The sequence below is a fragment of the Amblyomma mixtum genome, chromosome 6 (genome assembly GCF_055824585.1).
Source record: "Amblyomma mixtum isolate Tamu chromosome 6, ASM5582458v1, whole genome shotgun sequence".
Taxonomy (NCBI): domain Eukaryota; kingdom Metazoa; phylum Arthropoda; class Arachnida; order Ixodida; family Ixodidae; genus Amblyomma; species Amblyomma mixtum.
Window position 1 is genome coordinate 140,922,253 of NC_143017.1, and position 69,746 is coordinate 140,991,998.

General features: G+C 46.1%; 5 protein-coding genes and 1 non-coding gene across 9 annotated transcripts; 5 read left to right on the forward strand and 1 right to left on the reverse strand.

Moving 5' to 3' along the window:
• The first annotated feature begins 2,007 nt into the window (after nt 1-2,007).
• Nucleotides 2,008-5,746, forward strand: LOC149340609 (neprilysin-1-like). Its single transcript, XM_089551300.1, has one exon. It carries the CDS (start codon nt 2,008-2,010, stop codon nt 5,515-5,517), a length of 3,510 nt encoding a protein of 1,169 aa, XP_089407426.1. The 3' UTR covers nt 5,518-5,746.
• Nucleotides 5,747-7,304: 1,558 nt separating this feature from the next.
• Nucleotides 7,305-28,160, forward strand: LOC149340610 (sarcoplasmic calcium-binding proteins I, III, and IV-like). 4 transcript variants are annotated; one of them, XM_089549446.1, is made up of 9 exons: nt 7,305-7,471; nt 11,553-11,591; nt 12,605-12,687; nt 13,443-13,838; nt 15,936-15,988; nt 21,122-21,259; nt 24,231-24,342; nt 26,957-27,054; nt 27,783-28,160. In XM_089549446.1, the coding sequence occupies exons 4-9, from the start codon at nt 13,742-13,744 to the stop codon at nt 27,900-27,902; spliced, it is 618 nt and encodes a 205-aa protein (XP_089405572.1). In that variant the 5' UTR covers nt 7,305-7,471; nt 11,553-11,591; nt 12,605-12,687; nt 13,443-13,741; the 3' UTR covers nt 27,903-28,160. The 4 variants fall into 4 exon arrangements, with proteins under 4 accessions (XP_089405572.1, XP_089405573.1, XP_089405570.1 ...); XM_089549447.1 differs by lacking the exon at nt 12,605-12,687; XM_089549444.1 differs by lacking the exons at nt 11,553-11,591; nt 12,605-12,687.
• Nucleotides 28,161-28,515: 355 nt separating this feature from the next.
• Nucleotides 28,516-29,284, reverse strand: LOC149340611 (kunitz-type serine protease inhibitor 161-like). The gene has a single exon (XM_089551302.1). It carries the CDS (start codon nt 29,248-29,250, stop codon nt 28,867-28,869), a length of 384 nt encoding a protein of 127 aa, XP_089407428.1. The 5' UTR covers nt 29,251-29,284; the 3' UTR covers nt 28,516-28,866.
• An 11,056-nt stretch (nt 29,285-40,340) lies between these two features.
• LOC149340612 (isoinhibitor K-like) lies at nt 40,341-42,043 on the forward strand. The gene is made up of 2 exons (XM_089551303.1): nt 40,341-40,493; nt 41,711-42,043. Exons 1-2 carry the CDS (start codon nt 40,442-40,444, stop codon nt 41,896-41,898), a joined length of 240 nt encoding a protein of 79 aa, XP_089407429.1. The 5' UTR covers nt 40,341-40,441; the 3' UTR covers nt 41,899-42,043.
• Nucleotides 42,044-50,908: 8,865 nt separating this feature from the next.
• Nucleotides 50,909-64,253, forward strand: LOC149340613 (uncharacterized). Its single transcript, XM_089551304.1, has 10 exons — nt 50,909-50,998; nt 53,061-53,158; nt 53,998-54,051; nt 56,578-56,809; nt 57,659-57,818; nt 57,905-58,050; nt 58,909-59,029; nt 61,849-62,016; nt 63,328-63,456; nt 64,056-64,253. The coding sequence occupies exons 2-10, from the start codon at nt 53,089-53,091 to the stop codon at nt 64,251-64,253; spliced, it is 1,278 nt and encodes a 425-aa protein (XP_089407430.1). The 5' UTR covers nt 50,909-50,998; nt 53,061-53,088.
• TRNAT-GGU (transfer RNA threonine (anticodon GGU)) lies at nt 60,425-60,498 on the forward strand. Its single transcript has one exon. It is a non-coding gene; the product is annotated as a tRNA-Thr (tRNA).
• Nucleotides 64,254-69,746: the final 5,493 nt, after the last annotated feature.

A 69,746-nucleotide genomic window follows, 5' to 3' on the forward strand; every position in this document is an offset into this window, starting at 1 on the left:
TCTCAGAGTGCGAAGCGACCGTAAATTTTAGGTGCTGCGAGGCCTGAGCTGTGTGCGATGCGCTGAAAGTTTTTAGGTTGTTTGAGCGTTATGCTAGAAAGCGAGCTCTAAATTTTTCTCGTTTTTTGTTTTGATCCTAGGTACACTGAAACCATCTGTTTTGAGGTACACGTACTGACGTTGATGTGCTGTCAGAATGCTCTGTGAGAACTAACAATAAATGTGCCTCACGTGAACGCGAGTTTTTCTTAACACCGAATCCGCTCACCCGTGACCGCCGCGCTGAATATGACATTCATTTTCACTTTATCCCTAAAAACGCATGTGCTCGCCATGTGCTCGCCCAGACATTGCCAAAGCATTGTGCTAAGTTCCTCGGGCTGCGCACAAAACCTCATTACCAACACGTACCCATTTTCTTCGCCGCGCGTGAGGCCCTACAGAGATACCTTCTTGCATTTCATTTTAAATAAGTAATCGCTACTGGGAAATGCATTACGCTGTTGTTTTTTTCCCGCACTGTGGTGGTAATAGCGTTTTACAAGCGGGTACAGGCTTCAGAATCGGCTTGTATCGAAACCAACCCAAACATGTGGAATGAAATGGAATGGAAAAACTTTATTCATCAGCACATCCGAATCTTATTGGTTGCTTCTTAGCGCAGTGTACAGATGACGCTTCTTTTTCTGGCCACTCTTCGGAGGCCTTGAAGTTTTCGTGCCTCCTGGCGACTTCGGCTGCTTACTGGACCGCGCATAACTGGGCCTCGGGATCCGGGCTGGCTACCGCAGTCTCCCAGTGCTCTCGGGTCTTTAGCTGCCATTATAATTTTGGTTTGAGCTCAGGGAGTCAATAAAGTATGTGAGCCTGGTACACATAGGGCATGACGGCTCGTAAAGACTAGGGTACATAAGAGACATCCTATACGGATCCTATGGGATACGTCTCAAAATTGAATACCAATGATGCCAGCAATCGGATAGCAGATCGTTCTTGTAATAGTGAAAATAAGACACGGCGTACGTACGTTGCAGTCGCTGTCACATATTAAATTCTTGTTTTGACGACAAACATGAAGGAACAAAAAGAAAATAATCAGGCAAATAGTAGCGGACACATTTTCGGTAGGACGAAGAGAGAGAGAGAATGACTCGAATCCGACGTCCTAGGAAAAAGAAATTGCCATTCCACGCCCAGGACGTCGCGTAAGTGCTTTCCCAGGAGTGGCAAATATTGACTTGACAGTGGTTCACTGGAGGAATGATTCCTAAGGCTCCCTGACAGAGGATACGGTTGCCATTAGATGATGATGATGATGTCCTCGAGAAGCGCTACGATCGATTTAATATTGGATTGGCAGCGTTTTTGAACCCTTGTGAAAATTTAATGCTTCCTCTCTCCTTTATATGTTACTCTCCAGTGAGGCCGTGAGATGTATTACTGCTTTTTTATGAAATAAAAGTGCAGTACATGCCGACTCATCTCTTTACCTTCAGCGGGAATCTTGAAAGCAGATAAAAAGGACGCTGATCAGAGTTAGGAGCCAGCGCCTGCCGCCTGCAATCAGCACAGGTTACGGTGAATGCTTGTAAGTTTTATGTTTTATTTAATTCAAGAAAATCACGTTATATTATTTTATAAATTTTGGTGACTGTATCAGTAGAAACTATGTGCTTTCAGTGCTGGCCCGCGATTATTAAACGCCCCGAGTTAACATCAAAGTCGATGAAGACGAAAAGAGGTGCGCGGAACACTGCGCGCCAGCCTTTGTGTCCAGCTCGAGACCCCGCTTCAGGCAAGCCTTTTCGTCGCTTTCAAGATGGAGCCGCGCTGCAGAAAAGTAAAGCGACTCCGATTCCCCTAGACGGCGCACAGCGCCGCGCCAGGGCCGGGTCCGTGCTCGCGCGGCGACCCATGTGCTTTCCGGCGGGGCGCCCATCCCCGCGCTACTTCGACAAACGGCCCCGCTGAACGCATTGTAGCGGCAGCTCCCCTTTGCACGACACCATGAGTTCGGAGCAGCAGCAGAAGGACACGTGGAAGCAGAGGCCAACGCAGATGCTCGTGCCGGTGGACGAGAAGAGTCAGAGCGTCGAGCCGCCTCCTGTTTCGTTCGGGTCGGGCAGCGCACTGAGCAGCCAGACCGAGCAGAAAAGCCGCGAACCACCCGAACAACCGCTGGTCGAGTATGGTGACATCCGGAGACCATCCGTCAGCGTTAACGAAGGTAGCAGTCAGCCCCCGGCCAATGAACCACCACGAAAGAGTATCGGCAGTGTCGATGGCGACCCGGGACCCGAAAAGTTGGAAGACCTCTCACCGATGCCCATTGCGGGGGACAACGTGGACATGGCCAAGGAATTTCTCGAAGGCATTTGGAGCTCGGAAGAGTCGCCGAAGGCCCCGGCCAGCGCCGCGCCCATGTCCACAGCACTGGTGCCTCTGGATGAGCGAGAAGAAGAGCAGCATCGCCCGATTCAGGAATATGTGCCGCCGGAACCACTGCCACTGGTACCGGTTGAAGAGAAACCTCCTCCAGCGGAAGTCGCCAAGAGCCAGAAAGAGAGTCGCTCTGGTACTGCCTCTGGTACAGCCAGTGGTTCTTCGACGGAAGGCTCTGAAAGCGAAACGTCGACTAGTGCCACTAGCAGCACGGGCTCCGGCAGTACCTCTGGTAGCAGTAGCTCCAGCACCAGCGGCAGTAGTACTACCGGCAGCGGAAGTACGACTGGCAGCACGACGGCGTCGACAACGCGTACTCATAAGACGGGGGAGATCGACAAAGCGAAGCCCGAGGTGGGACCTGGGGTGGAGCCGAAAGCAGCGGCTCCGGCGATGCCTTCTGAAAAGCCACCAGGAGAGGCGTCAGCGTCTTCATCCTCCGAGTCCACGTCAAGTTCTAGCTCTGGCAGTGAATCTGGAAGCAGCGAGTCCGGCAGCGAGTCCGCCGAAACTGCCCCTCCCAAAGATGACGAGAAGCAACCGCTTCTGCCCAAGCCGCCCGCAGGACCGGCAGATGTGAAGGTCGACTCCATGAAGCCAGGAGGTGACATCAAGCCCAGCATTATTTCACCTAGTGGGGTTACGTCTGCGACGTCAGGACCGACTTCTGAGAGCAAGACATCACCGTTACCTCCTAGACACCCACCAGTCCCGCCAGGCGGGCTGAGGCCCAACCGGCTGCCTCCGAAGCCACCTAAGCCCAAGGAACCACCCCCACCTCCTCCATCCAAAGGCAGCGGAAAGCTCGGCAATGATCCTTCTATGTACGGCATGTTGAACAACGAAATTCATCGAGATGCCGAGTATAAAAATCGGCGAATTCCTTGCTGTCTGCTTGCTGCGAATATTGTGGCAGTGCTGATACTCGTCATCGTTTCCCACGCACTGATTGTCTACGAACTTCAATGGCAATCTGAGATGCGTCCTGCTACGTCGCCTCCTGAGGAGAGAGGGGACGATCATGTGTGTCGCGATGTGCAGTGCAGTGCGGCTGGCACGCACCTTTTCTACGTGCTCAATGCAAGCGTTCGGCCGTGCGACAGCATCTACAACTACGTATGCAAAAGCTGGATTCACGAAGGACCACAAAACTACAGAAAAATTGTGCTTGGTGCCGAGCGAATCTTTGTTGACAGCATGTACACTGAAATGAAGACTACTATGCTTGGGTATCAGGGAGAAGCAAGCGAATCGGAAGCCGTGCGGAAAGCAACAGATCTCTTCAAGCTTTGTCTCGAGGAGCCTAAAAACAATCCTGGAAACACACAGTTAATAGACCGAGTACTGAGTGAATACGGTCTTCCTTCTTGGCCTTATCCGGAAGACGCTTCTGTGAGTACTTTTACTCGTCCATATTTAAGCTTAGGGAAATTCCTTCGTGATTCTGGGATTGGTGCCATCGTAACTATCAAGATGTTGCCTGACCCTGATAGAACTGAGTCCAGAATTTTCGGCATTGACTGCTCCACCTTTGTCGTTCCGATGGGTACACTGCTGTCCTTCGCCGAACACAAAAGCGAAACTTTGCTTGGTTATAAGATGTATATTGCTGATGTCATAAAGAAGCTGCGCCCAGAAAGACAAGACTTCGAAAAGCTGGCAAACGCTATTATGGCATTTGAAGTTAACATGGCGCATCGCTGCAACGAAGCCTGTCGAAAAAAGAGGTTTAAAAGAACAACTCTGCGGGACTTAAAAGGTGAACTAAACAGTAACAGCGTGGACTGGGTTGAATTCCTAGAGACTGTCTCCCAGGACAAACAGGGTGGCATCAGTGAAAGTACGGCTGTGCTTGTACGTTCTGTGCTATACTTAAAGAACGTCGCTATGGTGTTTGAAAACCCACAGAAGTTGCGAAGGGTGATGAACTACATTGGTTGGAGGGCTGTTCATCACTTCATGCGGCACGCCGGTGTTGATTTTCGAAACCTGACAGAATCTTTCATGTCGACGAGACTCAAGGAAGAGCGATTTCCGTATGACAGAAGCTGCCTACGAGATGTCAATGAAGTGATGCCCTTTGCTGTCGGACGTATCTTCGCGGCCACCGTTCTCTCTCGAGACCATTTCGACCATGCCGTGCGGACTGTGTCTGCTCTCATTGAAGGATTTCAGGTGGTGCTCAAGGAGTTCCAGTGGGCCCCTCTGGACGTGCAGTCAAAGTTCTCGAAGATGGACTACCTTGTCAGCTATCCTACCTGGATTAAGAACTTCACCAAGCTGAACAGCTATTATGAGGGTGTGCCAAATCAGGGATCGTATTTCGACCGCTACGTGAGTGCCTCTCGAAACCGCTACCAGCGTTACCTTTCTCCTCCAGAGATGATGCCATACCAGCACCGCAGGCTAGCGGAATTCATTTTCCCGTCTCGCATCGTGGACCTGGAACGCCGTGTGGGGCCTCCACGCGAGACTTCCTTCTACGACGTCCGCGATAACACGCTTATCGTTCCAGCGGGTGCCATGCAGCCACCGTACTACGACACCCGACACCCGTGGGGCCTAACCTTTGGAGGTCTTGGAACCATGGTCGCCCGGGATTTCGTGAATGAGATGTTCCACACGCCCGAGGGAATCCTTAAGGACGACAAGCAGAAGGCCACCTTCAAGGAAAGAATGCAGTGTCTACTGGACCACCTCAAGAAGGGACTCGGCTCCAGCACGAACCCGGACTGCACAAGTGTTATCACAGACATCTTCTCTCTCCGTGTCGCCTACGAGGCGTACCAGATTTTTCTTGATGGCAGAGACGACGAAACGCTCCAGGGCGTCGCTCAGATGACCCCGGAACAGCTGTTCTTTGTTTCGGCCGTACGGACGCTCTGCACCAGCATTAGGGAGCAGCATTTCGCCCAGGTCGTGCTTCTGGGCAAGTCCGTCATGGAAATTGACCTGATCGACCCTGCTGTGATGGGCATGCGAGAGTTCGAGGACGCCTTCCACTGCAAGCGAAGCAACGTCACGGAGTCGCAGAATGTGTTCAACAAGTGCTTCTACCCTGCTCAGAGCTCGTGACTGCAGGGTCTCTAGGCAAAAAAAAAAAAAGAAAAGATAAACGTGAGGCACTGCTAAAGAAAGCTCCTGTGCCCTCAGCCGACGACCCAGAAGTTCTCTGCGTCGGTATGTCGGCTGCATAGAAAAAGCTGGTCCGAAGAAGCTCGAACAAAAAAACACCTCGCCCACTTGTTTTCTTGACTTTTCGTAAAGACGACGGGGTAAAGGTTGAGCTGTAAATATGTGAATAGAAAAGCTTGCACGAGGCCCTCATCACATGTTATTTTTTCTGATTTGCATTCTAATGGACTTGTTTGTAGGTAGCTTTCTTATTTTTTTACCTCATCCCCTTTTCGAGACTGGCTAAACATATTATGCTCATTGTTTTAGGGAAGTTCGTTTGGTGAATCATTCATACATCATTAAAGTGACTTTACTGTTTTGCTGAAGACTCAGCATTTCGTGCTACATACTGTGAACCATCACCGGATACTCCGCATCGTTTGTCTGAACGGAAGACAAGACCTAATCGGCCACGCTTTAAGCGCTGTTGTGTCTCCACAAGTGATGCAAGGTGGCGACGAGCAAGACTTCAGCTGTACAAGGGGCTCGGACAGATGTGTGCTTTGCAAGTTAGTATATTACACAGCGGCCCTCACATGTTAACGCATAGCGTGTTCGAGGCTGGAGAGCAGTGGGATGAGTACTTTTTTCGCCTTATTAAGTACACATCGGTGTACTCGTGATTTCCCTTTTTTTTTGTAGCTTCGTGAGTGGCATAGGAAGAACAGTTCTTTCTTAAACGCTAACAAGAAATTGTTCATTTTGCTGCAACAAGCTTGTGTTCTTGCGTTGTTCGCGTGGGAGTGCGTTATACCAAAATTGCCAATAAAAATGCACAATCGGCTTCCTTTAACTCACGTTCTGGGTGAATGTTTCGCAAAGACCTTCCAAAAGCTCTGTGGATCAAGCTTGCGTCCTTTACTAGGAAGCCGGGCTCCAATGAACTTCTTCGCTCCAGGAGCACCTAAATTACCAAAGTACGTTAAAATTGCCAGCATGCCCTCCACAACGGCGTCTCTGAAAGCCTGAGCTGCTTCGGGATGCTAAAAACCGTGAAACGATAGATACTTTCACTAGAAATCCGTGATCAAACGTCATGTGTGAGTGTTGAACGTCTATGCACTTACGTTTTACCGAGAGCAAGCTATTCGAGGAGCTCTAAAATATAAAAACAGGTTTATAACTGCAATCTGTAACAAATAAAAAGCACTTACCCGAGATAAAGCTTTCTGTCGACGCTTAGGGGGAACTTTTTTCAGAAATTCCGGCGCTTATAAAACCTGATCCACTTTGTCTCAGCGGTTTGTCAAATCAGGCGAAGCTCTTTGCAATGGTGCAAAATGATGTGTTAGCGGCTCCCGCTAACCACTTTCTACAAAAGCAGCCTTAGGAAACGACCGTTATTTTATTCCATGTCGTATGGACGCTGATAGGCGAAGCCGTTTATAGGTCTAAGTACAAAGAAGGCACTGTCTTGACTTTATCAAGCCGAGGTTTACGCCTCTCTTTCCACTTATCCAAACTTCCTGCATTCAGCGACGAATCAGGCTGGTCAGCAGGACCATTGGACCGCGTATTTTGCCCCGTGCACAGCGTTACGACCCGCACCGTATCCCGCAGCCGCCGACGTCGCCATCGACTCGAAGTGTCGCCGTAAGCCGCGGGTTCTCGGCGCGCGTCGTCGTGAATGCGGCCTCTTCGTAAATCAGCGGCGCGTCGGCAGCGGCGGCCAACTGGAAATAGAGACCACCTGCGCCGCACCTGGGTCTCGCGACGACCGGGCCGGCTCGGCTGCTTGCGTTCCAAGCAGCGAACGTGGCCGAGAAGGAGCCCATCGGCGAGAGGAGCCGGCATTGCCCGCCGGACGCAGGTTGTTTTTCCGTGCGCTGCCGTCCGCCGTGCGCGCAACGAGGTGAGTGTGCGTCTCTGTTTACTCGGGTACGTGCTTTACTGCGGCTGCGATCACTGAGTCGTTCGAATTTGTATACGTGGACGACGCTGTGTTAGCCGACAGACTTGGATTTGCCTTCGTCGTGAGCGAGGTTTTCCTCGTTTTCATAGTCGCACCCAATAGCAGTAAAGGGATGAGTCGCCAACCTTTTCACGAAGAAGCAGTAAAGGAAGAAATGCACATACGGTCAGGGTTTTGCGAAGTCCTGCCCGCTTCTGGCTTGTCATGAGTGGCGCTTTGAAAGTAACGAGAATGATAGGCCATCTAGCCCAACAACAAGTCCTCCGTGATGTGTTGTGTTGTAACCTTGGACCAGTCATTGAACTGTACGAGCGCTCATGCCGGGATGATTAGTATCGCATTGTGGTTGAGCGATGGGGATTTTGGACAAACCTGCTTCAGGATGCAAGCCTTGGCGAAGGAAAAAAAAAAAGGCTAGATTTGGCGTAATCCTAATTGCAGTTGTTTTGTTTATCAAATTGATTTTTTGGTAGTGTATTACCTTCCTATTGCTTTAGATAGACAGATAGACGCAGAATAATTTAGGTTTCGCTGCAACTTTAGCAGCGAGTATCATAACAGGTGGCTTGCCATGTTGCTCATGATGAGATCAACTACGAAATGAACTAAGTTGGTTAGTTTTTTTTTTCTGACGGGAGGCTTGTTGTTTCTACTGTTAGTTGATAATGTAGCTCAGCACACAGGGCGAATGTCGCAACAGAAAGGCATGAAATATTCTCTGAGTCTAGTTAGCCTGCAGCATGTCAGCTGTCTTAGAAACGGTCTCGTTTCTTGCTGTAGGCCAGTGCAGGGTTTTCGCATCGACCGCCCCGAATGGCGGCGAGCCTAACCATTAGGCCTAAACTCTTAAGTATAGACGAGCTCCTGTTGATTTAGCAGCGCTACAAATCGTACCATTTAAAGGTGTCTACAACTCAGAGGGGGTCAGCTTAGCGTTTAGTGTTCTTTAGCGTGAACTCAGCGAAAAGTTGGAAGTTGATGAAAGTTAAACCGAGCGCATACGCTCTCATGTTTGTCTTTGGTACCGTCAAGGCAAGTGTTGCCGGTTGTTGATAGTACCCAAAAAAAGTTTTAAGATTGCACTTCCTAGTTCGCGAGGTTTTGTTAGCCAAAATACACACAAAAAAATACCGCCTAACGTTTACGCACTCTCCTTTTCTTTCTTCTTTGTTTCCTTGGGGGGGGGGGGGGGGGGGGAATGTGAACCTTACTGGGGTTGCTTTTTCTGCTGCTAATCAATTACTTGGGAAAGTCTGGCGTGTAAGGTTTTACTTGGCTGCTGCCTACGAAATATTAAAGGAATGAAATAATTAATAATAATAATAATAATAATAATAATAATAATAATAATAATAATAATAATAATAATAATAATAATAATAATAATAATAATAATAATAATAATAATAATAATAATAATAATAATAAAAACAAGTTCCTAAGGTTGGCTTCGATTAATATTGACACCGCTGCAGGGCTGTGGGAGATTAGGGGGGGAGGGGGGGGGGGGAGGGCGATGCTATCATATTGTTCATCCAAGTACCGAATGCATTGTCAGACGCCTGATTAATGACGCAACAAGAATAGAGCGACAGCACCCGTGATACAATGGCCGAATCGCGAAGCTTCGCTGACTCACTGGCTAAAATATGTGACTCACGTGGCGCAATTTAAGGACCAGTTACAATACTATATGTAAATGTGACGCGCTGAAAACCAGCCAGAACTGCCGGCTGGTGTCGTCATAAGCATTTGCGCAGAGTTATTAAGCTTCGAGTCATAAATGAACACCACGGAAGGTACGATGAACCTCAATAGTAACTGTGCCTTTGAACGATGGAACAAATACGAGCATGTGTGCAAGCCGACTGCAAGCCGACTACAGCCTTGGGCAATCGTTGAAGCAATACTCGACATTTGCGAACTATTTAGATTGACTCGGAAAGAGTACAAGATGTGTCAAGTCTTGAAGAAGGGATGTGCAGGTATGGCGTTTAGTATATTTGTATATTTTTTTTTCAATAACACAAAGATTGCAGGCGATCACAGAGAGATTAGCGACAGTTTCTAAAACTTCCAGTGCTTTAGAGTTGCTATGCGGAAACTTGCAGAGTAGGAGTTTCTTCGCTTGCCTTATGTTCTATATAGGAGACAGGTACGGTGGCTTATGCCAGCTGCATTGTTAACCAGCTCCGTTTCTACGAAGGCGGTGCGTTGTGAAACTCGAGCGCCGAGATGAAATCGATGCGCACTCAAGCCGTGCCTATCGCAGCACAATGCTATGCGGACAATAGAGTCTACTGCCCTGAGACACAGAAAGTAACAATCACATCGTATCCGCAGCTAGCTGGCTTCTGTCAGCTTCGAATACGTATACTGGTTCAGTGTGATGAAGCACGTTATAGCAGCTACCTTCAAAGTAAAGGACACCATTCAACCAGACGCGTGTTGTCTCCTATCCCAGAGCACATCCAAGGGCGTTGCAGTCTGCTCATTAGTTAAAAGAATTACTAGTTAACTACCCGACTGCAGAGAATGCACGCGGTCAGCACTAGTACTAGTAGTGGTTATAAGTCTTTACTTAGAAACATATAGCTCGCAAAAGAACACCTACTCGGTTGTTTTCAAAATATTACCACGGATTGCTCAGCTTTGCTGAACTTGTTAACAAGGATCCCGTGAATGTTCAAAGGTCTAAAAAACAAGAGTGTCACAACTGGTTCGCGAACGCAAGGCCAGCGGCTCTATGTGAGGTGGGCGATAAATGGATTTCTGTGGCACTTGGATACATTGTCCTGCTATGGACGACTCGGAGAAATAGCCAAAAAAAATTAAAAAAATAAGTTACCCCAGCCCTTCTATCGCTCCGAGGACTTTAGGGCAGGAAGTGTCTATTTCTGCAGCAGTTGCATTAGAAGCCCACAAAAATAACCAACTGCGTTTACTATCGCGACGCTGAAATCAATAGCAAGAGAGCGTGATAGCGGACTGCAGGTTGGCAAGATAGAGCTGGAAGAACATTCGAAATGCACTGGACAGTGCAGTTTATTAAATAACGTCGTTGTTTTGCTGGCACGTGCTACAGGACTTGTCCATCACTCTGAGGCGCACTTGTGTGCTCTTTTACGCTTTCACGCACACAGAATCACTGATGCGGACCGCCGTGCTGTGAGTGCTGCCGTTCCACAGCTGTCCCATTGGTGAACGCGAAGCAAGCGTCGCTTTCAAGCTTGCTCTTTTTCCCCATTAAAAAGAGAATACAAAAAAGCACAAAAGCAGTGAGATATAAAAAAATTTCTTAAAGCAAAAGAAGAATGGGGTTTGAAGTCCCGAAGTGACTGAGGCTATGACGGATGCCACAGTGCGGGGCTTCGAATAATTTCTACCAACTGGGGTTCTTTAATACACGAGCCTCTAGCTCTTGGCCTCTATCTGAATGCGACGGCTGCGGCCGGGATCGAACCGGTGTTCTTCGGGCCAGCAGCCGAACACCATAACCACTAAGTCACAGGGGCGGCATAGAGTGCATTTATTAAGAGCTAATATGTGTACCGTTATATGCAGTTGTCGATCCACTGATTGTATAGCGTGTCCTCTGCATCGGATACATTTTGAACTAATTGCCGGTTTTCTACTGGGTGGATGACCACTGTTTGTGGTCTTCATATAGTGCACTGCTCTTACGACGGAACCATGGAGTAGCCAGCTCGCGACTAATGCGCGAGGAATTCGTCACAGCTACGCTTCATGCGATCTCTTGTAACGAAAACTCACTGCGTAGCCCTTCCTTCTATTGGAAATTAGGCGATGCGGTAATGCAACGTGCAGATGCCTCGTGACAATAGCGTAGACGCCACGTTTTTCACATTTTATTATAACATAGCGATTCTTAACTGTTTTCATAAAGAAGACTGATTGTGAACTGGACATTTTCTGCGTCAGTTTTTAAGTGTTTGTTTCCTTTATTTGCATTATCTTTGAATGCGAATGATAAAACAATTGTTTTCACTGCTCATTACAGACCTGAATGCGAGATAACTGCTACAGCTCCAGCCTCGACGTGAGATATGACAAACTTCTACGTCAAGAATACTTAAGTAGATTTCCAAGCACGCGGCAAACGTTGACTCTAACTCTGATCGATATAGCTGAAAGCGAAAGAAGAATGCACGTGAGAGAGGCAAGCGCTGACGCATCTTGCATGACAGTAGATGACCAATCTAACCCGAATTATATATAGAGTTTATATTATAACATCCTGAGAAGATCGGCTGTGAAATGACGGTATCATCTTCGATATAGTACCACCCGCATTACGTGGTAACTAGTTTGTAGAAAGTTTCAGACGGAAGCATTCTGCTGAACGAAGCATTGCGAGCTCCTGCTTGCGAACAATGCGAAGGTTTTTCAACTCAGAACCCACAGCTTCCGATGACAACTCACGAGAAAAGAAATCGTATTCGTGCCCCCTTTGTGAATGTCTGAAACTCTTCGCTGATGAGAGTGCGTTCGTGTACCTGCAATTCTATCTTCCCTATTCACCCCCTCCCCTCCCCCCTTCTTTCATCTTTCTCTCATGACGCGGTTCACGTCTCTACACAGGCCTCTTCAATGCTTTGCCTCTGGAGCATAAGCGTTAAACGCCAGTGTGTGTAGCTGGTATACGTGCACATAAGATGCACGTGTGAATGATCGCGACTTCGAGTCATTCAGTGTGAGGCACTTTTATGGAGACGCTTTGTAAAGACACGATAGTTTCCTTTTTGGGTTCACTCACGGCAGCCGAATGACGGTCTACATTCTCTAGCGAAAAGTCAAGTGAACGCCGCCAATGACATCTCGTCGTGTCTCGAACGACTCACAGGCCGTCTGACGCCGCAGCGAGAAAAAAAAATCAACAGGCGAATGCCAGCGGCAGCAAAATAAAGAGAAAAAAAAGAATGGCGGTTTCCGCTCACGCGTCGCGTCTGTATTCTTCCGCACGCGCATTCTGTGCCGTCTATACGTCAGCAACGCCTTGTTCGCTGAGACTGTCAAACGCGCTGGAGCCCACAGCGAGCACTGCCGCTGCAGCTGATCACCGACGGAGCGACTGTTAGCGAGTGTACTGCCTTCACTCCAAATTGGTCGTGGACCCCCTCCTGCCCTGCGGCCTTGTGAGTGGAGCTTCGTTCGTGCGTCTAGCGCTCGGAAGTGTGTGTAAAGCGTGGGGTTGTCACATTTCCTGTTGGATACTTTTGCGCCCGTACTACTTAGGGTCTCGGAAGCTACGCCCACCGGACGCCATTTCTCCGCCTTTCGGCCATCGTTGTCTGCAGATAGAAGACACGTACTTCCTAGTTTTATCTTTTCACGTTGTGACGTTGTGAATGATGTACCAGGATACATCAGCTGGGATGTATCCTTTTGTTGTGCTTTCTTCCTCAGCTTCGCATAACTTCTTCTTCTTAATCCTCTTTATAATAGCTGCTTACGCGCACTTCACTTCGATAGCTGCAACACCTATTTATTTCGCGCAGCACGCGGAATCGCTGGGAAGCGCGCGCGCTGAGTGATGATCCAGTTAGAGCTCATTAGCGACGACGGAACCGAATTTATTTATTCTGGTTTTTTGATGACTGTGGCGATAGCAAAATGTTAGCGTGCAGCTGGCGTAAATGTAAAAGCGACGCAATGCTGGAAACATCATCAAGCCCGGTTTCGTTTCTCTGAACGCAAGTGGCCCCTCGATGTCTCGGGACTTGACTTAAGCGGGTTTTTTGGCACAATCAATCAGCCATTTCTGACTCATTTCATGCTCCTTTTTTATGACGTGTGAAATGAATGGCAATAAGGGAGCCGGAACCGAATAGGATTTGTCTCCGAGGCGCGCACGTTCGCATTTTTAGCTTTGTTTTGCATTCTGTTTCAGCGCGACCGACACGTGCCACGATGACACTGGGCGCGCCGTGAGTGAAGCCTGCGTGCCTTCGGCGAAGTGCCAGCCACGTCGGCGTTATAGAGGACCCGTGCGAGCCGGGCTCTTGGCCGCCTGCCGAGCCCTCTCTCGCCCCCATCGTATTTCAGTGGCGGTCGACGCACGACACACACACACACACTGTCCACATGACGGCCGCCGGGCCTTGATTATTCCTGGTGTCTCCTTGTGCGCACCGACACGGACTGCACTGATTGCCCTGAAGCGTGATTGTGCCGCTGCTCTGTGACGTCATGGGCCAGGTGCTTGACAAGATACACGGCTGCAAGGAGCCCAAGGTGTCTCCTTTTCGGCGCAAGAAGCTCCTTTGCGAGTTCAACACTTTCTACGGTAAGAAGCGAGACCCTTTATTTCTCCTTTCCTCCTATTATCTCTTATCGTAAAGGTTTCATTCGGCATCCCCAATGACTTGTTATTCGGATTAGAGTTAACACTTCGTACCAGTGACATCAGCTGGGAAACTTACTCATAGTTTTCTTTTATTAATCCTCAGTACATTTTATGATCGCCGAGCCGGAAGTTCAATGTGACTGTACTCGAACTCTTGCGTCACAGCAAGCGCGTCAAGAATTTCCAGGGCACGATTCATGGTAGCGATCCGCCGCGGTGGCTCAGCGGTTTTGGCGTTCGGCTGCTGATCCTAAGGCCGCGGGTTCAATCCCGGCCGCGGCGGGCGTAATAAGCTCACGTTAAGGAAAACCAGGTGGTCGAAATTAATCCGGAGCCCTCCGCTCTGGCGTCACTCATAGCCTGAATCGCTTCGGGTTGTTAAAACTTCAGAGTATAGATGGTTTATTTAAATTCTCATTTGCCCTATAACGCCGCCTGTGTCACTAAACAACCGTCAGCACCAAGAAGCTGCTGATCGCCGAGTTCCCATTTGCTGCAGGGTATAATTTAGTGCGAAGTAGGACAAACCCGTATAGGTTGCACCACCGATGTCGTGGTCATCGATGCTGAGTATTTTTCACAATTTTTGGCAATTATCTCCAGCAGTAACGCCTTTATTTAGCGCCCGCTGTTCCTTTTCCGATTACTTAGTTAAACAGACTTCGAGGCCACGCCACAGCAGACATAGGCGCGTGTTGTCATCGGATTTTACGGCTGCTGTATTCTTTTTTGTCCTTTTTTTTCACACGGAACAACTAGGAACTTACGATGCATAACTCAGGGTCTTGTAGAAACCTAATGTATTAACGTGGCCATTAAAAAAAAAAAAAACGACTGCACTCTTGCAGCCAGAGACAGTATTAAAATACCCTAATAAATGAACAAAATTTTGTGACCTTTGACCTCCTAAAGAGTCTTCCGCGCTTAAATTTGCTTATTTTTCCGCACGCTGCCTTTCAGCCACTTCGTTCTAAAATATTCATAATTTGGACTCACAACCAGGAGAAATGTTTAGCATTTATTTAAATATTTTCTTGATATTTGTATCCGGCGTAATAGGGAGGAATGACTGACACGTATGCGGCGGCTCTTTTTATGTGGCTGTCTTTATTCTGTGTCGAAAGTATATACAGGGCTTGTCGTCCGACACGAAAAGACCGATTCGTAATAGGCCCTGATTGGTCTACAAAGAGACTCGCTTGGAGAGGGAGGATCGCAGGAAGGGGGGCAGCTTAAGTGACGGAGATTGTGCCTCATAGCGTAATATCTTTCTTCGACTTCCCCGAACTCAGCCCTAGAAAACTAAACTTTGCTTTCTTGGGTTACTAGCCAAATTTTTGATATATTTGACGTGCGATACGTGTTGCTCATACTTAACAAGAGCGACCTCATGTGGCATGCAATGAAATCTTCGTGATCCAGCTAGAAAATTCTTTTCCGCCCTCTAATCTTAATCGTCGTGCAGTATTAACCTGTCCTTGTTTCGTATTCATACCATTTTATTGCTCTTACTTCATATATTGTTTGTAGCTGCGTGCCGCTGAAATGTACTGAATGAAACGTGTTTGCAAAAACTGCTTTCTTTTTTAAAATAAAAACTGTGTTGTTACCGAAATTTCTTAGTACTTTTTACTCCTTGCAGTCAATACTGTTAATTCTGTTTATAGTTGCAAAGGCTGAGCTCTAATCGTTAAAGCTTTTTAATGTATTGGTTAGCGATCAATTCGTCCCGAGAGTTCCGCTAGTACCCATATTCAGCACCAACCACAAACATTTAGGGCACAATATTTTTCGATGGTACTTGTCACTGAGGACAATCAACTTTATTGTGCGAATAATGGAAGTGAGTGGCCGAGAGGCCGTCAAAAAAACAAACTTGCGCAGCTTTAACATATCGTAGCTGTTTGTAGTCTGCCGGGTCAACACAACATTTCTTGGTGAAGCCCTTCTTTCCCCTCATAGTCTAGTGCACCCCACAAGGAGCACGCCGATCTTGCTAAATTTAATCGCCTGCGCTGTCTTCTTTTTAATTTTCAGACCTTAATAAGGACGGCGTTATAACCATAGATGATTTCAACAAGGCCAGACTGGTGAGTCTTAATTTATGAATTATGTGACATTTATAAATAAGCAAAGCACTGTCATTCTTGGAGCATAATCATAACATGAGAAGCAGGTCTTGGCAATTCCAGAAAGGCCATTGGTAACTGATCGCAGCACATCTACTAAGAATGTCGAGCGGGGAAGGCACGACGACTTCCGCTTTTTTTTTTGTTTATCCTTACAGTGAGAAACATTGAAAGAGCTGTCAAAATAGGTAGCTAACATCAAACTTCCGCTACTTCATTCTACTCGTCGGAAGCCCGCGTTGATATGCTTGTCCAAGATAAGCCATAGTATCGCCTTTTATGTGAGCTTTGATGATATTGCCCATTAATTTCTCTATATCTACTAAAGAGTTGCTGTTAAACAGCGGACTTCGCTTAGGCTGCGTGGATCAGTATTTCTTGTGTAAAGCGCTTACAGAGGCTTACAGAAGCACTGAATGCTTTTCTCGGCAAATGGAACAATAATTTTTTTTTCAAGCGAACTTATATTTTTTGAAAGAAAATGAGGGCGATGATGTTTCTATTGCAATTTTCACGAAACGAGGGCCCTAAACGCCGTTTGTGTAATGCGTGATGGTTGAGGTTTTTATGGGAAGACCAACTATTGTTCTGACGAGGCAGACACGACGCTGGAAGTAGATTAGGGTCTCTGAAAAGGCAGGGTGCGCTGTGGGGAGTTTATTTTTTAACGCTAAGATATCGAGCCTGGCTTTGTTAAGAGTGCCATGCTTTCAGCGGATTCCGCGGTATTGGATACCGCATCCCGTCACTCAATGTACTATGCAGCTAGATTCAGACTACATAGTTCTTGTTTACTGCGTTGGCACCATCCCCATTATTGCCGACCTTCTACTGTCCTTTTGTTTGTTTCTTTGTTTGTTTGTTTGTTTGTTTCTTTCATATTGGCAGATCTTCACCTCTTAGCGTGCTTCGTACTGACATACAAACAAATATTTAAGCACTTCGTATCAGGAATTTCACATCTTCTCTGGCGCCACTTTGTTTTCTGACCTTAGAAAGCTTGCTCATAGCCATGAACGATAAAGACCGAGGAATAAAAAATTATGCGTACTAAACTTCACGAGCTGAGAGATGCTGAAACCATTATCACAAGGCGAGTGTTATTATATTGTCCGCTCTTGGACTGCACTGTACGTTTCATAGTTGTTTAATTATATTCATGTACATGTGTATTAACTCGTTTTCCCGCATGTTCTCATTGTACACGCTTTGCTCCGCTCCATTGTGGTTATACTTAGCTAGTCATTCTAAAAGCCGCACGGACCATGCAAGTTCGGGGTCAGCGTAAAATGGTCTCCGAAGGCGGTCGGTCAGCAGCGCCGATGAAGAAACTGATTTTACTGAATGAGTGGTTTGCAGCGCCATCTCTTGGCAGCGGATGGAAAAATAAATTTGCGCGCGAAAATGAAAACAGAAGTTCCGCGTGGAGCACGGATGTAGCGGTACCAACGGTATGGCGCCACGAATTGGCTGAGCGACAAAGAGTTGGTTTTCCGAGAGAGATCTACCCTGCTTGGCGCACATGTTGCCGCTTTATTTTATGCAGAATTGCAAAGAGAGACTTTCACATAATAGCCGTCTTCCAGATTCGAATTTTAGGCGCTAACGGGAGACGGTGACGTAATGAGCTATACCTTCCGCTACGTCAGCAGCGCCGTGTAACCTAGAAACAGGCCTACAGCTACAACGGCTCAGGCAGCTCGCCAGCTTCGAAATTTTGTGCCAATCATTGTGCGGATTCTAAAACTTGGAAGCCATGGGGAGTTCCGCTGTTCGCTCTGGTGTTTGTTAACCCACTGGCCTGTGACGCACGGAGAACGCGCGCTTCGAACAATGCTTGGCCGACCTCGCTGTGTACGAAGGTTCTGAAAACTGCTACTACCTGAGCACGTGTCCTCTAAGCCTCTAAGCAGGAGACGGCACATTGCGCTAAGACTTGCGATGTCTAGAGTGCTGACATTGTGCAGAGAATGAGGTATATTGCAGGTATGTTTATAACAAATCATCATAAAGGTAACCCTGGAAATTAAAGTGTTGTTAGGAAAATTGGTTCTTAGAGAGGTTTAATTGAGTACTCACCAGTCTAAAGTATCTATTGCATCTGGGCGCCTAGCTTCTCGCTTTGGATCTCTTGAGGGTGTCAAAACCGCTGATGGCGATGGCCGCCTTGTTTTCTTGCTATATTTGTTTTTTTTTTCTATTCATTCCTTGCTTCTTTTCTTCCATCATTCTTTATTCATTCGCCCCGAGTGACATAGGAATAAACTACTTTGAGCACTCTTTCCTTAATTGAAACATTGCCCCAAATTCTGTGTTTCTGACGGGATCAAGTCAGGATCGTGGCTTATCGTTTATGTTCCAGTAACACGCTAGATGGCAGGACGCTCCGGCTCGCGTAGCAAGCCGGATATTGCTTACTGTTTCCAGAACTCACGCACTGGAAAGACTACAAAAAAAAAATGTGATTGTTAGCAGTACGCCACCTTTTATCATTGGGGATGTGCGCACAGGTCTTCTTATTTAGCACTCTACCAAGAGTGCGAGCAGATGAAATGAGTACCCGAAGATTAATGACTTAAAATTTAATTTCAGTATGCAGCGTGTCGTTACGCAGATAAATTTACCATTTCATTCGCTCTACGGGGCAGTTTGGCCCAGCGACCATTAGCTTGAATTCAGTTTTGTTGATCGTAACCTACAGAGGAGTTCTTCGAACTCAGATTCTCCCCTGAAATTTTTAGACGATAAGAATAAAAAGCAAATTTAGAATGAGGAAACAATTTCCCAGCGCTCACCCTGCTCAGAAAAACAACAAACCATAATAAAAAAAACACGCGCACTGCTTTCGTGACTGGCAGCCACAGCTGCTGCGACGAAGTGCCGCGACGTGATAATACAGCTGCTCTCTTCATTGCAGAAAAAGAGGCTTGGCTCGAAGTAGGTTGACAAGTAATACGATTTTTCTGCAGCTTCAGAATGCGACGGAGTTCCGCTCATCCTTCATATGTCACTTATATCTACCACACATTGAAAGTAACAAAGGCTTTCATCTCTGTACGTCTGTACTGTCAGTTCTTTTAATTAAATAATGTTATGGACTATGACATTTTTGGGGCGGTCTTATTTTTCTCCGAACGTATATCTCCGAGGTAATCGAGGGTGCTTCCGCCTTTGTTATTCATTACTTTACCATTTCCTTGTTAATCTAGTTTGCATAAGCTTCGTGGTGTCATGCTTGTTTTTTACGGGTGTAATTATGCACTCCCAACTTGAAGCTGTCTGAAACAACCGCCAATGTAAATATTTGAAAGTTTTCCTTAATGTCATTAACGTTTTGTTTCTTACGTCGCTAGAACGATGTCTCACAACTGGCTGGCTTCCGTGAACATCATGCAAAGCGAAAACATTCATAAGAGCATCGTGTCAAAAGGAGACGATGGAGCAGCGTTGTGTCCTATTATTGATAGAGCGTCGTCAGTATTTGGAAGCGTCTCATCGATGTCGTTGCATTTCCAGCACCGAACGCTGCTCGCTCGCAGCTACAGAACGGAGATAAAGCATAAAAATAAATAATAAACGTCTTTTCGAGAAGCCTTCAAAAGCCATTTAATAGCTGCTTCACTGCCTAACGAATAAGTTAATACGGAGGATTTCAAAAAGATCTGCCCTATGAAAACGAAATGCAAAGTCTACAGCTGTATGTCTTTTGCTGGTTTACAGTGGCGATGAGAATTAAAATGTTGGCGCAGTAACTTTTAATGGGCACTAAGCCAAGCTATGGTTAGCGCCACGTAATAGCAAATATCTCATTTTTACCAAAAAGCAAAGCTTCGATGATCCAGAATTTGCGTAAAGGCGACATATACGTGGCCACGACCCCCCCCCCCCCCCCCCCCCCTTCCCGCAACCGATTTCTACAGTTGCACCTGGTGACGTTAACTCTTCACCGGCAGCGATTGATTGGTCACTTTCTCGTGCACCGCTATTTCGCCGCCAATAGGCAAGCACCGTCGAAAAACGAGAAAAGCAGCGCGGCGAACGTAGCCATGAATACGAAGAATTTCGTAACGAAAACAACGCAAACCAGGCGACGGACAGAAAGCCGAGGTACAAGCAGGAGTTTTGAGTCATTTCCCTCGCATTATGTGCACTCAACGTGCGTGTAGCTGTTGTACGCAACAATTTCAGAACTGCATACTCTCAACGATGGTGGTGATGAGGAGCTTTTTATATTTAGAAGTGGAGAATGGGAGACGGGTCGTCGTAGCCGGGGTCCTGAGTCCAGGACTTCGATAGCTTCTGATATACAGGGAGCCCGCCAGATCAGCCGTTGCTGACCGCATAGGCTAGAGGTGGACAGAGCAGCTTCCCATGAGGAGGCAGTGGGCTGGAGAATAGGCGGTTGCCGGAAAGGGGAGAGGGGGTTGGGGGGTGGGGGGAACTCGCATGCAGAATGGGCAGTGTGTGTTGATCACGACGGCGTTCACGATTGGAAGTGGCACCTTTTATTGCCCGGAGAGCTCCGGCGAACACATTTCATTAAAATGACGCATCCTTCCCCGGTTTCGGGAGCCTATGAGTGTGTGAGGATATAAGGAATTCCTTTTGTGTGATTTTTAGGAATGCAGTGACTTTTCCTAGCGGAAAAAAAATTACGCGGCTCGGAGGCGTACTCTATCCATCTAGCATGGGGTCTTGTTTAGTTTGTTATTTCCTTTTAGTGTCCTTTCAAGTTTTAACCTGATATGTATCGCGTAATTTAGACTGGCCTAGGCACATACATCACAAGCTGAGTAATCAATAGTTCAGAAGTGCATCACTGCCCACAAACAATTAAGATAGCATTAAAGGTACCGTCCTTATTCCAGTACAGCACGTAGCGGCGCCCATACGTTATGCACAAAAATAATTATTTAACCCCTCGTGAAGCTTCGGTAACTCTTTGGTGAAGTTGTGTGTGCAAAACATTTGATCTTATTTGTAAGGCATGTGGCTTACCGCCTTTATCACGCCAGATGTTCGAAAACATTTTGAGCAGTTAACAAAAACAAGAAAGCTGACAAACTGCTTGCAACACCCGTATTTTCTTTCAAGCACATCTGTAAGCTGAATGGATGGAAAGAGGGGACCTGTAAATTTGACAAGACTAAGGAGCTCTTCGACGAAATATGGACGCTGCTGAGAGCTGACGCTGACAGCGACTCCGACGAGAAGATCACCGCCGAGGAGTGGGTAAGTGGGCTAAGATGGAAAGTTTGGCTGTAACGCTAGGGGTGCTTGGCTGTAACCGCACGGTGCTTGCTTTAATGACTCGATCGACGCTGCTCTGTGATATGTCCTGCCATTCTAATGTGTGGTTAAAGCTAACAGTGGTTGCGGTAATGGAGGTGTGAGGTAGGGTGTATCAGTGCTCTGGGGGAATAAAATATTACAGGGGTCATTGATAACAACAGAATGATTCTGCCAGTACAAACAGAAGTAAGGGCCCAGGATGAATTGCTTTTCAACTATACAAGTCTGAAAACTGTGTACAGATTTCCCATGACCAGTACAGCTAAACGTACGCAGACAGGGCACTCCCAGTATCCTGCGGGCTGTACTGTGCTAGAGTTTTTACTCACGCTGGCTCAAGTAGCTGTACTTTTGTTTCATAATTTGTTGTTACTGAATTTGAAACTTCAGTGAGGGAAAAGTGATGTAAGTGGAAGCGCCATGCAGTCAGAAGCCGAATTCTAAATGCTGTTTCCGTGTTACAACAGCCCATAGTGTGCAGCAAGTGTCGCTATCGTGCGTCGAAATGATACTATTATGATAGGCATAGTGGCCGGTGCGAGCCACTTACGAGCCGCTCACGGGGTCAAAGAGCTTTTACAGGCCGTCCCCTGAACTGCTGGTGCGGGCTACTATTTAGGTGCCAACAGATTTGCAACGCAGCCTGCGCATCGGTAATACTGAAGGCGAAATAAAAAGCATTGAAGAGAACAGAGGCGTGTTTTCGTTGAGCCTGCACTCACAGTGCGCTCGCCCGGTCACCGAAAAACAGTGCGTAAGATTCTTCAGATGCGCTAACTCCACGAGAGCCATATAGGTTTACGAATGGATCTCTGGAGAGGCCCGTGTGCTGTGCGATGTCAGTGCACTTTAAAGAGCCCCAGGGTGTCGAAATTTCCGGAGCCCTTCACTACGGCGTCTCTCATAGCCTCAGTCGCTTTGGGACGTTAAACCCCAATAAACCAAACTAAACCAAACCAAAGTTTCATCTGCTCTGAATGAGTGTTTTTTTTTTCCGAGCAAATCATTTTTTGGCTCCAGGTACACTATCCAGCAGCTAAGAATGCAGTAAATAAGAAACTGCTGCTGAGAAGAAGGTGTTAGGCGTTTTAAGACATGCAGGGAATATGTGAGGCCTAGTGGAACTTCATTGTGCGGTTGTCAAACGCGCCACAGAGTTTAATCACAGGAAAGTCGTCCGAACGGGAATGTTAGCTGCTGAAGTATTAAAATTATTGAGCACTTCGAAGACAAATGTAGCTTCGTGCAGGCTTTGTTGCATATACAATAAACTTTTTATCACCAAGATGGAGCAGCCAACATTCTTTGCCTTTTCATCGCCGAGAAAAAGTTCAGGTTCTCGCTGGGGTAAAGTACTCGTTTCTTAAGTTCTCTTTGCAGACTGTTTCCTCGCTTCACTAAACGAATAATTTCAGGAGAAGGATTTTTCGGATTTCGCAAAAAATTGAAAAAAAAAATGTTGGGATAGGAAGGATAATCTGTGAGGAGCTAACTACACCAAGCCTTCAGTATTAGACTAGTTCTGCAGTTTCAGCTCTTGTTGTATTAGAAGAAACGTTTCATGACTTTTCTGTGTTGGAAAAAAAAATTACGTTGCCTGGGTACACTTTTACATAAGTTATCAAAATTGTTTCGTCTTAACCAAGCGTCTTCAGAATTTCGCATCATTTTTATTCTGTTGAGGATGTGCCGCCCTATACAGCACTCTTCAAAACCACGGATAGGTTTCGGTGAGAGAGCACGGGATATACGGAAAAGGCAAGAGTAAGAAATTACTCTACTGCGGCAGCCACACTGCAGAAAAGGACGAAGCAATGACGTTGCGATCTTTTGTTAACGACGCACGCTGGATGAAAAACGTTGAAGTGTGCCGCGAATAGCGACGTTTTATGACATAATAATTCTCACAATGGCGTAGCAAATGCCAGCAGTAATCCCATGGCTAGTCCGGCCAGCAGCCAGCTACTATATTAAACAACTACGAGCTCAGAGCTCTCCACCTTACTCCTGTGATGCTGATAGCTGAGGTTACGAATCCAGTGTCAATTAAGTCACCTTGAAATCTGCTTATGCACTAGTGGCCTCGGAGTGACTTTTTATTGTAATTAAAAAAAATGTTTTTGAGGTATCGGAATCTAAAAACAGTGAAATTGTGCACTTGTGGTACTCATCTGCATTTGAACTCTTACATTTTTCATGGAACGAAATTAGTGCATCTGATATCTTCGTGAGCACTGTCGTATTCCTAGATGACAATCAGTAGTGTCTCGCAGTGTCTCCAACATGAAGGACCCCGTCAAGTGCCCGTCTAGCGAAAGTAAGGGCATTGCAATTAGGGTGTACGCCAAACAAATTCGTCATTCCAGCTTTAGCTTTTACAGTTTACCCTTTGATTGTTGTGTGATTTCGGGCTCACATCAGTCCTTGTAAAAGGCGCTTTCATAAGCGTCACTTTCATGTCATAGCTTGCGCAGACTAACCGCATTACCCAAGCTAACCTTTGACCAAGTTGCTTGTGCACCTCTGAAATAAAATAAAATTGTATTTCATCATCATTAAGCTTAACCTTCCAAACTTATTTGCGCGCCAAAAGTTCAACTCGAAGGATCAATTTGCCGCAGATTGTTCTTTGTAATGCATGTCATATTGAGGCTATACGTTCTTGAGAGAACAGTGAAAGCTAGGTCCTTAAGATGCTTCGTGCAGTAACTCTCTGAGTGCCTGCAAATTACCATCAATCAATCATTAAATATGCTCTAAAGCTGCGATGGATTAGCTATGTAACACCAAAGTAGAAAAATGTGCCCAAGTCAAGAAAGAGTCTACTCTTGTCCATGGGTTCCGGAAACACCAGCGCCTCATTCATTTGGCGAACGGTATTGCTTGTAACCACTTTTTATTTTGCCTCCAGCTGAAACTTTGGGAGCGACGCTCTGACTTGGAGAGCCAGGATCAGGAGGAGGGCGCGCCGAAGTGGCTGGTCACTTACCTCTGGTTCCGCTTCAACATGTACGACCGGACAGGTGAGGTAGACTTTGATCATGATAGATGCCCCTCATTTACAATGTTTATATGCTTCCCCATGTTTCAAACCCAGGTAATATGGACACGTGCTTTTAGTTTGTGTAACTGCTTCATGCCGTATCGCACTGAGCATCAAATATTATCTCAGGAGCATGGAAAGTTTAGTATACCCCGCTGTTATGCTATGGCCGTCATAACCCTTCAGTACGAGCGCAGGAACATTTTATAAGACAGATTTTGCATAGCATAGGAAGAGTAAGCCATCAGTACCAACACCTTCGTGCGCCACTACATGGGAGGCCTTCGTTTTTTTCTTAAGTACAAATTTTAAAAATTTCTGTTCAGTTACGTGGTATACACCATTGGCAGCCGGAAGATGATGCTAGTAGTTGATGTCCAGGAAAGCTGGGCGTGTGGTTCCTTTAAAATGTAAGCAGGATGAACTCAGTGACCGTATTTCCACTCAGGATGTTTTGGCGTACTTTGGAAGTAGTTTTTGCACGTTTTTGGCCCTTACGACTGACTAAATGACTGTAGTGCTAGCCTCGGAGCGTACCACATGAGTCACCCCACTTTCTATTTTCTCATTTTTTTTTATTCCGTCAGTTCGAACCGGAAGTGGAACCTCAGCTTATCGCTTCTCTACTTCTGTAATTAAAATTTTCCAGTGCAGATCATCGTGTCTTTTGTACGCTGCACATTTTTTCCTTGCGACATGTTCGCGGCAGTGACACCTTGTACAAACGGCTTCTTGTTCTTCGGAAATGATTTGTACCATCAGTCGGTATTTATAAATCGCATGACATGGTTTGGCTTTTCTCCTTTGATATTCCGAAGCTGCGCGTGAGCTATGATGTACGCCATAGTGGAGGACCCTGGATTAATTTCGAGCGCCTGGGGTTCTTTACACGCATTGACATCGCATATAATCGAAGTGCTTTTTTTTTTAAATTTCATCCTGTTCGAAATACGGTCGTTGCGGCCAGTATTCGACACGGTGACCTTTGGTTCAGAAGCTTAGTCCCATAACGACTGTAGCCATCACGGCAGGTGGCAAGTGGGGATCCATAACTCCGGTTCTAGTTGCCCTCTCTTCGTACCAATTACCTTTGCGGCACTAAAACATGGAAGACGTTGACATTCCTTGGAGTGCACTAGAATATTTAAAGGTATCTTGCAAAGTAAGGGGGGAGGTGGCGATCCAGAACTAGAGAACAGATGCGCGGTTCGAACAAAGATACAGAAGGAGCCAAATGATAAAGCGAACGCAATCCTTCAAAAAAAAAAATGTGAGACAATTACTGCGCCATTTCCGTTCCTCAAAAACTAATTTTCTAATTTTCATTTTATTAGAACTCTTGCGTCATAAGTACATGTCGATTGTACTAAAAGCAAACGCTAATAATTTTTCACACGTGGAACAAAGCACTCAAAGAAAAAATTCAAGGGGGCACTTTGTTGACCTAAAGTGCGGTGCGCCAAAAGCCTTTAGCGCGGTGTTGCTGCTTGTGTCACTGATGTGTGGTTAAGATGGTAATTAAGTACACAATTGTTTGTGAATCATAAATGCTGAAGGCACTGGAGAGCGCTTGGGAGGCATCCGTCTGATTCGACGCCTTTTTGCAAACACTCTCCAGCGTCCTAGGCAAGGACAACAACATATGCGTTGGCAGGAAGTAGTGCAGCCATTAGCACGCTCGGCTGCGGAACGGAAGGTTGGTGGTTTGAACCCCACCGTGCACAAAGATCTTTTTTCTGGTCTGACTAGAAAAGCGTGACACCCCTGCTGACAACCTTCTGCTGACAACTTTCTGTCGCCAACGAAGAGGCATTAAAGGCTTTCACCTTAATACGTAATCATTCCTGCCTGACATAACGACTAAAGGGGGGGGTGAAAAGAAAAAAAAAACGAAAGTTCTTTATCTAGTAGAGCCACCTATGGTTTGCTTACACAGGCTCGACGACTTACGCGCTGTATCGCAGAGTCCTGAATCAAGTTTCTTTCTGTTTGCGTCTTTTCCTACCATATATATCTGCGTCGCTGAAACATGGAAAGCTTTTAAATTTCGCGCAGTGCACCAGAACGTTTAAACGTCTTCTTTTATGAAGACGTGCCGCATGTTCTCGAAGCCCGTAAATAGTACAATGGACAGGCACTATTGACGCGGAAGTTCTAATAAAATCACAGCTGAAAGTTTGCGCGCATATCTTTAGTTTGTGTTTTTCTGTATGTTGGTTCGAACCGCGCAGGTATTTTCTAGTTAAAGATAAACATAGTGTCACGGCAGTACAGACTCAATGGCGGCAGATAATTATTCTCTAGGCAAGTTTTGATGAGCTCGGTTAAATAGCTTTGCAATGAAATCTGTGGCATTTATACTTGGGCTTGGAGTGCTTTGTACAGTTGCCTACTTCACATTTCTCCGCGCGCAAACGAAATTATGAGCGCCAATAAGGGCTGCTTCGTGTGACGCATTGTGGAAAACAGTAGCATCATTTGGTATACAACCGGTAGCTTTTCTAACTGCTTGTACGTTTTTTTATTGTCTTCATGTCAGCAGTGCTTGAATTTTTTAAAGTAATACTGATTTTTATCGTTTGTTTCTGTTGCAGGGGATGGCGTCATAGACAGCGACGAATTTAGCTACGTTCTGGAGGACTTTGGCATACCCCAAAGGCAATCGAGGCAGTGTTACTTGATTATGACGGAGGTTTGTTGGCATTTGCAGAATTTTACTGTGCCGTTGGCACCAGCTCTCACTTAGTAATGGTGCATGTGATATACAAAACACTTTATTGCTGTTGAGTAAGCAAGCCTGTTTTTCTTTCGGCATCGCACGGCAAAGAGATGCTGTCGGCATCGTTCGTCTAGACTTCGTAAAAAAAAAGAGTTAGTCGTGTACATAACTTAAGGAGATATATTTGACTGCATGCTAACGCAATATTTTATTTCCTAATGCTCGTACTCCTGGGTAGTGTTTACGCTGTAATAGGCCATTGAAATAAATTCTGATGAGAGCTGCTCAACCCATCATGTATATATAACTCAGGAGCGCTATTTTTGAACCTGCTATTCCAGAAAACTTGAACACTTATAGTTGCCACATATTTTCCGCTGCTGGTGAACAGATAAACTGTGAAGTGTGAACATTTCCATGAGAGGTTATTTTTCTGCGAATTAAAAAGCGTAAATATCAATCACTCAAGAATTGTGTTTCAGGAAATGAAAAATATTCTGAAGAAAACTACAACGCTCGACACAGGCTAGAATTCTCACATGCACGTCTCATAGCTACTTATGGGTTCAAACTTTGCTCAGCAGAAGGAACTATCATTTAAAAGTAGGCCTTAATTGTTTACTAATGTTAATTGCCTTGACTTTAAGTTCCAATGTTTGATCTCATTACCACATTGTTTATTTTCTTGTTTTGCTGTTTAGAATGACACGAAGAAGTTGGACTACGACTATTTCTGCGAGCTAGCCGAAGAGTATCTGACTTCTGAAGATGAATGCGCGCTCGGTAATTTCATCACAGGGCGGCTTGATTTTCGGCACTGACTGCGCAGAGACGTCTCGGTGTACGCTTGTGCGTGAATGTATCGTCGCCAACCTCGCTCTTCAAGGGCGTTGTTCAATTCTACACAAGGCAGTGACGTTCAGTACTTCTCCAGCTCGCTGCCTGCAAACCTCGCATGCCTTCGAATGGACCAATGTATACGTACCATGTTCGCCGTCTATGACAATGTAACTCCTTTGGTGCCTTAATGCTGAGTGTTGTTTAATAAAATAAAAATGACAGTTTCTGTACATACCTTACGCAGCTTTAAAGATTTCTTTATTTGTCTTTCACAGATGTCAGGATATATCCAGAGCAAAGTAGGAGAAAGCCAAAAATAGCGTTCTCTGAAGTTGACTAAACAGTCAGTTGAAGTAAAGTGAAAGGTTTGTAGTAAAAAGAATTCAACGATTAAGTTGTTACCACGCAGACAGAAAATGCTGCTATTTGCTAGGAGCGCTAGAAAGGAAAACTCGAGAGCATTGGGAAATAATATCAGAAGTTTATAGTCCAGATATAATAGACACTAGTCCATTTTATGGCGTCTACACTAGTAGACGCCATAAAAAGCTACTTATTTGTACTCTCATGGTAAGAATACATCACTATGGGAACGCCAAATTACACTGCCCAATTTACAAAAAGCATGCGTCGTTACTCAACAAACACATTAAAAGAATGTTATTATTGTATAACCTAAAATGTCACAAGGCCTGTATTAGTGCGCTCACAAAAATAACCAAATGCGAATAGCATGCTTAACTACACCACATGTGATGAATTTAAAGGAACACATTAGACCATGGAATTCAGAAGATGAAGCAAAACTTCACAACAGAATACAACAACGCTGGTACGCTGGTGTGTACGTGTCAAAGCCACTGGGATCAGCTATATTTGTTCAAGGCGCTGGTAAACTAGTCCACTCAACTCGTATAATTGTATACGCACATTTTGTCAGGTGGATCAAAGTGAAAGAGCTGTCTTTCTAGCATCTGTTCTCCCAAAAAGATGCGTTACATGCATACCAAGTGCTTTCCCGTCCAGCCCAGTGATCAGATGCGAGTTCGGCATGTCATCCCTTGTATCTCCGGCTTCTTCGCAGACACGTCTGCACTCGCGGAGTGTCCGAAATCGGTTCGCATTTCCACCGCACCCTCCGTAGACGAACCTCCTGCAACGACCGAATAGGCCGTCGTAGAAGTAGAGGACGTGGTGGCCGAAGCAGTTTCCGGAACTGGCTGGCAGCGAGCACAACCTGCGTCCCCTTTGTGCACTGGCAACTGCGTGAGGAGTGAACGGAGCTCCTATCATCCGCTTTCGCAAACAAGATGCCAGATTTTCCGCCATGTCACAAAACGCACTAGTGCCAGTGACAGTATAGTATCATTCCCCATTCAATGGGAGTGCGCGCACCAAGGCATATATGGTTCAAATCCAGCTTGATGACGCGGGCCACATTCATAAGAAAGAGGAAACTTTGTTGAAAAGTTAAGCCATCAGGTGCGACGTTTTTATACCGCAGTATATTTCTGGCTGCAGTATTACGTGCTCGAAGAACCAGCACAGCTGGTCCGCCGCACTCATTACACAGCAGATTAACTTATTTGCTTTAGGTTATGACAAAATACGCGGCCAAATACTTGTACTTTGGTTTAAGTGTCATAAATATTGCTGTCGCAGTAAACTAATGTATTGTAGAAGCCCGAATTGAAGGCAACAATGCTGACAACCGAAATATGTGCTGTATTAACCTGAACTGCAAGGTTATTTTTCTGTCCGTACCAGAGACCTACAAAATGTGCAGGATGCTTAAAAAGAAAGGATCTTCCAAAGACGATAGGGGGGGGGGGGGGGGGGGGGCTGAGAATTGAGGGGTATTTATTTCGTGTGAACGTAGCGCGGAAACTACTGTAAACTCAGTTATAATGAGTACCTTGGTTGTAGCCCGCGAGAAGCATTATCCGCAGACGACACCGGCCACAAACGTCCGTATGCCGAATGATATAGTGTACACCTAAAAGGGGTAAAACGAAGGGCTCCCGATTGATTCGGATCATCTTGGGTGTTCTTTAACAAACACTATCATTGCACAGCACAGAGGTGTGCTTGCGTTTCGCCTCCATCGGAATGCGGCCGCCGCGGTCGGGATTCAGTCCCTCATCCTTTGGCTCAGCAGCCGAAAGCGATAGCCACAAAGCAACCGCGGCGGGCCGAGGGTGGTCCCGTCTGACGGAAGAGCACCTGTGATCGTGAAGAAATTTCGGTGATCTTTTGTTCCAATTACATGCTTCCCGTTGGATAAACATCAAGTGCATTTCGCCCCCCGAGGTGGTGCAAAAGGCAGCATTTTGAAGCTTCTGGTAGTCTTTGCCCTTCAGCTGGCTTTTTAATATATTTGGTGAGCCTGATGCCTGGATGGTAGCAGAAAATTGCGCAATATTTCTTGTTTATTCCTCGGAATAATAAAAATAAGGCGATAATTTGCAAATTTGTGTCACTTTCAGTCCCACTCACCCCTAATTTCGTCAAGAAGCGTTCAGCTGCATCTTACGGCTAGCGTCTACTTTCATAGAGTTGAAGTCATTTATATACACCTGATAAGCAATGTTAGCAGTCGCTGTCATTCAGAAATAATATTCCGGTGTTTACTAGTAACCACGGTAAACTTTGCAACCGGATAATTTCTGCGCACACTCACTTGAATGTCCTAAATTTCACTTACCTGCGATTTCACGTACAAGTGCAAGCAAGGCCAGCAAGCCGAATAGACGCGCCATCCTGTGTCTGGAATTCATTTTAAAAACAGGTGTGTAATCTCTTCAAGCCAAGCATGCCGAACATGCGCTATGGGCTCCGTCTGTACCAGTCTCCGGGGACGCTGCGCCGGAACTTGAAACGAGTACGGTCTACAGGGCATGTGGATAGCGGAGCCATTGAAAACGACCAAGCGACCTACCGCGACGACAGTGTTCGCGTGCAGGAATGCATTACCGTTGGCTAGTCCCCTCTGGCACAATGAGAGCCGGTCATGAAGCCTACTCAAATTTCGCCGTGACTGTCGCAAAGTGCAAACAGGCCGCTCTTTTCATCCTCGTAATGGGCTGTATTGTAAACTTCTCACAAAAGACCGGTGAGGGCACATTCGGGTTTCGATATATGCTGTAATATATATTTGCTGAGAACAACATCCCTGTCTTTGTCAGCAAAATGCCTGTAATCTTTCAGAAAGGCACGGCCGCTGGGATGGTGCAAAAGAAAGTCGTGTCCGTCCCTATTGCAAAAGAATAAGTCGTAACACAATTTCAAAGCGTAAAATGGAAATCCGTTGGGAAGTACGTGCATTTAAAAGTGAAATTAATTGTGAAGCAGGGATAAACTCTTTCTGACGTTCGAAAGGCGACCTGGGCGCATAGAGGGGATATTCACCGGTGACTTTCACTACCCCATATAAGACTACATAGGCAAGTCGGACTTTCCACTCCGCAAGTTTGGTCTCGAACTATCGGCAGATGATGCCCTCGCATGGTCTAGTTGCCGCTTGGGCGCATTGCAGACTTTTGTTCCGTTAATACACAGACCATCCCCATTGCTGCTGATCCGATCACCATTAATGAAATATCATCCCCCTTAGGCTGCTTCTAGCTTATAGTTGCGTTATTTCATGGTTGCACTGCCAAGAGGAAGACTGAGTCGACGATGCCGAACGGCTGCTAAACTGTCAATCAGGCAACGATATTTTTAACACTGCAAGATGGCGCATGTAACTAAAACTTTCCTCGTCTAGTCACCAGTTCCTTTCAAGGCTTATCGTTATTTTGAGTAACCGAAAACAGTTCTTCCCTTTCTGAGGCGACGCAGCGACTCAGCGTTTTTCCTTCTCTAGCATAGGGCGGCAGGGGTGCAATCGGGGAAACGTCGGCTTGTCAGTCACGAGGTCCTTGGGCTAGTACCACTTGCCTTCCGATTCAGACACCATGCTTCTTTTTGCGTCGCCGAAGAATTTCGTGACGTACGTACAAGGAACAAAATTTCGTTAGAGCCACACAAAAAAACACAGTCAGATGGCAACAGGGGGCCTTCCACACCGCAAAACCAGGCTGCGGGACTACGCGAGATTCAGCGGGAGCATCGCGCCTTGACTAGGGCGTGCGCAGTGCGCACGTGCAGCCGCTCACGTTTTCAGTAGCAACAAAAGTGGGTCTCTTCGCGCGGCGGAGCTTCGGGGCCACGGCGTGGCTCCCAGACGTAACTGATCGCGCGCTAGAGGTCTAGAGGTTACGGAATGCTCAAATCGGTACTTTTTTTCCATTGCTACTGTGACAGCTTCAAATCTGTACAACACGATTTCCCTCGCATGTCGCGTACTTAATGGAAGTCCGGCTGACATTTCTGTCCCGAACTCTTACATACACCGTTGCAACCACCACCAGCTGACGTCTACTATAATGCCCCTTAAATACACGCTGCCAGTGTGTGGGTTTGTATCCACACACTGAGCGGCGTACATAGGGCGAAATTGCACGCTCTACGCCAATGGAGATGTAACGTATGCCCAGTCAAGGCCTGGAAGCCTTGAAAGAGAACTTAGTATGTCGGGCGGTAGTTTTTCTGCCGTCCGTGGACATATATATGGCTCGCACTTCTACGAAGCGTGACGAGCTCATGAGCAAGTGAAGAAGCGTGCCAGAACAAGTGGGTGTGCTCACCAAGACGCAAATATTTGGCTTATGGAGCTTGTTTACGGAGTTCGAAAAGAGTTCCTCCCCAGCTGTCGCGCGCGGCGCAGTCTCGTTGAGTATTGTACTTCCTGGAGAGCCGGAAAGACGACAAAAGAGCTGCCACTCTGCTATTAACGGCACGAGTGAAATAGTAAAGGGGTTGCTGCAAATCGATAAGTAGGCACGTGCTCTCTTTCTTTCTTTCTTTCTTTCTTGCTCTCCTTCTTTCTTTCTTTCTTTCTTCCTTTCTTTCTTTCTTTCTTTCTTTCTTTCTTTCTTTCTTTCTTTCTTTCTTTCTTTCTTTCTTCCTTTCTTTCTTTCTTTCTTTTTTTCTTTCTTTCTTCCTTTCTTTCTTTCTCTCTTTCTTTCTTTCTTCCTTTCTCTCTTTCTTTCTTTCTTCCTTTCTTTCTTTCGTTCTTCCTTTCTTCCTTTCTTTCTTTCTTTCTTTCTTTCTTTCTTTCTTTCTTCCTTTCTTTCTTTCCTTCTTTCCTTCTTTTCTTCTTTCTTTCCTTCTGTCTTTCTTTCTTTCTTTCTTTCCTTGCACAGCCAGAGTGAGCTTTTGGCTCAAGCAGCACAACAGCTTGCTGAGTTTCTATCGGCTTGTTCTTTCACGCATATATTGCAACTCACACTTCTCAGCTGTGTCCAAATGCCTAAAGCACAGCTCTACAAGACTTTTACTGGTTGCAAGGCTTATCTGACAAGGTAGAAGCATAGGTCCCATTACTTGTTGCTCTTAAAGAAAATTCTAAATCTGGGACAAAATAAATTACGCCGGTTTAGCTTACATGGCCAAATGCGAAGTTTGTACGCCAGCACGTCGCGTTCCATTTCGTTTTTGTCCGAGGCTGCAGGGTTCCAAGGGCAGGGTGCAGACAAAAGATCGGTGAAATTGGTGATTGGGGACCTTAGCGGTAGCGCACTATAAAATTTTGGGAGCGCTTCATGTAACTTAATAAAGCACTGCTCTCACTGCACTGCTCTCAATCGCCCAGACGGAAGTTGAAGAAGACAACATGCAATGAGCAGCGCGAGAGAGTGGTAGTTAAACACAAGGGGTGATCGGTTGTAGCGACAGCATACTGCAACATGAATAAGTCGCACGGCATACCCTCTGCTTACACGGTGTATGGAAAACAAGAATGGCTGTAAGACTCGCTGATGTGGATGCTCGCACAGCGAGATGGTATTTCTTCAAAAGTCGAGTGGCTTATCAAAAAGAACTCCACAATGCTCAAGCGAACACTGATGCCAGTGTTGAGTTACCTGGAAAACTGGAAACGGTTTTGTACCACAGCACCGACTAAATTGCGGCTGCGACTTTTCATTTTATTGTATTGTTATTGTTATTTTGCTCTGCTACTGATCTAACTTTGTTTTTTTACCGTGAACAGTAAATAAAAAAAGCTGCAATAGCATACTGCTCTCGTGCTACAGCCAGCGAAAACTGATCTGCTAGCTCCTCTGCGGGTTCGAAAACAAGGCGCGGCGCACTCGTGGCCATATTTATGTTAAATCCGCAGGGCTAACTGGTTTCCGACGCTAAGACGACAGGACTTCTCGAGACTGGAAGCCTTAGTGCTACCGCACTAGAAATGCAAATTGAGGCAAACTTAAAATAAATGGAAAAGATGAACTGCCCGGAGTCTTATCGAAACTGTCTTTGCTCTACCAAGTTTTTTAACATGCCCTCTAGGCCTTAGTTTAAGAAGAGGCGTGTCTTAAAAGCAGTCCGGGTTATTCTGACACTTCCTTAATTTTTTTTTTCTGCGAGGACGGAGATCTCAAGCGTTGGAATACAGTGAGGGCCCATCGCTGATGAGACGTACGCATAATAATATTTTACCCGCTGCCGCAATTTTTAACGCGGTTAGAATTTTGGTACGAGCTCGACGTCATAGAGTCGCTTTATAGTTAAAAAAATCTTGTTCGAGGTTTAATGTATAGTTTGACCTACAGTTGGGCAGACCCTTAGGCACTTAACTGGGGCGAAATTTCAGGTCGAAGCCTACACCAAGCCGGGCCTTGGTTTTTTCATATCCATCCAGCCATTTGGTTCTTGATTTACCTTTCTTCTCTTGCAACAGTGCAACAGTACCATCTTTCTCGCTAAGATACGAAACATTTCCTCGGTTACACTTCTGTGATTTTGTACGCTTGCGTTTACCGTTTCTTACCTGCCTTAATTGTGACCCATCCCTTTTTTATTGCCGACCGAAGGGCTCGCCTAGACCAACCGATGCCAGTTTTCCAGAACTATTCACTCTTGATCGCTGGTACAAAGTTCATAGAATCCAACATTAAAACAGTACAGCGAGCATATAGGTAAATTTTAGAATTCTAGGAACGCCAGCTGGATTTAGATTTATTTTGCTTGTGTGATAGCGCTTCGCGCAGGCTGTCAGTGTTGAGATAAGGAGGAAACTGTGGTTCGCAGGGAGGAAAGAGGCAGGATGTCCGGAGGATGTTGTTCGAGACACTTCTTCCTTCGTCTAGCCTTAATCCTGGTTGTGGTCTTGGATTCTTTCGTTACTTTGTTTTCCTAGCTATATTTGTCTCCTTTTCTGAACCGTGCCACTCTTCCCGAGCAGGAAGCCGCTCCGACTTCCTCTGCAACTTTTTCGTGCTCCAACGTTATGCAACGTTTATTGTATCGTCCTGTCATCGAATCTACCAGCGATCCATTAGTATTATGGGCGAGGTGTTCTTGTATTGACGTCAACCTACTACCTGTCTGTCTGTCTGTCTAGCCCGTTGTGCTCTAAGCGGTGCGGGCCGGGCGCTATTATTTTTATTCCTTTTAATCACCTATACTAATCTTCTTTCTTTCTTTCTTTCTTTCTTTCTTTCTTTCTTTCTTTCTTTCTTTCTTTCTTTCTTTCTTCCTCTCTTTCTTTCTTTCTTTCTTTCTTCCTTTCTTTCTTTCTTCCCTTCTTTCCTTCTTTCTTCCTTTCCTTCCTTCTTTCTTTCTCTCTTTCTTTCTTCCTTCCTTTCTTTCTTTCTTTCTTTCTGTCTGTCTGTCTGTCCGTCCGTCCGTCCGTCCGTCCGTCCGTCCGTCCGTCCGTCCGTCCGTCCGTCCGTCCGTCCGTCCGTCCGTCCGTCCGTCCGTCCGTCCGTCCGTCCGTCCGTCCGTCCGTCCGTCCGTCCGTCTGTCTGTCTGTCTGTCTGTCTGTCTGTCTGTCTGTCTGTCTGTCTGTCTGTCTGTCTGTCTGTCTGTCTGTCTGTCTGTCTGTCTGTCTGTCTGTCTGTCTGTCTGTCTGTCTGTCTGTCTGTCTGTCTGTCTGTCTGTCTGTCTGTCTGTCTGTCTGTCTGTCTGTCTGTCTGTCTGTCTGTCTGTCTGTCTGTCTGTCTGTCTGTCTGTCTGTCTGTCTGTCTGTCTGTCTGTCTGTCTGTCTGTCTGTCTGTCTGTCTGTCTGTCTGTCTGTCTGTCTGTCTGTCTGTCTGTCTGTCTGTCTGTCTGTCTGTCTGTCTGTCTGTCTGTCTGTCTGTCTGTCTGTCTGTCTGTCTGTCTGTCTGTCTGTCTGTCTGTCTGTCTGTCTGTCTGTCTGTCTGTCTGTCTGTCTGTCTGTCTGTCTGTCTGTCTGTCTGTCTGTCTGTCTGTCTGTCTGTCTGTCTGTCTGTCTGTCTGTCTGTCTGTCTGTCTGTCTGTCTGTCTGTCTGTCTGTCTGTCTGTCTGTCTGTCTGTCTGTCTGTCTGTCTGTCTGTCTGTCTGTCTGTCTGTCTGTCTGTCTGTCTGTCTGTCTGTCTGTCTGTCTGTCTGTCTGTCTGTCTGTCTGTCTGTCTGTCTGTCTGTCTGTCTGTCTGTCTGTCTGTCTGTCTGTCTGTCTGTCTGTCTGTCTGTCTGTCTGTCTGTCTGTCTGTCTGTCTGTCTGTCTGTCTGTCTGTCTGTCTGTCTGTCTGTCTGTCTGTCTGTCTGTCTGTCTGTCTGTCTGTCTGTCTGTCTGTCTGTCTGTCTGTCTGTCTGTCTGTCTGTCTGTCTGTCTGTCTGTCTGTCTGTCTGTCTGTCTGTCTGTCTGTCTGTCTGTCTGTCTGTCTGTCTGTCTGTCTGTCTGTCTGTCTGTCTGTCTGTCTGTCTGTCTGTCTGTCTGTCTGTCTGTCTGTCTGTCTGTCTGTCTGTCTGTCTGTCTGTCTGTCTGTCTGTCTGTCTGTCTGTCTGTCTGTCTGTCTGTCTGTCTGTCTGTCTGTCTGTCTGTCTGTCTGTCTGTCTGTCTGTCTGTCTGTCTGTCTGTCTGTCTGTCTGTCTGTCTGTCTGTCTGTCTGTCTGTCTGTCTGTCTGTCTGTCTGTCTGTCTGTCTGTCTGTCTGTCTGTCTGTCTGTCTGTCTGTCTGTCTGTCTGTCTGTCTGTCTGTCTGTCTGTCTGTCTGTCTGTCTGTCTGTCTGTCTGTCTGTCTGTCTGTCTGTCTGTCTGTCTGTCTGTCTGTCTGTCTGTCTGTCTGTCTGTCTGTCTGTCTGTCTGTCTGTCTGTCTGTCTGTCTGTCTGTCTGTCTGTCTGTCTGTCTGTCTGTCTGTCTGTCTGTCTGTCTGTCTGTCTGTCTGTCTGTCTGTCTGTCTGTCTGTCTGTCTGTCTGTCTGTCTGTCTGTCTGTCTGTCTGTCTGTCTGTCTGTCTGTCTGTCTGTCTGTCTGTCTGTCTGTCTGTCTGTCTGTCTGTCTGTCTGTCTGTCTGTCTGTCTGTCTGTCTGTCTGTCTGTCTGTCTGTCTGTCTGTCTGTCTGTCTGTCTGTCTGTCTGTCTGTCTGTCTGTCTGTCTGTCTGTCTGTCTGTCTGTCTGTCTGTCTGTCTGTCTGTCTGTCTGTCTGTCTGTCTGTCTGTCTGTCTGTCTGTCTGTCTGTCTGTCTGTCTGTCTGTCTGTCTGTCTGTCTGTCTGTCTGTCTGTCTGTCTGTCTGTCTGTCTGTCTGTCTGTCTGTCTGTCTGTCTGTCTGTCTGTCTGTCTGTCTGTCTGTCTGTCTGTCTGTCTGTCTGTCTGTCTGTCTGTCTGTCTGTCTGTCTGTCTGTCTGTCTGTCTGTCTGTCTGTCTGTCTGTCTGTCTGTCTGTCTGTCTGTCTGTCTGTCTGTCTGTCTGTCTGTCTGTCTGTCTGTCTGTCTGTCTGTCTGTCTGTCTGTCTGTCTGTCTGTCTGTCTGTCTGTCTGTCTGTCTGTCTGTCTGTCTGTCTGTCTGTCTGTCTGTCTGTCTGTCTGTCTGTCTGTCTGTCTGTCTGTCTGTCTGTCTGTCTGTCTGTCTGTCTCGCATGCTTTGCAAAGTCATCGATTTGCAATAAGCTGTTGCCCTAGTTGATTCCGTACCTAATGGGTTGGGGTGCTGGAGCCATAGAGGGACGGAGTAAAATTCAGCATTCAGTGTTGCTATCGTGCTTCCGAAAGCATAATAACGGACAGAGCACCAGATACGAAAGCATAGTTTGACCACTTGAAACAGGACTGCACAGTCACAGAAATCTCGGTTCGTTTTCTTGCGCGCGGCCTTCCAGGGTTACGCACAAGTTTGACTGAAATGAAACTTAACAACTTAGTAGAGCAGAATGTTGTGCCAGTTGGTGTTGTGACATATTCAAGAAAACTTTGCGCAGATTAACACAAGACGGAGTGAGAAGCACGTACACACACACAAGCGCGCTTGTGTGTGTGTGTACAGGGTCAGTCAAAAGTTCCAAGGCCACAGGGTTTGCTTCTGACCAGCATAGTCTGGCAGTTGAGATACCCTCGAAGCTCAAAATATCTGTAGAGAATGGAAGAAGGATCGTTCTACCATCTGAGAACCTTGATAGCTTTATTGGAACCTTAAGTGCCAGGATATACCGATGAACTACCTGCTGAAGAAGCTCTAAGCCAAAGACCCTTTTCTCAAACATTACATGCCTTAGAAAGCCGGGCACCAGGCCGAGACAATGCTTGTAGCCATTGGAAATCGGTGGGTATTCAACGGAACTGGGGATTGAACACAGCTCCTCCGCTTATACAAAGCGGTTGCTCTAACTACTAGTAGCAGTTTTTTAAAGCGGCAGCATTCGGAGAGCCATGAAGGCGAAAACTGTCCGGCGTCGACGGCGGGAGCGGCGGCGATGGCGTCCAGGTGAAGCTTACGCCTGCCAACAATGGTAGACAGAGTTTAGGTGAATTTACTTCTCTCCAGTTGCCACCTGCCAGCCTTTCCCGTCTCCCTCTTTACTCCCCCCCTTTGCGCTTGAAGGAGAGAACAGGCAGGGAGATGCCCGACTAAGAATGACGAAGCAAAATTATAATGGCTAAGAATGACTCAGCAGAAATGAATAAAAAAAGTCGGTTACGGATAGAAATGGAATGAGAATTGAATCAGAATAAAATCATCATTGAAATAGAATCAAAATAGGAGTAAATTTTTAATTTGAATAGAGTCGTAATCGGAATAGATTGCCGAGTGAAAGAAAAATGCTTTCGCATTTCCTCCACGTCAATCCAGTTTAGAGGCGATCAGTGAGTCCAACAAAGTGTTGCGCTCTAATGTCACTGAAAGGCAACCGTGGAAAAATCAGTGTGCGCATTCCACACACGCGAGCCTCGGAAAATACGTTTTCTTATCAGCGCAGCTCCGTTCGTAAATTCACCGAACTCTTACCGACTGCTTCATGTCAGAGGATTGTATTTGTTTCTTTCTCCTTAAATGCTGATTATGCGCAGAGTTAAATAAAAGCAATATGAAGTGCAACCGTTTACACTCAAGAATTAAATTATTTCTACTCCTGCATGTAACCTGAGAAGCATTTAAATGGATTCCACGCCGAGAGCAAAACGCTTTAAAAAAATGCATTAAGTGTACCCCTCACATACAAGCAGCCGCCGCGATGGCTCAGTGGCTATGGTGCTCGGCTGCTGGCCCGAAAGACGCGGGTTCGATCCCGGCCGTGGCGGCTGAATTTCTTTGGAGGAGAAATTCGAGGCCCGTGTACTGTGCGATGTCAGTGCACGTTAAAGAACCCCAGGTGATCGAAATTTCCGGAGCCCTCCATTACGGCGTCTCTCATAGCCTTAGTCGCTTTGGTACGTTAAACCCCATAAACCAACCAATCACATACAAGCAAACACTGATTGCGTAGAGATGCAGTTTTACTTTCCATGTTACTCTGCCTGTAAAAAAAAAAGTGTAAGAAAAAATAAATTTAAACTGTGCCCCTAGCCTTAAACAAAGAGAAAATTCTTAGCAACCATCATATATATCCAGCTCTAGCTGCTTTAAGGACAAGGTCTGAGGGAAAGATGTTCTAAGTAAACAAGTACATAGTAAGGAAGAAATAACTGTTCCAAAAATTACAAATTTGCTCATAGAACTGGCTGTCTTGAAGCCACTTAGGTGCTCGTTCAAACTAATATTTCACTTTGTTTACGCGGCTAATCTCTCAAAAAAGAAAACAAGAAGGCAAAACGGGGCGTCCGCGTTTCTGAATAAGCCAGGGTGCAATAGAGCAAACTTTTTTGTTTTTGTGTTAATTGCGCTTGGTTGACGGCTTTATATTGTTTTTAGTCAGGCAGTGAGTTATGTCTATATACGGTAGTCACTCCAGTAGAGTTAAGCCGGCGGTGAAATAACGGTGATGCGCGGTCAGGCCGCGCATGCAATAAACGGGCAATTTTATTTTTGCAACATGTTTTCCCACTCGCGCGTGACGCGGCGACGTGGAGACCAGGGCGCCGTCTCCGCGCCCTTCGACACGTGCGCAGCAGCACGCCAAGGAAACCGGAACCTTGGGCGACATTGCGTGGCAGGATGGGGTGGCGTATATATTTGAACGCCGCCGGCTTACCTGCCACTGAACTCCACCGGCGTCCGCGACGATCTTAGGTGTCGACGATGCTTCGATTGACCGTGCTGGCGGCCGTCCTTTTGGCTATCTCGTTTCACGGTACGTTTCAACTATTTATTAGGTCCCAGTGACAGAGGAATTAGAAGGTAGAGGGGTTGCAAGCGTAAAAATACAGTACTAAGAATGGAAATTGAAAGTTACCCGCCGCGGTGGCTCAGTGATTACGGCTTTCGGCTGCTGACCCGAAAGATGCGGGTTGGATCCCGGCCACAGCGGTGTGAATTTCGATGAAGGCGAAATTCTAGAGGCCCGTGTGCTGTGCGAAGTCAGTGCACGTTAGAGTACCCCAGGTGGTCGAAATTTCCGGAGCCCTTCACTGCGGCGCCCCTCATAGCCTGAGTTGCTTTGGGACTTTAAACCCCAAGAAACCAAACCAAATTGAAAGTATTTACAACAGTTTCTTGCCATGGGACATTAGCTAAGGTTTCACGAAACAAAAACCAGTTTCGAAAGAGGAATTCGCTGATTCAAGCCGCTCTTATCTTAGATTCGTGAGGCTTAAAAACAGAGACCTCTCTTTAATGCTTTCGTCCTGTGTATTTTCAACTTGTGATGTTCAATGCAGAAAATAAATTTCAACATTGCGGTCTATGTGGATCAAAAGTTGTACCGAAGGCAAATAATGAGCCCAATTTAATCGCATGTGCGCTGTGAATTTCATCCGTAAGCGGATTATTTACGATAGAATACCTGAAGCCTGAGAATAATTAATTCGACTCTGAAAGCGTTTAAATACCTCCAGAGAGGCAAAGCACACTCACAGGCTGGCTTTGAAATGATGTTGCATTACCCATTGTGCAATTGTTGGGAGAGAGGAAACAAATTAAACTTTCCATTTCCAACCATATTCGCCAGTGAAGCAGGCGTGAAGGCGTCATATGACACGTCGTGTATTGCGTGCGGTACCTGCCATCTTCAAAAAGTAGCAGCAGTGCATTTTTATTATTAATCAAGGCGTGCGGTACCTGCCAGCTTCAAAAAGTAGCAGCAGTGCATTTTTATTATTAATCAAGGCTAACAATTAGGCATAATTCCTGTAGCTTCTGCCTTAAACCTAGCCCTGTTAAATAAGCCAAATGAAAACTTGAAGCGGAAGGGATTGACAGGTTATGTAAGCATTTATATTAGTCAAATGTATAGTTTCGTGGAACGAATTCTATCTCCAACATTTTGTTGTGACAGCGCACATGCTCTGAGTTGCTTGTGTAAGGTTGTTTTTTGATCGATATTCTTATTGTTTCTTCCCCTCTATCCAGGTGCCAATGCTCAGGGAAGGCCCAGCTTTTGCAGCCTGCCGCCTAGTCCCGGAGTCTGTCTAGCCTACTTCCCCTCATTCTACTACGACAGTTCATCCGGGACATGCCGAGAGTTCATTTACGGTGGATGCCAAGGAAACCAAAATCGCTTTGTTTCTAGGGAGGAATGCCTCCGCGTCTGCGGCTGAGATCACTTTTTCCGGATCGGAACTACTGTTGACGACACCTGCATCGCATTACATTATATACCTTCTGTTCATGACTGAAACAACTGAGTGACACCTGCTGTAGCGCTTCCAAAGTTATGGCAAAATAAAAAACTAGTCGGCACCATCCGAGACTCATGAATTTTTCCTTTTTATAACAGCTTCATATCATATCATGTTACTGTAGCGATTCAACCCGTCCGCTTAGCGCATGAACGCTGCCAGGGAATCCACAGAACGCCATCGGCCGTTCGGCTCTACGCCTTGCTCGTCGGTAATATAGTTTTTGAGGAAAGGAAATGTATCTGTGTCGCATATCTCGGTAGACACGGGAATGGAGAAAGATGGGAGTGAACGAAGACACCGTATTCACTAGACGCGCTTTTGTTCATTTCTAACCATCTAGCTGGCATGGGGGAGTGGTTAGCGTGCCCGTCTCGCACTCCAGAGACCCTGGTTCGATTCCCCTACTCGACCAAATTGCTAGTACGTTTTATTTATTTATTTAGTTTGACCAGAAAGGTTCATTAGGCTAATTGGTTAAATTAAGTAATTAACTAAACTCAGTCCCACTTGGAGCATCACTATACCATCCCTTTAATTGGTTTCATGGTTACTAGCCAAAGTACAATTGGCCCCGTTCGAAATACGCGCACTGTGACGTCACGACCATTTCGACCAATTGGAACAAGGTCAGCGTAGCTACGGCGGCCACCTGAGGTCTCGCTTTGGCTGTCAGAGTGTTGCTTTCGCAACAAAACAAACCTTACGAATGGACTGCTAACCGACCCCCTCTTCAGCACATATACGGTGCGCATTACATGAATGAGCATTGGAAGCCATGTCGTAGTTTAGACTTAAAACAGCTCGGTCAAAATAAACGCCCAAAGAACCACGTTTGTTCTGTTTTTCCGGAAGAACAAAAAAAAGGCTTATCCATCCGATTTCTTATTTTGTAATTTTTGCAGATTTAGTTCGGAAATTCGTCACCATGACCCTTTATTGTTAGATGTTGTGAACAGTTCTGACAGTGCGGATTACAGATAGTTTTGTTGCTAGGACCAGCATAGTACAAAAGGTGGAAAGTTTTACTGTAAACTCTTCATTACCCCATTGAAAGCTCACCATGGGCTACTTACTAGTTGTGCGTGTGTGCGCGCATGTGACTGGCGTGGCGTGCTTTATATACCAGCGTAATTATTCGCGACTAATCCTTCTGACAGAACATGTCTCTAAGCTCGGCCAGAAAAGCTCCCATATGCCGGAGGTAAAACTAACGCGTCAGAATTACGAATGAAACTTAACTAGCGCATTTGGCAGAGACACTGCCAACGAAGCTTCAAGTGATCACAAAGCGAGAGCAAATGATTGTACTGCACAAAACATGGTCGAGAGGCTCGCGTTGATCTTAGATGTGTTTTTTTTTCTTTAATTTAATTTTATTACCTTGAACTCCCCAAGAAGGCGTGTTACGTTAGGGGTGACAGGAATAAGGAAGCAAAGTCACAATAACCGCAATTATTTCACGATTTCAGAAGAATGTGACGAGCAGGTGATGACAGCGGCGTTGTTTGGGGGCCGTTTCAGCCTGCGGCTGTGCGAGGAAGATATGAATTTGAAAACGTGACAATACAGTTCGTTAATGTGGATACGCAACTTGTAGCTGATGGCTCGCGCCATGTGGTATGCGCGCGAGGGGAGAGATATAAAACTTTGTTTAGCCAAAAGGGTTGAGGAGATATGTCATCGGTGCCTCTAGTCCAGGGCTCCACTAGCGACAGCTGACTTGCCGTCTAGCTGGTTGATACAGAGTTGCTGGTCCAGGTTGTGTCTGGTCAGTGCTTTATGCCACGGCTGGGCAACTTTCTTTACAGTTCTTTTTTCTGCTAATTCTACTCTTTGCTCGTGTGTTGGGTATAGCACTGTTAACGCTTAAACTGGTTTCTCCTGGATTCTCAAGAGGTATGATGGAGCGTGGGGCTTGCTAAGCACCAAGGACAGGAACCTGGGACTTGTTTAATAAGTAAAGATTTGGAAATGTGTTAGTTTGTATACTCGCCACTAGTCTATCCCGTACGAGGAGGAGTGTTGTTTACGTTTTGGTAAGAAATGTTTTCTTTCTTGCCTAAGGTGTTCTAACTTGTCTCCATATGGTCCTGGGAGGGGCTGAGGATGGGGATCCGTCCAATTTGTGAGAGCTCGATCTTGATTATTCGCTACCTTGTTTCAGTCTAGACCTTCGTGTTCAGGTGTCCATGCAATTTTGCGTGAGTACGTCTCTCATAGCCTTAGTCGCTTTGGGACGTTAAACCCCATAAACCAACCTTAATAGTGTGCTCGCCATGCTGGGAGGTTTTCAAAGTAGACCCTGCAGGTGCTGTTGGGAGTCCGTCATGGCGTGTGATGACTACCCCATTGGTCTTGAGTCTTGATGATTGTGGCTGTGGTCAGTTATTACGCTTACGAAAATAATTGGCCTCTCCTGGTTGTCGGCGGTTGCTATCATGAGCTTGTCTGTCCCGGCATAGGCCCCGATGTTCACGTAGACAGCTTTCGGGTGTTTTGATATCTTTTTTTCCAGGGCTTGGACTCCAGCTTTCCTTCTACCCTTCTGACGCTCGTGGTGCATGTGCCTGGGTATCGGGCTTGCGTTGATCTTCTCTCTTGTGAGTGTCGAGATTTCACACTTGCTTTCTCTAGTCCTTAGTCCTGCCATAGCTCAGATCTCGACAGCATTTTTTTACCCTCCTTTCTTGTTGTTAGGCGCCGTTTTTTACTTTCCAAAACCACCTCTCGCGACAAGCGCAGTCGCGAGTCTGCGCTTGTTGTGTTATCTTTTTGTCCTTGTCTTTTTGTGCGCAGTACCCCCCCCCCCCCCCCCCCTTGTATGTACCCCCCCCTTGTATTCACCACCTCTTTGGGCTCCTCGAAGATGCTGTGCATCTCGACTGTCCAAAGGCATTCCGTTGATGTGGCTGGTGGGAAGTGTACAGCCTTTTTGTGAGCTCCCCGTATGACGGTGTCAATGGCCGTTCTATCAATTATGCTAACTTCTTGAAAGAGGAGTCCTTCGGTAATACTGCTTACGACTAAGGCTTGGACTAGATGGAAGGTGCCTTCCTCCTTAATCTTTTCGATGCTAGGTCACTCTTCCAATCATTCTTAAAATTTAGTTGACTGTGGCGTTGAGATTCTTTTGATCGTATGATACGCTCTCAAATTGCTTTGTAACCATAACCTAAAAACTCTGATGTTGTCTTTTTTTTTTTAATTTCCTGGTCTCCCAGGTACAGTCCAATTTCTCCCGGGTACTTGCAATTTTTCCTGTACAGCCTGATAAGATCGTATTTCTGAGGGCAGCATGGAAGACCGTTCTGTTCGGCGAATTCCTTGACAAGGTCTATAGCTTCTTCTTCTTCTTTTTCTTCATCCTCTTTATAGTGGCGCATGCCCACATGGGGGATTGGCCAAGGTATAGTGGTATAGATAAGGAAATTTTCATACGATTACGACAAAATAGCGGCGTGAAGAGCTTCTTCCTTCTCTTCCAAGGAACCTTGCGTAGCCCATATGACAATGTCTTCCGCGGAGGGAAGAATATTAGGTGCAATGTGCATAGAGCTGTGAAAAAAAAAAAAAGTATTTGCGTCCTCGCGGCACAAATGCGATGGTCAAGAAATTATCAAAAAGAAAAATTCACACACCATTGAATCTTGTTAGTTTTAGATCTTAACTATTTATGAAGAATATTGTTGCAAACATCCAGTGACATATGTGATAGTTGTTCTCGCACGCGATGGGAAGGCTTAACGTCTCGAGCCTTTTCTAACCAACGATCAGAGGACGAAGAAGAAGTCGGGAATCCCGTGCACCACTGCCGTCGCCTGTTATCGGAGCGTTGAGCCAGCTCATTCCTCCAGGAATTTCGCCACGTCGCCGGGAACCGCGCAAGGAAACAAGCGCTACTGCCGCCCTCGTCTCAAAGGTACGCAATGAGAAACGAGTGCGTGCGGCCAGGCTGCCACACGGCTCACTTCGACGCTTTACTGAACGGTTGCGCTTCGACTGGCTGAAATGGTTGATGTTCGCCGTGCGGGTAGCATGCAGAGACCTCTCTGTATTTATGCATGTTCCTTATGAAGCCGCCGTGGTGACTCAGTGTTTATGGCGCTCGTCTGCTGATCCGAAAGGCACAGGTTCGATCCCGGCTTCGGCAGTCTCATTTCGATGGAGGCGAAATCCTATAGACGCGCGTACTCTGCCCTGTACATATGTTATTGTGTAAATAGAATAATCGTATATAGTACCCATCTCCCTGCTATCCTTTCTGGCTGTTCCTTCACCTCTTTGATTTCATTTCTAAAGTGTGAGTGCTACCCCTTTACTCTCTCTTTTCCCCAGCTCAGGTGCTTCCAGTAGCGATGGCAGATGATGGGGCTAGCAAAAATCTTTTCCTTCGTTTTAAATATTTTAATAAACCATTACTACTACTACTATTCTGCGATGACGTCGCAAGTTAAAGAAACCCCGGTGGTATAAATTTTCAGCAGCCGTTCACTACGGCGTCCCTCATAGCCTGAGTCTCTTTGGAACTTTAAACGCCAAAAACTAAGCATGTTCCTTGTGCATTAGCATATGCCTTTGATGTTATCTCCCATCTAAATAGGTAGTACTATACTCGTCTAGGTACTACCGTGCACAGAGCGCAGGCAAGTGCGGACACGCGTTGAGGTATGCCAGTCGTTAGTGCGTCACTGAGCACTCAGTGCTTTGAATAAACGCTTATTAGCAGCAGTAGTATAGTGAGCGAGCAGCCAATATGGCACGACTTCCAGGCGTGGCTTTTGGAGACGAATAACTCAAATTGCAAATCATTCCATGCCGGAAGATTGCTGTAAACGTATCGAGATAGACCTCACCTTCCTACAACGAACTAATACTACTCACTCGAAATGCTTTTGGACATAAATGTTCAACAGTATTTGAAACTGAGAACACACTGGCTGATAATTCCCTCTGCTGTCATCGCCCCGAAATTTGAACGTGCTAGCTTGCCGAATATGCACACAAGCTCATTATTTCCAAACTGCAAACCATTGTAGGGATTAGAAGCAGAGCTTATTCGTGATTTTAAGGGAGGTTGCAAAATTTTATGTGCCAAAGGAGGCCACATAGTGGATGACTGCAAGGGTACCTCCTGCGCAGAAAAAAAATCATGAAAAGTTCAGCAACTGAGCATGTTTTCACGATTTTATTCAGATAACCACTCGATGAAGTCGAGGAAGGCCTCTCATCGCAAGGCTGTCCACGCCTCCCCGCGCAAGTCCGCCCGTGCACGGACCGCTCTGCGACTCGCCCAGAATGATCTTGCGGCCCTGCTGTACGCGGTACCCAGAACAACACGGGCTTGCTCGAATGAGACGTCGTTGCCGGAGCTACCTGCGGGGAGGAGCGACAGGCGGCCGCTTCAACTGCAAGTGTATCCCGCGCCGTTCTTTGGGCACCTGCCACTGAGCCAGGCGTACCTGGCGCCCCCTGCCAGGGTGGCCGCTGGTCGCCGTCCTGGCCGTGGGTCGGAGAGCGAGCCACTCTCTGAAGGGGCTGAGACCGACCTCGCTTTGCGGAGCGCGCGTGCCCACCGGACCAGAGCGGACAAGACGTCTCAGGTGTGTGTGTGACGTCGCACTTTGGCCTCCTCAAACAGGAACTGAAAAACAAGTCGCTCAACATAAAACAACTTAAGAACACTCAACAAAGTCCTTGTGGACATTTTCACAAACGTTTTTGCGTTCTCAGTTTTAAATATTGCTGAAATTTTATATTCACAAGACAGTAATCCGTAGGAAACTAGAATACGCTGAATCCATTTTGGACCTCAGTTGTGCTGACCTTACCTATGCGCAAACTTCTTAATCTCATCCGCCCACCTAACTTTCTGCCACCCCGTGCTACGCTTGTCTTCTCTTGGAATCCACTCCGTCACCCTTAAGGACCAGCGATTATCCTGCCTTTGTATTACATGCCCTCTGCCCTGGAGCTTGTCCAGAATAACTCCGCTCGTTTCATACTGCATAACTATCATAGTGCTGCTAGTATACCTTCAATAAACGCATGTTAAACCTACCTTCATTAGCTTCTCGCCGGAAATTTTCTCGCATTTGCTTATTCCATAAAATTTTTCATATTTGTCTTGAGCTCGTAGCTCACTCATCTCTACGCCTTCGTACATCTCATCTCCTCTGGACCGCGCACACAATGTTGGAATTGCGCCATTCAGGACAAGAACATGCAGCGACTCCTTCATTCCCCGAACATTCAAAGACTGGAACCACCTTCCCGGATTGATTGCCAGCAATGAAGACATTCCTCATTTTAGAACCGCATTAGCCAGCATTGTATATGCAAATCAATGGTTTTTCTGCTTGGTGTTTTTTTTTTGTATTGTATTTATTCCAATAATCTACTCCTCTCTGTAATGCCCCCATGCTTTGAGGATAAAATATATAAATAAATAAGTAATTAAATAAATAATTAAATGTACCGTCAATATTGAATGGCGTTATCAATATCGCGAGCATTTTTCGGATTTTTTTTTTTTTTTATAAAAGAAAGCTTTTCCTTCGCTTGAAGAACAGGAAGTATCTATTTTGGTAGCACCTTCTTCTGCACACACGTAGTATTACGTTTACTTTGAACTAGAAAGGAATTGGAACAGACTAAAACGCAGTTTACAGCGAATGCTGTAAACTGCGTTTGTTGATCGCGCTATGTCACTAAGATCTTTCAGAATCAATGGCGACAAAAAGCTTCTATTTAAACGTAATAAACCGTACCAAGACTTGCGAGATTGTGGAGACATAAGTTTGAGGACAACAGTTATTTTGCTACGCTGGCACCTTACCAGTTTTTGTGTAAATCTGTGTGGGACTTTTGGTTCAGAATACAATGTGAAGCGCACAAAAATGTTGATTTGAGGCACATGCTGATGTAGAGGATGTAAAATATGCCATTTTAAAATTTTTTTCGTATCTGAAAACACGTCTTGCGGTCAAAAAATAAATTTTGTAACAGGAAAATTACCTGCGAATGAGACCCAGTACACCACATTGGCTCAAATGTGTCGAGTAGAAAAGAAAACTGGGTGGGTTGGCTACAGATTACAATCACAGCGCTATGAAACGAGAACGGAATTAAAAAAAAAAAAAACACTGCGAGGCAATGACGGGTTCGACTAGGCTACGCTTAGCACTTCTCTCCGGGGATTTAACGGGCCCGTGTAACTTTCAGGCGGTCATTAGTCCTGCAGCGCCACAGACAACTACGGCGGAGAAAATATGATAGAATGCACATGCTCATTGCGGTGTGTCTGCAGACTTCTAGGCTTTAACTTCCATGAGTAGACCGCAGTTGTGGTTATGCACAGCCATGAAATTACAGCGTTACTCATCAAACCACGAACCACCGGTTACTATTCAGGGTTGTTCCGCCATTGTAGGAATGTATATGTATGTGATGGTGGACTGAAATGCTAGCTGATGAGCCACCGATATTTTGAGCACGCAAGAGAGAAAACTCCACAAAAACGTCAGAGCGCGTCGCGGTGGCTTGCGACCATATGGCGGTCGGATGGTGAGCACGAAATAGTGTGCTGTATACATTCTCGTCTGTAGCGTCTGCCAGGCATATCTATTCCTGAAAAAATTGGCGGGACTTAGCTTTGGTTAAGCCTGGTAGGTTGCGAAAGCGAGCGCAGCGCCTCTAACGGAAGGAACGCGGCGCGCCGCGTCTAAAGGTCACGCGTGGCTACCGGCCGCCGCTGCGCGACGACTCGACTTGGTAGCCCATCTCTCACCCTGGTATGACGTCAGAGGTCACTTTAAAGGTCAAACGTGGCTACCGGCAGCCGCTACGCGAAAGACCGTTCATCAGCGTAGTATTGTTTTCGCAATAAAACTTGTTGGATGCACGGGACCCGTCAGTTTTCTCTTGAACGCCCGAGCGATGCACTGCGTAGCCAATGCATCTGTAAATAGCCTTTACTGCTGCAGCTTGCTTAGCCAATGGCTGCCAGCAAGCGCTGCCAAAGTAGGCCTGAGAACCGCTTACGCACAGACACTCTACGTAAGAACCAGGCATTTTTCTTCGGGGGTGCAATATTTTAACGTTCACGTCTTGACGAATAGGACTTGCTGTTCGGCTAGTTAGGTTTGGTTTTGGTTTTATGGGGTTTAACGTCCCAAAGCGACTAAGGCTGTGAGAGACGTCGTAGTGGAGGGCTCTGAAAATTTCGACCACCTGGGGTTCTTTAACTGACATCACACAGTACACGGGCCTCTAGAATTTCTGCTGCAAAGAAATTCAACCGCCGCGATCGGGGTCGAACCCGCGTCTTTCGGGTCAGCAGCCGAGCACCATAACCACTGAGCCACCGCGGGGCTAGTTAGCGAGCATTACTACCGAAAACTGGCTCAGGGAAATTCAACGGTTAAGTATAGGAGAACGAACGCGTAAACGTACTGAACTTTTGGCTTCTATTTTCGAGCAGGAATGACTACATTTTTTAGAGATATCTCGAGGAAAACATGTGGCCAAGATAAAGGAAAAAAACAAATATATTTTCTAGCCACAAAGCTCGCTCAAAATTTTACGGCTAGGAAAGCGCTGTTTTTCGGCTTGTCTCTTGTTCTCGTCCTTTTCTGCAATATAAAAATGAGGTCTCCATTCATAAAAGAAGACGAAAGTTCAACCCTTATGTTTCTTCGTCCTTCTCTTTACTGGTAGACTTTGTTTCCCTGCACTGGTCTGGGGATTTACTAGCTCTGCATATGTACCGGGCCCACTTTGCTCTCTATTTCCTTTGTCTCTGAATCTCATCGGCCTGGACAAACGTCAATGCAGTCGGCCGGGCAGCGGGCAAAATTCGCGCCCTATGACCCAAGGCGTTCCCGCTCCTGGCGAAGGCGCGAGGCGGCTCCGCTGACTTCGGAACCGCGCTCCGACATCACGGCCGCCACTGCCACAAGCAGCAGTGACCAGACGGTGCATCCGAGCCCACCTCCAGAGGCCCAGAGCATCATGCCACGTAAGGTCATGCTCACGGAGCTTTGTGCTGAGGGCAACTCTAACGACTCCCTACTAACTTCAAGAGTTTTAGAGCGCAGCTCTTTGGCGCACGTTTCTGCGTTTCGCGGCGTCGCCATCGCCGTTGTCCGTTGTAACCAGCAGTGGACTCTTTATTCGCGATTTAAGCTGCAAAACCTGTGGAGCGGGAGCTTGGAAAACAGAGAGCAAAAATGGGTAAATTGGTTTTTGAGGAAAGGTAATGAGGCACTATCTGTCTCACACATCTCGGTGGACACATGAACCAGAGGGAAGGCGCATAACTGCTCTCTTGGAACAGTGGACACCTGAATCGTGCTTTAAGCTATGGCGGTAGTGACAGATGTGCGCTGCATGCGTTGGCATTGACAGCGTTGTGCCAGAAACGCGGCGCTGAAGCCATAGGCCTTCGGCGTTCGTTGTGTTTATTGGCGTTGGCATTGGTAACGTTTTGCACTACGATCATTTTAAGGAAAGGAAGTGCGTATAACTGGCTGCCTGGGTCAGTGGACGCCTGAATCGCGCTTATAGGTACGTGAGGTGGTGAGAGAGAGATGTGGGCTAGCCGTATGCGTTAGCGCTGACAACGGTGAGCGAACTCTCGCTACCAGGGTGGCAGCGTGGGTGAGGACTTTAATATAGATGTAATGACAAACAAACAGGAATTCCTTACCACTCATGTCGGAGAACACGCCGTTCCTCTCGCTCGTAATGCCTCCCACGGTTGTGACAACCTCGCGAAATACTTGCATAGACCTCTTCTTTGAGAACCAGGCGTTGGTTCAGCAAGTCGAGCATATATCCATCTATAATTGCAAATAGCAAGTTGTTTGCAATTGTACATACATCTCTTGCTCGAATTCTTTGCCTCAATCTATCGAAAAGCTGAAACTGCTGATGTGCTGCGCTCATTTTGCATTAGGAAGTAATGCAACCTTCGGCAATTTTTTTTCGTTACTGCTCTCTGAGCCCGCATCCAGTCTTTAGCTCCAAGTCTTATAACTTTAATAACGCAGTTTGTTTCGAACTGACTTAGGCTGCTTCACCGCGCTACAGCTGAAAATTTTTTTGGTGCTGCCACCGCTCGAAAAATACAGTCCCATGCAAGTGCTCCGACACCGCTGGCTTGATGCTTAGCGTTTCAATAAGACAGGAGGGCGGCGCTGGTAACGCTGCATATTCGTTCTGCAGAAGGTAGAAAATGTGCGAGTTACTTTTTGAAAAGTGTAGTTCTGACAAGGGGTAAACCAGTTTACAGTTAAACTCTGGCAGAATCTCGTCTAAAGGCTGCCGGTAACTGCTGATCAAGGGTTAACAAGGTATGAAATACACACCTTTATGTACAGCTCTTATGTGAGCCGAGCTGTGAGCGGAATGGTCGTCATCCCATTTTGAGGCATATGCTACATCTCTCGGCTAATTAGCTCATAGCGCCGTGCCATCATGCGAGCATTGACGCTGGCGGTGTTGTCAGAACACGTAAGAAAGTAGTGGATGGCAATCAGCACGCGAGTGGCGAGCACATGTGATGGCGATAACCACATTATGTTCTAGTTACTGGAGGCTAACTTTTGCTACATTCTACAGGGCGATATCTATTTTTAGTTCGTTTTGTTCTTGCATTGCTTTTATATGCATTTCTTTCAATGAATCAATTCTTCTACGGGGCGTTCGATCTCTCTCCACGAGCGCAGTGTACTTATTGCTTCGTGAAGTGATATAAATACTTAATAGCTTTTGCTATTTTAACAAGAATGTCTAACCTTCTAATTATTATTTCATTGTTATTTCCTTTCAGGTGGGTGGTAAGTAAAACAATACTCCATAACCTCAATAAAAGCATCATTTTGATAGAGCACACTATTGGCCATATTTAAGTATACTGAATTACGTGGGAAAGGAATCAATTCGACCAGAAATATCAAGAAACAATTTCACATACTTTTGTGCGATGCAGTCTAAATTTAATGCTTACTGTATCCTTTATGCTCCACGAAACCTTATACTTCCAGTTTGTTCCTATAGTGTCTTATTCATGTGCGCAGGTTGTGCAGCGACGATATCATCCGCAAGATGGGGATAGTGTTCGGCGTGCTCTTGCTGATGAACGCGGTAGTTGCGCTGCTACTGTACTTACAGCACGGTACGTCCTCTTTCGGCCTTTGTGTATATTCTTAACAAACAGAAAACCGTATTTATTGGCAGGGCATACGTCTTCCGTATTTACGGTATATTCGTTAGGCCACAGCAACGCTCATCATTTTTCTACATGTACAATCCGCAATTTCGTCAAGTCGCTTACGCCTCTTTCAAAATAGTTGACCGTACTGGGAACATATTACTGTTGTTTTCTCTCATCCAGTAAGAACTGCGCGAATTCCCAGAAATAAATAGAAGTGCTACCTTCATAAGTGGCACGTCTGTTTGCAACTTGTAAAATTAATTTCTCTCTTAATTTTTTCTTTAAATCATGCGTATATTTATAATATTTCTTCACGTGTGCACTGCTTCTGCTATAAAATTAGTATAGTGGTTTCTAACCTTTTTTTCTTTCCTGTTCGTGTTTGCATAAAGAAATCGCACTGAGATTACTGTTTTTGAGATTTGAATAAAATGACCCACAAAAACTTCTGTTAAATTGGCTGTCAGCTTTGGAGCGAACGACCTTTAGACTCGATAGTACATGGTCTATAGCCTATCACGGGTGCTCCTACAACTGCTGAGTACCTCCCATCCCTAATATGCACGGAGGCTGGAGCTATTTAAGCTTGAGAGCATATCCTCAATTAAATGCTTTAAGCTTTGCCTGGTTATACGACAATCATTCTCAATGATAGAGACGAACGCACCCATCACCACTGGCTTGATTTGAGGCATCTTGCTTTCAAGTTGTATCTACCATCTTTGGACGACGTTAGCGCGTAGCATGCATGACAGCTTCCTTTGATGTTTTTCTGGCCATGCCCGTTTTACTTTTCGCAGTTGATGTCACCTCGACCAGAAGCTTGTTCAACATTCACGGATTGAAAGCAGTCGGTAAGCGATGGATGATCGCATTTCTCCTTCTTCCTCCTAGTGATTTGGCAGAGAGAAAGGGGGAGAGATAGTGGACGGAAAGTTTTATTAGAGGAAAGGTGAAGAGGTCCGCCGATGACTTGGCAGGGATAAAGTCTAATCTGTGTCACAGCCCTTAATACTCAAGAGGTAAAAAAACGATATGCTACAAATACAAATTGCTTTTTTTTTTTTTTAGTATGCCGCAGTTTATGCAATATTTCATGTTTTGAAAGGCTAGCAGCTGTATAAAGCCCTCTTCCCGTCAGCTTTACAAGGAAAGTTTCTCCTTTTGTTTGACATCTTCCCTTTCTTAAGCTGCTCAAGAAAAGCGCATAATATACAGGGTGTTTCACCTAAGACTTTCTGCAATTTTTAAAAATAAGCTATTTGAATCAGATGCCCGCTTTTTCTGGCATAGCATTGTCAGTGGTGTAGTACATCATAAGGCAGCTAAGACGTGCTAACTAGCAGGCTTGTTAACCAATATTTAATAGTTAACTTTTAAACTATTACACTTGGGCTCCTTAATTATTGAGAGGCATGTAGCCCACTGTATGTAATACCCATATCAGTTTTTAGAATTTCGAAAACGCGGTTATCCTCGGCGCTGTGGCCCAACAAATTTCGCCTACATCGCGCCAAAATACATGCGGTTTGAGAAGCTTGCAGGCAAAGCAACCTCTCCAGTGAACCTAACTCGTCGAAATAGCCAAAATTTGTTGGGCCACAGCGCCGAGGATAATCGTGCTCTCGAAACTCTAAAAACGGATATGGACATTACTTACGGTGGGCTACATGCCTCTCAATAATTAAGGAGCCCAACGGTAATAGTTTAAAAGTTAACTATTAAATATTGGTTAACAAGCCTATTGTTAGCACGTCTTAGTTGAATTATGATGTACTACACCACTGACAATGCTATGCCAGAAAAAGCGCGCATCTAATTCAAATAGCTTATTTTTAAAAATTGCAGAAAGTCTTAGGTGAAACACCCTGTATACTACGCCATTGCCTTTTTTGTGCTAGGCGATGATTCAGCCCTTGTTTATTCTCAGTAATAAGTGTCAATGTTAAGCAGGTAAATTCAGTAAGAACCCTAAGAACGCGTGTAATTCCTTGCACGCAGCGCCGCTGTCACATGAGCACTTCTATCCTTATCAACACGAATAGAAACGAGCTCAATGTGCACCTGGCGTCGCTATAAAAAGTTATAATCGTGATAAAACACGTTCGTGTAGTGCCATAAAGATTTGATCTACGGTTCGAGGAGCCGTTGCGGCTAACGTGGTGCCCCTGAAGCACTTAAGCGCTCTAACTAACAGTTCAATAAAATACTTGTTGATGCCTGACTTAGAAATTACTCAGAATTTTAATCAGAAGTGCTTTTTTCTCAGTCTTAATATTAGATCTTTTTTTTTTGCTGTAACTTATTTCAATACCGCCGCATGCACCGCTGCTATTTAGGCCTCCTCGTCAATTGGTATCGAGTCGGAACATGCTGCGGCATTGCACGCCGATCACGCTCGAAAGGCCAGTATGGATCAAACTCATTCAGGACAGAAAGTGCTTGTGTAGCAGCGGTAACATCAAACAAAAACAACCTCAATTCCTGTGTTCTTCTGCGACGTCACATTCACAGTGCAACGTCTATGAAAGACTGATATGTTCAATTGCGCTGCGTACACCCTGTAACATAAAGGCACTCCGAGCAGCTTCCTTCATCAATGATGTTGTTGCTTTGTGTCGGAAGCATTCCCTTCTCTCTCGGAATCGTTAGGATGTTCGATGCAACGGAGCCACGCACGACACAGTAGACGCCAATGATGTGAAGCAGGGGGGCATGTTGCGTCTTCATCTCCTACTTACATAGCGATTTGTGTAAAAGAGATATTCTCCTGAGTAAGGGACTTCACTGTTGAGGAGCCTCTGCTTTCGTCTCTATTATGCAGTGGTCATGAAAGACTGGCACTGATTTGTTCTCCATTGAGTATGTTATCCACAGAGACGCACTTAGCAGGCTCTCGAGGGCGTTCACCGTGAGTAAGCCTGGTCTAAGTGTGTCGGCCCACGGGAGACTTGTAGTGGCCACTCCTTCTCAGTTCTTCGTCGCGAATGGAGATGAAATTTCCGGAAGACCTTTTCTTCAACGACACGGACAAATAGGCTTGCCTCCAGCCGCTTGTTATGTTCAGCGCTACTATGTAAATGACACGCCAATGCACAAGGGCTGAAAATAAAAAAAGCGAAGCTCTAAACAAGGAGCAAAACTACGTCTGTCTTCTCGCGGGGTGAAGGATCAAAAAGAGCTGTATTGCTCCCCCCCCCCCCCCCCCCCTCCGATGCCGTGACTAGTGAAAAAAAATCCGCGTTGTCAGCCCCGAACAACTATTCAGATATCGATCAAGAAAAACACAGTAGCATATTAAGGGGTGGTTTCCCCAGTCCAGTTTTCTGTACCTGTAGTACAGCCACTTGACACACGTGCGGTGCAATCGGCCCTGACAGATGCCAGCGCCACGGAGGTCGGCCCGGAGCCCCTGGTGTGCATGTACCAGTGCGCGGACAGCTGGACGGAGAGCGTGCCGCCAAGTCCGGACGACTTCTGCGATCTCGTCTACTTCCAGCTGGAACAGAGGTTCGCCTTCCTGGACTGGCCCAATTCCACCTGCATAAGGCAGCTCGTGCGCATCTCCTCCGAATCGCCCAAGCAGAAATACGGCATCACCGTGTTCAACTCGTGAGTGCAACACAAGCGGTTTGGCTTTGATAGCTGGTGGAATGAGGTGTCATACATGGCAGCTGTGACATGTTAATAAGATCATGCTGTGACAGCTTAAGCGAAAGAGCTCTTTATTGGCACAATTTCTGCAACGCTCATCCGGCACTGTAATTTATCTGATCTATTTATTTATTTTTGATAAAAATAGCAGCAATAGCAAAAGACTCAACTCGGAAATCAGCTGAGTGTCCCGCAACCTGAGGCAGGATGATTCACTGTTCTTAGGTAGCAAACTGCCTAGCCTACTTCAATGACCGCGCCATTGTCTGACGGCTGAAGAAGATTAGCTTGATAACTAATTAAAACTGCCGTAAGCAGTTTCTTATTGCGTAAGGTGCCATGATTTTGTTTCATATCTACAAATAGCAGTGCCGATGGTTCCTTATTTGGGTCGCGTTGTTTTGGATGGCTTGCATTTGTGACTCGTTCTATCCTGCAAAGAAGCTATATTTTACGTAATTACTGACCGAACTTTCTTCGTTTACTTCTTAAGACCCTAGTTTCGTCAGCTCATATGAGCATGTGAGCGCACGTCTGTGAAGGGAACCAAAACACAAAGTAACATTTTAGCACACGTTTATTCCCGCGGCTTGGAGCGAAATGCCTCCATTTGCCCCCATTCGAATGACGCAGGTGGATGCAGCTCAAGATATCGATATAACAGTTGCAATAGGGCAGTGTTGGTTTCGTAAATAGTTTTAATGGGCACTGCTGTATGCTCCCAGTTAAAACGATCAGTTACGTAAAATTTCTTTGAGGTCATTTTGATTCCATGCTGTCTTCTTTTCTTTCGGCGGCTTTCTCCAGGCAAGGCGACAAGTCATTGGAGCAAATCATGTCTCCCACCGGAGTGGCGCAGTTTATAAAGCTCTGGACGTTGAACGTCAAGAACCACGGGGTCACATTTGCCAGTGGCACATACGCCACATTGGTCACGCTGGCACACTACAACCTGAGGATCCTCGACGTAAGTTATCTGAAAGCCGCCTTCTAAAAGCTGTTAATTCCTAGCCGTTCTTGTCTGCATTCGTGACGCTCTAAATTTGTTCGCAGCGGTTCAAGGCTCTCCAAGTGGCGGTGAATTCCATGACGGGCCAAAGCAAACACCGCAGATACGTGCTGCTTGGAGTACAGGGGTGGTTTTCAAACTTCTCCGCTGAAAGAGAACCTCTGTCTGCTGTGCTGCGGAAGATCGTCACGTAAGCAAGCTATGGCGTCCGAAAGCGCGCAGTAGATGTTTGACTATTTCTGACCAAGGAGGATGCACAAATCCAGATTTACGTTAGTGTTCTATCGGCAACAGTATTGTCCAGTACACACGAGCGCCTGCAAAAGTGATAGCCGCGTCATCTGGCGGCTCGGCACTCTAATGTCAAGACTACACGTCGTGTTCATTCGCTGGATGGGGTGACCGTCCATGAACGTCCCTATAACTGTTTCAATCCTTCCGTTTGGTATTAGAAGTAACGCGTCGGCAGCCCGCAGAGACGTTGCAAAGTCCGAACAAAGAAATGTCGCTTATCTCATGGTTAGCTATTGACGATGCGGCATACGTGGGAAGGCACGCCGGCTTCTAGGCTCATATACTGAGGTCGTTTCTCGTAGCGAGCTGTAGGAGAGAAGAGAGAATGGTTGAGCGATAAAACCATGCACAGAGTCGCAGTAACAATATTTTGGTCCACCAGGTGTCGCACCGATTGAAATCGGCTGGCGCTTTTGTCCAAGATAGTATTTTTAATTTGCTTTTGCATGTAGGAAATTTTACATCATATGCGCTAGCTGAATGAGCGGCACTGATTATTTTTGACCTTCAGAGAAGCGTGCAGCAGCGAAGTCATATAGCCTAGTGCCGTAATCTATAGAATATGGCACTTCTTTGAGCTACTTGGTTCTTGATCGTACGGGAAGAACAGCTTTAAAGACGGTACAAGTCATGACATGAGCTCTCTCCCGCCTAGCCTTAGTTTCTAGCCCTGTGCAAGGCTTGTGACATCGCAGCTCCGAAACACTACCCAAGGCTGATTTTGCTTCCATGTCTCCGCATGACCTCGATGCAGGACGCACCCGGTGAACTTGCTCGTCGTGTACACCCACCTCTGGTACTGGCACAGTTCACAATGCATTGTGTCCGGGCCGACGATACTCCGCAACGCCTTGCATGTGCCCCTGCCAGCAATGGTTAGTGTAGAGGTGCACGTAAATTGGTCTCTAGTCGCCTGAAGCCCTCTTCTTTAGGGCATACTTGAGGCACGAGCTCGCAAGGTTGCCATTTCGATTACTCGCGGGAGTCTCGAGTTGTGAAACAGAAGAGCGTGAGGTGCGACTAGCAAGAGGGGTCTCAATACAAGCGCCGATTTCACATCCGTGTTTGTATGCAATCCTAGATGCTGTTGGGCCTCACCATGCGCTATATTGTCACTGTGCGTGCAGTTTTATATTAAGTCTTTCTAAGAGGTGCCATTATGTCCATCTTGGGTCAACAAGGTCTGTAGATTTTTGAGGATTGGGGTGTTATAACGTTCCGAAGCGACTCAGGCTCTGACAGATCCCGTAGTGGAGGGCTGCAGATTAATTTAGACTACCTGGAATTCTTTGAGGTGCGCTGGCATCGCACAGCACACGGGCGTTTATTTTGCCTCCACCAAAATTTGGGCCCTGCTCCTTGGATCGAACCCGCGACCATGGAATCAACAGAGCCACTGGACCACCGCGTTAAGTTCTACAAGACGTGTAGGAGAGGCATATAAACCTGTTAGACAGGCAAATGTTCGAAGCCTGTTGTCGAGATGAAACAGAATTCTTTTGTACGCGATGCATGCGCGTGTGAAATGGAGGTACAGCTTTGTCCTTCTCCCTGCTACCTCATTGTAGTACGCCTCTATACCAGGGCACTATGGCAGCGAGAAAATGTAATTATTTCACATCATGGGCGTTCCGGCAATTCTTTCCGCCAGTTGCATCTAAAGGATCGCTACCGCAGACCGATAATCTTTTCTACGTTGACACCCACCGATACTCCCGTTCTTGAAAGGCCTGACTCCAGTTGACGATGACTGCACTTAATGAGCTCAAGTCCAGCATGGCGGTTACACATTAGCTTAAGAACAGTCACTGAAGTAAACGCATGCTGATTCATGATCACGAGAGAGTCACTCGATTGACTAGCACAGATAGGTACCACACCACGCAGGATTTCTCCTTTTCAGCCCCCCAGCCATCCATGGTTGAAAGCCTCAGCTGGTAGGGCATGCTGCGGATTCTATAGTGTTGGTCAAATGTTTAGAGGAATCTCCCAAGGTGGAGTAAATTTGTAATAAGGGAGTAATTACTCATTGGCATCCACCCATGCTCCGGTGTAGCGGTGGTCCCGGGTTCGAACCCCGGACCAGGACGAATTTTTCTTTAACTACGAAGTTTCTGAGAAAGCTGTATAAAATGGGTGGATGCCAATGAGTAATTACTCCCTTATTACAAATTTACTCCACCTTGGGGGATTCCCCTGAACATTTGACCAACACTGTTCCCACTTCGAGTTATTGATCAATTCGCTCTCGCCCTACCATAAGCTTGCCGTCCCGGTTAGCTCAGTTGGTAGAGCGACTGCTCCGGTGTAGCAGTGGTCCCGGGTTCGAACCCCGGACCAGGACGAATTTTTCTTTAACTACGAAGTTTCTGAGAAAGCTGTATAGCTTTCCTTTGTAACCGTATGGCTGCGCTTGGGTGGATGCCAATGAGTAATTACTCCCTTATTACGGATTCTATAGTGATCAACTCGCGTCTCTCGTTATTAAGCTTAACCAAGATGGACGCTCATTTTAATCTTATCCAACCTTTCGAACTACGAGGACACCACATGTGCTCGAGAACCGCTCTTAAGTACTGCTGTGCTCATAATTTACTCAGCAAAAAAACCTTGCGACCTGGACACGTTTGTACCAATGGATGCGTACTGTTAGCTGAGGTTAATTGATGTCGCATTGTTAAGCCGGACCAGTTCATAAATTTGTCCTGTATGCAGGTGCAGTTTCGTCCCAGCAATATTGTGCCGAAAGCAGTGAGGTTTTTACATGCTTGCTTAGTAAGTAGGAATGTCTGCGATGGCTTAAATCGGGAGACCACTTGTTTTTAAGGTGCTTGAAAGTCCAAAATTAAGTTATTATTTGCCGTTCTGAACAAGGATTAGCTAGACATTGGGCGCATCCAACTTTGCGTCACCCGGATCATATTGTAATGTAGTGTTAAGACAGTGACCGCGACTAACGCGGTCTACGAAAAAATGTCAGAAAAGGGGGATTCGGTGACGTGAATTTTGCCGAAGTCTCTCATCGAACGTGGAACCGATAACAAGCTCCATGTTGGTCGGGTTATACTTGAGCTTGTGCATTAGTTCAATGACGTTCGTACCGATGCATAGCTTTTGCGCTCGCACACATCAACTTATCGACGTAGAGCTACGGCAGTGAAGAACAGTGGACCGTTTGTTCTATCCTTTAATACGAATAACTGCGACGCCGTTCCGTCAAGGGGAGCCGGGGCTTTCGAAGGCAGACATGTCTTTATTTGAGGGCGCATTCGTCGCAGGCAGTTTACTGACTTGGTTCTGCACACTCACGTAACAGAAAGATCGGCATTGTCCGCACGTCTGCATAGTAAGTGGCAGCAACTTGCGTCTGATATAAACCAGGACGCAGGAAATAATGAGCCCTATTTGGGTTTCTTGTGAGCCCCGGGACGTCATGTGCGTTTTGTTTGTAGAGACATGCATCTTTGTATCTTACTCTCCCGTTTTCTTGTTCCACGTAACAGTAGTAAGGACTGGAAAGGGTTTCGAGTTCTTCCCGACGGTAGGTTTTATTTTGCCAGTGAAGTGGGGCTGTTTTTTTTTTGTTTTGAGAACTACAAAATGGCAGAGGCATTTCATCCTTTTAGTCACCGTGACATCCGACAAATCCGACAAGCACTGTTGAAATGACAGTTTGGGGCGCATTTCAATGCAGGACACGACTGTGGAGATAGTTAATGCGGCCAGGACTCCACGCTACGTGACCGTGCTGCTGTCGCTGAGTGCTATTGTGTCCCACTTCACAATAGAAAGCGGCTTGAGCTCCAAGAGCAAATACTATGGCGGACTCTGTACCGACATGGAGTACTTGCCTTACGCAAACGTGAGTGACTGCTTCTATCGAGGTTACCTGTTGTGTTGCTTTCCTGGGTCGTCCATCTCATCACTAACTTGTTGCCCTTAAAAACCACTTCTACCACGAAGCTTAACTTTATCTGGCTCTTTTGCGTGTTTACTAATTATTATTTCTTATTACAAGGCTTGCTCCTGTGTTTAGGTTACGTTAGTGTTAAGATTCATAGAATGCGGCTGGTTGGAGTTTTTTTTCCTTCCTCTGTGCAATGTATTCTAAGTATTTCGGTATAACGCTGCTATCATGTTACTTCACATAAGAGGTTGAGAGCAGCGTTACTTAAGCTTCTCTGTGTGCGTGTGTAATAAAGAAAGTGCAGAAACTGGCACATAGTGAATCCAGTGAAGAAACTCGAGCACAAGAAAGGAAGCATGTGCCCTTCTTGTACTTGAGCGCACGCTTTTCGTTCGTTACGGTACGTTACATGTTACACAAATTGGTTTGCCCAAAAATAAAAAAAAACACAGTGTGCAAGCTGCAAACTACGTTTTAAGCTGACCAGTGTGAAGATGGGTTGCAGCGACTGGCACAAGCAATTCTGTTCATATCGCACGTTTGTGATAGAGTCCCAAACTTGAGAAGCCACAAGCTGATAAAAAGAAGGCATAAAATATTTAGAGGTCGTTACTTGGTTACGAACTTTTCGATTATACAAAAATGCCGGCCGGTTTCTGAGGTTTGCTAATCTAGAGCATGGAGCTGTTAAGTAAGATTGGGCAATTGCTCAGCCGTGTTCTTACCAAGCATAGAATTTTTAAAAAAATCTCTGATATGTAATTATCGCGAAGCAAGTACACGTTGAACTAGTAAACAATAGCTTTACCTTCCCATGGCGATGTTTTTCGGTGCGTGACGCATATGATGCGAATAGACTGCGTTCGATTCGTTCCTGTCTTCTTCACTTTCCTCAATTCTTCCTAAAGCGTCCCCATCACACGCAGTGGGTTAAATTATGGCAAATATACCTTTCCAGGTGTACTGCTGCATTGATTTATAGCTGTTAACCCAACTCAATCGCTTGCATTCTTGAGCTCAGATTTGAGTTCTTTTCCAAATGAAACGCATTTTACTGTTATTAAGTGTGTTTGTATGCTTGCATGTATACGTACACGCTCTTTGTTCAGGAATGTTCAGATGTAAAAAAAGTAATGCCACCTCAGCCAGTTTTCTTTTACGCTGATTTTGCGCAGTGCTGCTATAGGTTTTGAGCGTTCTCGAGAATGAATAGATAGTACTCCCTCGTTTGAATTCCTAACTTCGGTGTGCTCTTGCTGCTGTTAGGTCTGCAGCACCAGCAGCCTTGCGAAGCCAAGCATAGTACCGGAGGCCCACGTTGCTATACGACGCCTGTACAAGGATGACATCATCACGCAGACCACCTTCGAAACTGAGGATACCATTAAGTCCAAGGTGAGCTTCGTTTTCCACCTAGCTTCTCGTTCAAGAATTTAATTTCGTTTCGCAGTGGCAGCTTGTTAGGAGTGGGAGTTTTTTCCACAGTTACCTTTTCTTCCTGTTCTTGCTATTTCACTATAATCTAATAGTAGTAAGCTACATAGAATGCATGCCTAATGTTTTATTTGCAAACATCTGTCGGCTTGCTGTATTGTTAGGGTGCTGCAGAAGAGTGCGATAAAGTATTTTAAATTTCCTCTTTCTTCTCAACTTTCCAGATATTCCGCTTTGCTTAAAACTAGTTAAACAGAGGTAATCAGCATCCTAATTTAACTCAGGCAGACATTTCGTAAAAGTTTTAATTTATATAAAAGCCTTATCTTTGTTCTTGGTTTGACTACTTCAAGCATTTTTCCCCTTTGCGCGTAATCTTATTCCTGCGCAGTACCTCATCTGCCTATTTTTAATGTAGAATTTGTACGTCTTTCTTTATGTGAGGTGATAGAGATGAGGTTCTTTGTACTCAAGCTGTCCTTAGACGATGCCTGTTCGTATAGTGCAGTGGAACCCATTTAATAAATTGCGGAACCAATTTACAAAAATTACTCGCGCAGATGGACTACGCGTACCGGCATCTGCGACGCAAAAACGTCGGCTGGGCCATTCACTACCTGGTCGACAACTCGTTGAACGATTCTTGCTCCTTGCTCGGCGTGGACGGAGAAGACCTCATCGCAGCCACCGTCTTGGAGACCAAGAAGTCGTGGGAGAGATGGCGCTGGCTCTCCAGATTACGAGTGGTCGGCCGCTAGCTGTCCTCGACCCATTGATCTGCATTTTGTTTTCGAGATCACAAACAGTTGCGGCGTGGACACACCAGGCGGCTAGCTCGAGTGCTGTCAAGCACTCCTTGGAAAATGTGGCACGCAATCAGCGGCTTGCCTGCAGTGTAACGGCGCTATTTCGTTACAAATAACGCATTTATGGTATTTATAGCGTCGATCGTTTTATAATGTCTAGGAGAACATTTGGGTGCATACTATCGCGACCAGCAAAAATTTGCCTTATCGCATGAGGGGCCTCTGTTTTTATGGCCGTGTCTGATTGCTTTTTGCATAATACAGATTGCAACGGAATTTCAAGAATTTCAGGGTCTTCGCGAAGAAATCGGGCGTTGAGGCGTCTGCATGCTGTTCGTGCTTTTTTCTGTGTGCGTTTATAAAGCGCCTATATATTCCACTAGGTTAGCATTCGCTTGGATATATAGCATACCTACTCTGGCAGCCCTCTTCATTATTTGAGTACGCTATGACGGTGAACCGAGTTACTTGGAGAAAATATTGGTACATGATTACGGTGACAAAATATACTGAGGGGCCAGTTGTCCAGTGTTTGAATACGAACATGGTGTCGAGACGAAATCACAGAGAAGGCAGTGACAGAATGGGTGCTACAGGGATAGCTATCGTCCTGTACCTGCGTTTTCTGTGTGCTGTCTCAACGCTGCGATCTTCGTTAAAGCAGTATGTTCGATTACAGCGCGGCATTTCGCTTACCAGTAATGCATAAACCTTATATTTCTTTTGCAAAGCTGTCTGTTGAGCGAGTTGGTATACCATACCGAATTTTCGGATAATAGCATTAAGGGTCCCGTTCAGCGCAGCCCCGGCATCTGCGGCTTGTCGAGAAAAACAGGAGGCCCACCTGCCACCCAGGTCACGTGACCTTCGGACGCAGCCGCAACCTGACCACCGTACAAAAGCCTCAACAAATCGTGAGCAAATTGCTCACCACGGCAGGTGGCAGTGCTCCCAATCTGGTGGGCAGGTTGTGATGACGACACAAGGTCATGTGACCTACGCGGCCCACCTGCCGCCTAGATATTTTCTGTGGGGATTTTTCTTAATTTCTCGCTCGCGGTTAACGACCCCAAAAACCGGCGATGACGCCGGATTTTCTGTGAGACGAGCTCCTTAACGCTGGCACGTTAAAACCGTGCGACAGTGCTGTTACGGCACTGCTGCACCAATACCTGAGAAAGGTATCAGTGCTGCTTGTGGCGAAACGCATGACTCATCTTTACTGCACATCCATTAACGTGTCCCGTTATGCCCGATATCATCTCTCACTCCGGGTCTCAATAGACCAAATGCATGTGTCATCTATAATATGAGAAGATAACTTTTGTGCACAACGGCAGCAAGTCCGCCAGTCTCTACCTCTAATTTTGTCTTCTCAGTCACGGCACCCGCATTATTACCGAGATACTAATCGCATTATATTATTTCTGGAATCCGTGGTATTTCTAAACATTTATTTTGTATGGTTCCACACCTGAGACTTTGTTTATTTTCGGGTGCATTGTGTTCATATGAAAGTAAACGGCATCATGTATTTCGACTTCTCTCTAGTTGTCACGGCGGCTTAAGCTGCAGAAGACGCCATACAAGCATAACGGAATATTCAAGACCACAATTTCTTGACGAAGTTTCTTGACCTCGCCTCGTGCCGGCACTTTTTCATTAGTTCTTGCAAAGTGGCAACTTTGAGATATGGTTTCGAATGCTGCTCGCGGAGCAGAAACAGTCAGGCAGGACTTCCGGAGGATTTCCTTCGAGCGAAGTCTTACAACGTCCGTTTTTTTATCTCTTTGACCCTTGTGTCCTGTTGCAGGTTCCATGTCTGCATACTTCAGTCACTGAAGAGCACCTTGTCTTTGAAACACGTACGAGCTGCTTTTCCCCTGAACAGAACGCTGACAATTTCCGCTGACAATACCAGTCGCGAAAAATCCACAGAATAAAGTGGCTGTGGCTCTACTCAGCTGAGCCAGGATATACAGAGCGAAAGCTCTGTTAAGCATGATTAGACATGGTGTAGCTTTGGTTCATCCTTGTTGCTACAACGAGTTCAAATCACGTGATGCATCAGTGCCACAAGTGCAAGAGCGAGCATCCGTAATGGCGCAAAAGCGAATTGCATACAATTGCAAGCATTTATTGTATCGTATTTTTTCCATCAATTCACCAATCACCTATTGCTTCGTTTAATGGTGAAATAAAATAAAACGTACACTCGCCAAAAGATGGTTTATAAAAAACTTAGTTTGACGTTTCGGGACCCGTACGGGTCCCTTGTTCACAATGAATCTCCCGGATAACTACGCCCACTCACTGCGTTGCCAAGTGCGCATATAAGAAGCGGCCCATTCCGTCCATCATTCATTGTGAACAAGGGACCCGTACGGGTCCCGAAACGTCAAACTAAGTTTCTTATAAACCATCTTTTGGCGAGTGTACGTTTTATTTCACCACTATGCCTCTCCCTCGCCAGACAGGATTCTGTCGAACCCTTGATTGCTTCGTTTAGTGTTATATTTAAGCTCTCGTGCTATCAGATCATTAAGCGTTCTGAACCGGATCATTACAATGCATTCATGGTTCGCACTCAATGAAACAAAGTGACGACTGGTACATGCATATACCTGAGAAGCATTACACATTTGTACGCGTCATAAAAACAAAAGTACACAAAAAGAAAGCTTCGGGCCCTGGCATTGCTTAAAAAGCTTCAACTTCGATAGCACTTAGAATTGCGGACTATCGAAAGTTATTGCATGATATCCTGCAACTGTACCGCCAAGCTCGTAAACAAATTGCGCGCGAAACCAGACCGAGCTGTCTGAAATTTTCCTCAGTAGCTGGTAGGTGGAACTCTGCTGGGAAACCCACTGGCAAGGAGAAGGCAATGCGAACGCTTCGCAGCGAGGATTCGCGCCTGCACTAGATCGAGTCCCGGATGATGTCAGCTCCAACCGTCCACACGTGCGCCGCAACGCGCCCAGGAAACCGGAATCTCGAAGGTGCCGTTGCTGCCGGTAGGGACGCCGCCGCGCGCATATTTGACCGACTCAAGGCTGCCCAGAATCCTCACTCGTGAGAAACGCACTCACCGGCACCTCCCGTTCGCAAGATGCGTCGTTCGCTTGTGGTAGTCGCCTTGCTGCTGGCTGTTGTCATAGGTAGGTCTGCGTAACTTTATTTACATTGTATCTTATGTTAAACTAGATGTACCTAGGGGGAACGTTGTTTATCTTATTAGCGTCATTATGTCGTCGTTGAAAATAGGGATGCACGCTTTTATAGTGATGTGCCGCTAGACTCTCAAAGGTCCCTTATGGTGTTTCTAGGAAGAAATATATAGTGTTAAATAGTTTTCAGGAGCCTGAGAGTCACGCAGAAAGCAGACGCGAAGCTGTGAGAAAATTAACTTAGATCGGACGACATTTGTGGCAGTTAAGACTTGACAGGCTAGGACGAAATTTTTCAAGCTAATGCGCGTGCTCAAACTACACCGTACGTTTAATGCGCACCTGGTGTTGGTCGTGACTTCCTGGCACCATTATTAACATCACCTCGGTGGCGAACCAGCTGTCTTCGCGCAATATGCTGCGCTTAATTCAAGTTCGAGTAGACTTGCAAGCGGAGTTCTAGAAGCGGTTAATCTAGAGCACATATCGTCCAAAAAGGGATAGTGAACTTTTGATACCATTACGATATCATCCTTGTCAGTCGTCAGAACTTAATCACGAAGGCAACGTCTGTCATGTTTTTCAATCAGGCTGACTTCATAAAATATTGACGAGTTCTTTGCTTTTTGCAGCAGACTGACATCATAAAGTTTTGTTGAACCTGTGCAATAATCTTTTTGCATCAGACTGCCATTATAAGTTCATGACGAGATTTTGTATTAAAACTGTCGGACAGAAAAGAAAAATTATTACCGCAAGTCCTGACGCACGAAGGCATCAGAGCACTATCTCCCCTCAGGGCATAAAATCGGCGCTAGTGTGCCTTAAGTAACATTTCGCTGTGTAATTTAGGCAATGTTCGTGAACCATTGACAAATACGGAGTGCCGTAACATTCGCGCAATGCAATAATGTATATTCTAAGAAAAAACAATTTCAAGCGACCACTGCATCAGCCGTCTTTTATTTTCCTCGATTGGCCGTGCAGTAATGATGCTAATTGGTTTATATTACCTTGCAGTTGAATCTCTTAATCGTATCTGTCATAGATTGCATACATAGCGCCAAGCTATATTTAGAAAACTTTGTTTATTAACAAATCTGAACTAACATCTACTGAGATGGTTTTTGTTGTCGGCACATAATCATAAGCTGGGTGTATGAAAAAGATCTAATCAGGTGATGTACAGGTTTGAAAGCCATTCCCACAGGCCTGTAGTGCCCCATTTTGTCGATCTTCTTGTTGCTTGCGTCTTTCAAAGTGTCGGTGGAAGCTGTTTGCTCAAGTAAATGACGAGTCTTGCACTGGTCTTTTCTATGTTTCAGCGAAAGTTATTGGTATAATTGTTTCGGGATTGTTTAGAGTATGTCTAAAAGATTAGCATAACGTTTATTAAAAAGGTGTTACCAAAAAACGGTCGGCAAGAAAGTTCTTACAAAAACAGTAGTTTGAATGCATCGTAAACCTTGGATAAATGCCTCATGTACTTAACACGTATTCGTCATAGCTTGACGAGAATCTCAATGGCAGGAAACACTGCACGACCTAATGCGAAACTCCGTAGCCATATTTCGCGAGCAATGTATTAGAAATCGACTCAGAAGTCATTAGAATCACCTTATGACAGTTATGCAACTCACCAAGCTTATATAAAAGACCTGCTCAACGTGGATCAAAGCGACCTTTCTTTTGCGGTCCACGCCGACCGGAGACGCGAATCTATTGCCACGAATAAATTAGATGGAGTCGCGTTCAACAGAGTGCGCAAGTGATATCAGTGATTCGGTGAAGGTTTCAACCCTTTCACAGAGGCCTGGCGCAGCGAAGCTCTGAAACGGCCGTCCATTTACGCTCTCTTGCTGCAGACAATGGCTTGAACAACTGGTGTGCATTACTTTCTCTGCGTCCCATCACAGGCACCAATGCTCAAGGCCAGTGCTTCCTTCCTCCCAGCCAGGGACCCTGCCGCGGCGCCTTCCCCGCCTTCTACTTCGATAGGTCAGCCCGAAGATGCCTCCCGTTTACCTACGGCGGATGCGGAGGCAACGCGAACAGATTCAACTCTCTTCGACAATGCCGCAGAGTTTGCGGCTGAGGTTAGGGGTTGCACGCTCGAAGCAACGCCAATAGAATATGCACTGCCGCAGGCGACGCATGCGCTTTGACCAAACAGGCTAAGCACGCCAAAATAAATGTTTTCCTATGCAAGCACATTGCCATTTTTTGTTGCGAAGGCAACACTACTGGAGCCCAGCTCGGCCCGTCGCGTATGCTC

Excerpts from the sequence above, each read along its gene's own strand:
- LOC149340609 (XM_089551300.1), top strand. The coding sequence starts at position 2,008 with ATGAGTTCGGAGCAGCAGCAGAAGGACACGTGGAAGCAGAGGCCAACG.
- LOC149340610 (XM_089549446.1), top strand. The coding sequence starts at position 13,742 with ATGGGCCAGGTGCTTGACAAGATACACGGCTGCAAGGAGCCCAAGGTG. Across the intron at positions 21,260-24,230 it reads AGATCACCGCCGAGGAGTGG|CTGAAACTTTGGGAGCGACG; the intron begins GTAAGTGGGCTA and ends TTTTGCCTCCAG. Across the intron at positions 27,055-27,782 it reads GTTACTTGATTATGACGGAG|AATGACACGAAGAAGTTGGA; the intron begins GTTTGTTGGCAT and ends TTTGCTGTTTAG.
- LOC149340611 (XM_089551302.1), bottom strand. The coding sequence starts at position 29,250 with ATGGCGGAAAATCTGGCATCTTGTTTGCGAAAGCGGATGATAGGAGCT.
- LOC149340612 (XM_089551303.1), top strand. The coding sequence starts at position 40,442 with ATGCTTCGATTGACCGTGCTGGCGGCCGTCCTTTTGGCTATCTCGTTT. Across the intron at positions 40,494-41,710 it reads TTTGGCTATCTCGTTTCACG|GTGCCAATGCTCAGGGAAGG; the intron begins GTACGTTTCAAC and ends CCCTCTATCCAG.
- LOC149340613 (XM_089551304.1), top strand. The coding sequence starts at position 53,089 with ATGGGGATAGTGTTCGGCGTGCTCTTGCTGATGAACGCGGTAGTTGCG. Across the intron at positions 54,052-56,577 it reads TCACGGATTGAAAGCAGTCG|ATGCCAGCGCCACGGAGGTC; the intron begins GTAAGCGATGGA and ends CGGCCCTGACAG. Across the intron at positions 57,819-57,904 it reads ACAACCTGAGGATCCTCGAC|CGGTTCAAGGCTCTCCAAGT; the intron begins GTAAGTTATCTG and ends ATTTGTTCGCAG.